Source organism: Leopardus geoffroyi, chromosome D2 (genome assembly GCF_018350155.1).
Source record: "Leopardus geoffroyi isolate Oge1 chromosome D2, O.geoffroyi_Oge1_pat1.0, whole genome shotgun sequence".
In the NCBI taxonomy this organism is placed as follows: Eukaryota; Metazoa; Chordata; class Mammalia; order Carnivora; family Felidae; genus Leopardus; species Leopardus geoffroyi.
Window position 1 is genome coordinate 18486302 of NC_059334.1, and position 72089 is coordinate 18558390.

A 72089-nucleotide genomic window follows, 5' to 3' on the forward strand; every position below is an offset into this window, starting at 1 on the left:
TTGGTTGACTTGACGCCTGTAGGTGAAGTCAATCTAGGTGGCTCGTCCTAGAGGGCTGTTCCCTCTAGATACCAGACATCACGGTGATGCTCCTTCATCGGCCACAAAAAAGTTGTCCTTTGAACTTCCTGCAGCAGGAGATTGTCCTAGATTGAGAAAAGATTTAGCTGTGGTTAAGGAAAGATTTCTGAATTCAAATAAAAGTAGTTGTAATTGACCCCTTTGAAAACCCAGAGGTTTTATTATTATTACTTTAACCAATATGCGTTCCCTATATTTTTAATCTGTTTGCGTCAATGACCTCTGACATAATTATACCTACCCACCTTATTTAAACCCATACTCCTATGTGGCAAAGCAATAAGGTTTGGGGTTCAATGGCCCCCTACAGGCAATGTGTTTGCCCCTTGGTTTGCCATTTGTAGCCACGTCTTGGCGATCAGTGCTTCCTGAGAGTCGCAGAGGCAGAGTCGTTCTGCTTTAACCCCATAAAAATGGTGTTTGTCAAAACATGGAAGTCAGAGTCCTCAACTATAGAGAGGCTGTTACTCTACTGCAGTCCAAACATGATGCCTTCAGGTATGCATAAGTAAGACGAAGGCCTCATTGTCTCTGTCCTCTTGTGGGACCCGGTGGCTGGACAGAAACCAGGTAACTGCACAGTGTGAAGGCACAGCCTTAGTGGGTCAAGCTCTTGAACCAGATCGCAAATGGCGGTGGACTGGGCACCCACTACCGAGGCCAGAAGGGAGTCCAGACCGGCAGAGGCAGAACCACAGGGCCAGGCAGCCCACGCGTGTGTCCGGTCGTGGCGCTGGATGTCGCAGTGTGGAATAATGGCATATCCCACCGTGGGCTAGGAAAGGAGCCATGGATTCCAGGGTTGGGTTCATCTGGTTGGCCCATTCGGTAGGGCCGGCTAAGTAAGAATGCCTTCCCTGGAGCACTGCAGAGGAGGAGACCAAAGTTCAAGGTGGTATAGCCAGGAAGTTGGAGGTGAAGTTCAAACCAGCTTTGTGCGTGACAAGGGAGAGGATAAAATGGAGTTGGCACTGCCAGGAGGGTTATTTAAAATGGAGCTGGGAGAACATTGAGGAGGTGGGGCGATCGCATGTCTCCTGTCTCGAACCCTGGGAATTTCTGCTGAACTCAGCTAAAAGCCAAAGCACCTGCTATATGATAAAATGGACACAAATTAACTTTCTGCCTAACACCAGCCCTAGCAACCAATCACATATAGATTAGCGTAACTGTAGCTACACCAGCACCAATCGCATTTGATTCAAAACAACTTATGTAAATTCCCTCTCTCCTCTCTAGAAACGCTAACCTCCTTTGTCTCTCCGGAAGCGCACTTTTGAGTGCCTTGGAATCTGTGTCTCCCGGATTGCAATCCCCGAGACCCCAAACAAACAGACCCATTTTCTTTTGCAGCTCGCACCTTTGTCTTTCGTTGGTTGACATGTGACTTCAGAGCCCAACCGTGCGGCCGCCTCCTCCAACAACACAAGGACCAACTTCTCATGGAGGCCACAAGATAAACGTGCATGAAGCGGGGAGAAAATACTAAGGCTCCCAGACGACAGGGGTTCGGGGAAGGGAGAGCTGTGGGTTGAAGTGGCTGTTGAAGGTGTCATTCGCGAGGGTTTGAGTGAGCAGGAAAGAATGTCTCTCCCCCAGAAGAACACTGGCCCCGCCTCCGCTGGCAGGTGCGGAGCTGCAGACACACCACGGATTCCAGAGCACGGGCAGAATGTGTTCGGTTCGATCTTTGGTGACAAGAGGAGTGGAAATGAGGGGTGAGGATTGTCGCACTGCATATGTGTTTCCTGGGGGCACTGCAACAAAGTCCCACACACGGGGAGGGGAGGCTTCAACAACAGACATTTATCGCCTCCTGGTTCTGGAAGCTGGAGGTCGGAGAGCAAGGCGTCAGCAGGGTTGGCTCCTCCTGAGGCCTCTCTCCTTGGCGTGTCGATGGCCGTCTTCTCCCCGTGTCCTCGTGTGGTCGTCCGGCTGTGTGTCCGTGTCTAATCACCTTTTCTTAGAAGAACACCAGTCCTGTTAAATTAGGGCCCACGCTAATGACCTCATTTTAACTTAATCACTTCTTTAAAGACCCTAGCTCCCAACACAATTATATTCTGAGGTACTGGGGGCTAGGATTGCAGCATATAAATTGGGGGGAGAGGACACGATTCAACCACAACACTCTGACAGAAGGGTTCTGTTAGGCTTGTTCTGGTTTTTTTTTTTTTTTAATGTTTACCTATTTGGGGTACCTGGGTGGCTCAGTCGGTTGAGCATCCAACTTTGGCTCAGGCCATGATCTCACCGTGTGTGGGTTCGAGCCCGTGTCAGGCTCTGTGCTGACAACTTAGAGCCTGGAGCCTATTTCAGATTCTGTGTCTCCCTCTCTCTCTGACCCTTCCCTGCTCGCATGCTCTCTGTCTCTCTCAAAAGTAAATATTTTTAAAAAATTAAATGTTTATTTGTTTTTCTTGAGAGCGAGAGTGAGCAGGGGAGGGGCAGGGAGAGAAGGAGACATAGAATCTGAAGCAGGCTGCAGGCTCCGTGGTGCTCCCAGCGCAGAGCCTGACGTGGGGCTCGAACTCACGAACCGTGAGATCAGGACGTGAGCCAAAGTCGGACACGTAACCCACTGAGCCACCCAAGCGCCCCTGGAGCCTGTCTGTCAAGCCTCTCCTGCCAGATTTCCCACCACAGGCATCGGAGCTATAGCAGGTGTCCTGAGCTCACGGGACTGTGGGGGGCAGCTTTGCAGGAGGGGCTCACCCTGAATGTAAACACAGACTTGGTGGTGTTCCAAACTCTAGACCTCACCCGGGCCCCAACACACTCATCCGGACTCCGCTGTCACAGGCTCCAGACGGGTGGCAGAGAAGTGACACGGTGTTGCCCTCTGAAGAGGGAGTGTGGAGGCGGGCACTCAGCAGGGTGCGTCTCCTGGGAGAGTCAGGTTCTCGAGCAGGGTAGGAGGAAGAACCCATTGCTCCCCGGGAACTCCGGCATATTAGGTGCTCTCAGCCTGATTTCCTCACTTGATCCTTAGCACAGCCTGGAGAATCAGGTCTGACCCTCTTTTTTTTTACGGATGGGCAATGAAAGCTCAGCAAGGAGAACCTGCCTGAGGCTACCCAGCTTGCACAGACCAAGCGCTGAACAATCAAGCCTTAACCAGCCTGACTACAAAGCCCATGTCTGTCCATTCTGTTACAGCTAATTAGAGCAAAAACTTCTTCCCTCCCTTCCCCAAATCCTGGCACCGCCCCCTCCCTGAGCTGCTCATACCCCCACACCCCATGCACGGCCATTCCCTCTGTCGGCTGCCCCCCTGCCCCGATTCAACTCAGGTATCACCCTCTCTGTGAGGCTTCCCACACCCTCGGTTGCCCCCTCCTCCTGCAGCACGTTGTTCAAACTTCTCTGATGGAGCCCCCTTTTAAAAATGGGCAGAGGATCTGAGTCAATAAATTTCCGCAGAAGACACACAGACGGCCCACAGACCACAAAAGGTGTGAGCATCTTTGAGAAAAGATGCTCAGTGTCACTAATCATCAGGGAGATACCTGTTAGAAGAGCTATTATCAAAAAGTCAAGAAATAACAAGTGTTGGTGAGGATGTGGAGAAATAGGAACCCTCGTGCAGTCTTGGTGGGAATATAAATTGGTGCAGCCACCGTGGAAAACAGTATGGAGATTCCACAGAAAATTAAGCATAGAACTCCCTTATGATCTGACTGTTCTGCTTCGGGATGTTTAGCTGGAGAAAACCAAACACTAAACCAAAAAGATACATGCACCCCATCCATGTTCATTGCAGCATTAATTATAGTAGCCAATATATGGAAGCAACCAACGTGTCCATTGATGGATGAATGGATAAAGAAGATATGACATATACATACAACAAAATATTACTCAGCCATAAAAAAGAATGAGATCTTACCATTTGCGACATGGGTGGACCCTGAGGGCATTATGCTAAGTGAAATAAGTCAGATGAGAACAAACACCATATGGTTCCATTCATATGTGGAATCTAAAAAAAAAAAAACAAAATGAATGAACAAACAAAGCAATACAACAAACTCGTTGATGCAGAGAACAGACTGATGGTTACCAGAGGGGAAGAGGGGCCATAGGGAAGGAAAATGGGTCAAGGAGTCAATTGTATGGTGATGGATGGCAACTAGAATTTTGATGGTGATGACTTTGGAGTGCAAACAGATGTCAAACTATAAGATTGTGTATTATGCCAATATTTTCTCAATAGATAAATACATAAACAAACAAACAAATAAATAAATAAATAAATAAATAAATAAGAGAACTGTCTAGCAAAGCCCAGCCCCAAATCACCAACCCACAGAATTGTGAGCTAAATAAATGGTTGCTATTTTACTCTGTTAAGAAACAAGAACTTGCCTGTTTAGGAGGATAGATCTGTTAAGTGTTCTTCCCACAGTCACATTAAAAAAAAAATAAAGCCTACCCTTGTTTTCTAGGTTTTCTATGGAAGATTTGTATTACCCTGCAATGAGATATCAAGTAAAGGAAAAGTGCTTTTAAAATATCAACATAAGATTTACTTTCACGTGTACATTTTACAGATATTAAAACTTAGCAGATGTTACGTGAGATTACTTAACGTCGCATCAGAATCTAAACAAGCCAAACAAAATTTATAGTCCCATGACTGAATTTCAGATCCAGAAGTGGTGGGTTAAAGAAGTCAAAAGGTTATACGATTCACATGGTTTTCTCATCCATATTCCAACACCACCCAGGTTGTACAGTGAAGGATGAAGGAAAGATAAGTGTCTCTAACCACCTTTCTGGGACAGCCCCGCTTTCTGGGGCTTACGCTGACTGGCCCTGGGCGCTCAGTGTGGCAGTATCCACTGATGTGAACGTCTTTTTTTTTTTTCTTTGAATGTTTGTTTATTTATATTTGAGAGAAAGGGGGAGGGGCAGAGCGGGGGAGAGAGGGAATCCCAAGCAGGCTCCATGCCAGCAGCCCAGAGCCCAACGTGGGGCTTGATCCCACAGTCAGTGAGATCGCGACCTGAGCCGAAATCAAGAGTCGGATGTTTAACCTACTGAGCCAGCCAGGCGCCCTTGCTGTGAACTTCTTGAAGAACACTGTTAGGCCTCCCTTGACTTATTCTATCCCCTGAAGTACCCACTCCTGACCCTCCATATTCGAGTGTCTGGGAGTGGGGTCCCTGACCCAGCCAACAGCCCCTAGGTGTAGAGTACATAGCAAGATAGCCCAAGCTGTGCTGTGTTGTATGGTTTCCACTCGATCCAGGGGAGACATATCCTGCCCACATCAAATTCTGAACTAGCCTGCTCCCTGATGGCTTGCTCCCACTCCTGCCATCTTCCTCCCCAGCTAGGAATCTGTTCCTGGGGAGCTTGCCTTCAGCCTTGAGTGTCTTCAGTGCTTGGAGACAAGGGACACTACAAACCACTGCACCTTAGGACATGTCATATTTTCTTTATTACAGCGCCTCCATAGACTGAGTTGAAACCACCCTGCTGTCTCCCCTGCTGACAGGAAGCTCCAACCTTGAGGAGCAATTCTCTCAGAGGCCCCCTCAATTGGCTCAGTGAAAGGAAGGGAATCATCTCTTAAACTGAACACCACATTCTGCACAGGGCACAGCCACAGGGCCCTTTTCCCTGTCTCTCCTGCCTCTGCCTCTCCTATGACCTGGAGAGAGAGGGCTGGAGTGAGGGAAAGCCAGTTCTGCCGCAGACCTGGGTTGCTGGCAGCCCCTGGCAGCTCTCTCAGGAGTATGGGGAACCAAACACCGCTCATCTCTAGCTCTAGAGATTTGGCCCCAATTCCAGGAAGAGAGAAGAGGGACCCATCAGCCATCCCCAGGAGAAGAAACGGGTGCTGTCTGGGAAGGGTAGGGTTACATGTGAGGGAGTCTGGGAAAACATGGGGGGAGCATGAAGTCCCTGAGTCTCTTGGTCAGAGCAAGGGTGAGGGGTGGTCTCAACAGGGAGAAGGTCGGTGCCAGAAGGGAGTAAAACACACTCCCCTATCTTGTACAGAGCCACATCATGAGTATCTTTGGGTTTCCCCCATCTTCTGTCTGCGTTTCTGTCCAAGAGGTAGCCTGTCTCACAGAGGATTCACAGACAAAGACAGAGCTGTCCTTCATGGATGGGGACAGTGCTGCTGAGGAAGCTGATTTGGGAGACGAGGGCCCACCCTCAGCAAGAAGAACAAATAGATGGTTTTAAAGTAGGAGGTTCAAGCCGCCTGACTCGTTGGCCACTCCCACTCAGACCCTGTGGATAAGGGTACTGTCCAGAAAGATTGTAAATTGCTTTCAGAGTACAAGATGTGTATTAATAACCCCGTACAGCTCTCTGGTGCTATCTAAATGCTAAGTAGAAGAGAAATTACTCTGGAGTATTCTCTCACCCGAATGATCTCCCAGATAGAACTGTTTTTGATAAGTTATCAACACAACTTTTGAAATAAAGCAGCCTCAGCCCTTGCAGTTCTGACCACAAGACACAAAGCATTGAACCAAAGGTTAAACTCCAATTGATTAAGGTCTTTCTTTGCCTTCCCCCCGCCCCAGCACCCCCCTCCCCCCCATCCTTTGTATCGCAGCAAATCTTAAGATTAGCCCCGGGATCACTTCCATTGTAAAGGCTGCTGTTCTGTGGTCGACATTCACATTTCTCCCCAAGGCGAACAGACCAGAATTGGAACTTTACATGCATTACTTGGAACACCAACTAAGGTGGTTAAAAGGCACCTCTCCTCCGCGCACGTTGTCTTGCAGAATAAATCTGGGGCCGTGAAAGGTTTCAGTCTGGTGTCCAGTGATTTCATTGTGACTCAATGCAAGGGTCTTAATTCCCCAGACGTGTCAGGTTTTAGTGGTGTCTACATTGTCATCCTTTGTATTTAAGATGGCTGCGTGCATCTGGCTTGGAGGGACTACCATTTTGCCTACTGTCTGTCAGTAGCCTCGAGCACCCCATCTTCCTCTGGCCGCACCCAGAGCAGGTGGGAGTCGGCTCGGCATCCTTTGTGTACTGAACTTTCTGGGGCTCTGCACCTGGCATTCCTCCCAGTACATGTCCGCCTCTTTCCTTTCGCCACCATTCCATTAATGCTCCACCTTCCATCGCACGTTACCCAGGGCCTCGGTCGTATTCCCATGAGGTCACGTGTTGGAAGTCTCGCTGTTACTGTGTCCCCCAGGTCATGCCTTCAATCTTGTTCCTCCAGTGCCGCATCCTGAGTCTGACACCTTGAGCATCTCTGCAGTCTTACAATTGTGTCAGCTTCCCCCCTCTTCTCTCCTTTTTTTCCCCTTCACCTCTCTCTCCTTAACTTCTGTCTTTTTTTTTTTAATTTTTTTTAACGTTTATTTATTTTTGAAACAGAGAGAGACAGAGCATGAACGGGGGAGGGTCAGAGAGAGAGGGAGACACAGAATCTGAAACAGGCTCCGGGCTCTGAGCCGTCAGCACAGGGCCCGACGCGGGGCTCGAACTCACAGACTGTGAGATCATGACCGGAGCTGAAGTCAGACGTTCAACCGACTGAGCCGCCCAGGCACCCCTTAACTTCTGTCTTGAATGGGAATACCTTTCAAATTCACAAGCTTAGGAGAAGGGAATTGGAAATCCCTTGGCTAGTCCTGCTTATGATTTTGCGTCTCCAAAATTGAAGATGTGGTTAGAAGAAATGCTACCCAAGGCCTTAATCTGACCAACAAGAAAAACTGTGTCGATGACGTGGCCCTCTGATCTTTGGCCAACATAATACTTTTATTGTTTTTACAAAATAAACATGGGCTCGTTATTAAAAATTCAAGCAATAAAGAGAACCAGGAAGAAGAAAATAAGAAATTACTCAAAATCATAGTGCCCAGTAAAAATCAGTGTTAACATTTGGTGACATCACCCCAAACATCTCTTTTTGCCTATACAGTTGACGCTTGAACAACACTGGGGTTAGCGGTCCCTACCCCCTGTGCAGGAAAAATATCTGTACTATATACTGTGTTCTTACAATAAAGCAACCTAGAGAAAAGCAGATGTTATTAAGAAAATCATAATGAAGAGAAAGTACATTTATAGTTCTGTACATTATTTATTGAAAAAAAATCTACGTGTAAGTGGACCTACACACTTTATGCCCATGTTATTCAAGGGTCAACCGTGGGGGGCGCCTGGGTGGCTCAGTCAGGTAAGCACCCCACTTCATCGACTTCGGCTCAGGTCATGATCTCACGGTGTGTGAGTTCGAGCCCTGCATCAGGATCTGCGTGGACCTCTCAGAGTCTGGAGCCTGCTTCGGATTCTGTGTCTCCCTCTTTCTCTGCCCCTTCCCTGCTCACACTCTGTCGCTGTCTCTCAAAAATAAATAAATGTGTAAAAAATAAAAATAAATGAAAACAAGGGTCAACTACCTATAAAAAAGACAGTTTGATGAAAAGAATAACAGATACGTGGAGAGCTGGCTAGAAAATACTGCTCCCAAGGTGTCAGTTCTGTAAATATCTCATCACATTTAAAAGAAAAGGCTACAAAAATTATTTAAAAAGCTGGATTCATTTCTTTAAAGTACACGTTTCAGTCTCAGACAATATTGATCACTTGCTATGAGGGACAAGATATCAGGTATTCATAAGCCTTCCCGCAGTGTCCTCTTGTCCCCACCTCCCAACATTGGTTTTGTGCGTTATTAGGACTTTCAGAGGGCCCTGGACATTCATGTTCTGCTGTGCAATTGTGATCCCCCCCCCACCGTGGCTTAATCTTAGTTCCACAGTTAAACAAATTCAGCATTAGTGTTTGTTTGCTAGCCAACAATCTCTCATTTTCTAAAAATTTTCCTATTTCTAAATTTTTGTTACCCTTACGTATTTAGTTTGAGAGAGCATGACGGCATGCACGAGCAAGAAAAGGGCAGAGAGAGAGAGAGACAGAGAGTGAGAGAGCGAATCCCAAACCGGCTCCGTGCTCAGTGTGGAGCCCGACGTGGGGCTCAATCTAATGAACCATGAGAGCATGACCTGAGCCGAAATCGGGAGTCAGATGCTTAACTGACTGAGCCGCTCAGGGGCCCCGTCTAAATTCCCAATTTTTTTTCACCTCTCAAGCAGTTAAATTTTATCACTGGGAAGAGTTTATCAGAAGCTCCTGAAAGTCACATACTCTAAATTTGTTTTGCTTGTGAATATCCACCTGTTGTCTTTATATTTAAATGAACAACAGGGGCCAATATTCTTCACGAATTCTGTGGATATCGTTCCATTTCCTCTCTGTGCTCTTGTTTTAAAAATGGGTGTGAGGGCGCCTGGGTGGCGCAGTCGGTTAAGCGTCCGACTTCAGCCAGGTCACGATCTCGCGGTCCGGGAGTTCGAGCCCCGCATCAGGCTCTGGGCTGATGGCTCAGAGCCTGGAGCCTGTTTCCGATTCTGTGTCTCCCTCTCTCTCTGCCCCTCCCCGGTTCATGCTCTGTCTCTCTCTGTCCCAAAAATAAATAAACGTTGAAAAAAAAAATTAAAAAAAAAAAAATGGGTGCGAAAAAATAAATAAATAAATAAATAAATAATAAATAAAAAAATAAAAATGGGTGTGTATTCTTACTAAGTTCACCTGTAGTTTGAAACACTCAGAGGGAATATGCTGACTTAGGGATTATAATTTTTTTTTCCAGACTGGATTCTTCTGTATTTTTTTTTAATATTTATTTATTTTTGAGAGACAGGGAGAGACAGCGTGAGCAGGGGAGGGGCAGAGCGAGAGGGAGACACAGAATCCGAAGCAGGCTCCAGGCTCCGAGCTGGCAGCACAGAGCCCGACGTGGGGCTCGAACCCACGAACCGTGAGATCGTGACCTGGGCCGAAGTTGGGCGCTTAACCGGCTGAGCCACCCAGGCGCCCCGATTCTTCTGTATTTTGAATGCAGTGTGATGTTACTCTTTCCCACTTGTGCGTGGAGGGCGGGGCAAGTTTGCAGAGTTCCCAGACCATGTTCTTTTCACCTTGCTCACTCTTAACATAGTTCTTTCCAAACATCCCATTTTTTGATGCGTTAAGGGTGAATTTTCACCAGGGTACACGTGACGCCTTATTGGAACCCGGTTTGTTCCTTCTTTCCCCAGAGTTGTAACTTCTGGTTTGAGGATTGCTTTCTACCCACCTTTCTGAAGGTGGAGCAGGGGGGCTGCTACTGGGGGGCCGGGACTCAATCCTCGCTCTTGAGAGCTCCCAGGATGCCCTGTATTAAATGCCCACTTCCTTCAGCTACAGATACGTCCCATTTCTGTCAGCTTCTGCTCATTCTTCTGACTCGGTCCAGAGCCCTGGGGAGTTTCTGCGCTCTCGCAGTCAGACCGTATTTTATACTCATCAAATGAGGAGAGTGTTGGGCATTTTGGACATGGACCTTAGACCTTTTCGGCCATATCTTCATTTATTCCACAAACATCTACTAGGCATTTACTCTGTTAAAAGACTTCAACTGGCACGACAGAAAGTTCTCGGGTTTACCGTTGCCTTCAAGGTTAGCCCCCTCTCCCCCTTTTCCCTACCTTTCCCACCCTGTGAGTACTCGGTAACCAACAAACTGCAACGCTTGTGAAACACAGTTCTTGGAAGTGCTGTTCTTAGTGGTACCAGGATGGGACCGCATGAACAATCCTTTCATGCCGAGACGCGTGCAACCTGGGACAATCTTCAACTTCATGTTTCACACCAATAAATGAGCAAAACCTTTACCTGACCCAAATCACCAGGACATGCCCGTGTGCCCTTCCTTCCCCCCATAGAACTCCAACCTTGTTTTGACTAGAAAGTTACCTGGTTGGGGACGCCTGGGTGGCTCCGTTGGTTAGGCGCCGGACTTCGGCTCAGGTCATGATCTCACAGTTTGTGAGTTCAAGCCCCACGTCGGGCTCTGGGCTGACCGCTCAGAGCCTGGAGCCTGCTTCAGATTCTGCTCTCTCCCTCTCTCTCCCCCTCCCCTGCTCACGCTCTGTGTCTCTGTGTCTCTCAATAATAATAAATAAACATTAAAAAAAAAAAAAGAAAGAAAGTTACCTGGTTGTCAGGTGCTTCCTGACGTGTGTCAGCCTTCAATCTCGATTAGAGTCCCTCCAGTTACTTTCGTCGGACAACCCATGGAAGCCACGTCAAGCATGAGGCATGCAAAGGTGGATAAGACACACTCCGGGTGACGAAGACAAACCTCAACGAACGAAAACAATATAGAAATACGGGAGGATTTTTTTTACCCCTTTCTTTAAGAGTTGACGTATGAATACGCCGACTAATCGGGAAAAAGTGACATCTTCTCAAAGGAATTTCCACAAACCCCAAAGGGCAAAGCATCAGAGACAAGATATGGGATGTAGCTGGGGTCTGTTCCAGATGCTTGGCTGTCTGCGTACTACGTCTGTGGCAACCAGGTGTCCAGGTAAGGTCCCCATAAGTGCCCTTGAGTTCCGTATGGGAACACTTCCTCGTCGCTGGGACAGAGACCATGGTTCCTATTTCTGCCATACACCGAACACGCTGAGAGATTGCTTCTCCGTGAAATACCACTTGTCTCCAAGCCGTCTCCACTGACGTGCCCTCAGAGGAGAGCCGTGGGTGTGTCCATGCCAGTCACCACGCTTACAATGGGGTCTGCCACATTGTATATCTGTATCTGTAGGGATGTCTACATATCCCTTACGGAAATTACGTATTAAGCAAAAGAACGAAACAATGATAAATTCTTCTAAATCCCTTGAGGTATCCCAGCAGTTTACTCATGGGTGGACCGGTTTGTTCTGCTGGATGGCACAGCCCAGTGGTTGCCCACTTAATGTGACACTGCTGGGATCCGGGAAAGGGAGTGATTGGCCCACGAGAGAAACATGGTCCGATTGTGTCTGTGTCACCATGGATCTCAAAAGCCAGATGCCCTGAACAGGCTTAGAGGCATAGTTGCTTTGGGCAAGGGGACAGAATGTGATTTTCCTATGGAGCAAGGAAATAAGCAAAATTTTACCCAAACCAACTCTCAACAAGCTCATAATAGAAGGCACCGTAATTGCCGAAAGAGAGTCTTAGAATTCAATGGTGCAACTAATCACGGCTCCAGCAGAGAAGACATGGCAGCAAACGCTGGCCCAGATCCTTCTCACGCAAGAAAATGGCAGCCGTCCTAGAAATATTCAGAATAGCTGTACTCACTAATCTACTAGGGCTGGTTATCAGATTGGCTGCAAGACACCTTAAACACATGAGTAGAATTAGGACCAGTCGGTGGTTAAAGGGCACTTGGCTTCCTTTCTAAGCTAATCAAGAGCCTGCTGACATGCCTTTCAAATGCCATGTAACCGCACTAATCAGAAGTCCCTTCTGGGACGAAATGAGCCGCCACCCGGAAGAGCCCATGAATTTCCTGCAAATGGCGTCCTACCTTCACTTCCCTGGGTAATAGCTTGCAAAATATTATTTACGTCAACAAATGGCGTGGAAAGGAGGCAAAGTGGACTTCTCTGAAAGGGCATGGGCTGTGGTGGCTCCTGTGTAGGTTTTCAACCCCAACAGAGGCCCCTGCCGCTTCTCAAGTCACCCTCCCAGAAGTTCCCAGAGCAGAAACCCCGTGACTAATCCAAGTAAAGGGGTGGGGCTGGGCTTGTGAAGATAGAGAGAGCTTGCTGGAATCCTGTGAATATCGAGACTAGATGAGGGTCCACCTCCTTCTCAGCCCAGTGACTGCACACAGCAACATATGGAACATTGACAACATTTTTCAGCCTGGGGCCCCCGATCTATTTGATGTTTTACGACTCTTTGAGATCCGTGTCTATGGCCGACGGGAGAGGAGAAATGTGATATGTTTGGTGTGGAAGGATGACCATCACATCTTTCGACAGAGAGATTTGTTGCTCTCTTTATGAGCTTTAGGGTAAGAGTGAGTGACAGTAGAATTCAGCTTGGAAATCTGCTCAGAGATGTACCAGTGTTTGCTTACCTCTTGGTGGAAGATCCTTCTTACAGGGCACCATTGAAAAGCGCCTTCTCCTAGACCTCTCTTGGTGTTCTTACCTTCTTTCCTTCTCTACTTCTCCACCGCCAACAATCACTGTGTGCTTAATTTTATAGGAGACACCAGGAAAATATGATGCATCGCCCTTGTTCTTGACCTCCTTACTATCTGGTTCGGGATTCAAGAGGGTAACACAGGGGCACCTGAGTGGCTCCATCGGTTAGGCATCCAACCCTTGATTTCAGGTCATAATCTCATGGTTGTGAGATCGAGCGCCGCATCAGGCTCTGCGTGGAGCCTGCTTGGGATTCTCTCCCTCTTCTCTCTCTCCCTCTCTGTCCCTCCACCCACCCCCTCTCCAAAAAAATTAAATAAACATTAAAAAAGAGGATAATACAAATTAACATCTTATGGAATACTCAGCCTGAGGGTTCAGATTTAAGTGCTACCAAATATTAGAAAAGAAAGAGATCACCAGAAATCTGACTGGTGAAATCTGATCATCATAATAGCACTAAGACTGAGGTGAGCATCCATTTACTGAACGCTTTACATGTGCCAAGGACTCTGCTATTAAATGCGATGTATCTGTCTTAAATTTGAATCGTCACAACAGCATTTGGGAATAACTATTATTATCTTTATTCTAAAGATAAGAATATTTTTTTAATATTTTTATTTATTTTTGAGACAGAGAGAGACAGAGCATGAGCAGGAGAGGGGCAGAGAGAGAGGGGGACACAGACTCCGAAGCAGGCTCCAGGCTCTGAGCTGTCAGCACAGAGCCCGATGCGGGGCTCGAACTCACAGACTGTGAGATCATGACCTGAGCTGAAGTCGGACGCTTAACCGACTGAGCTACCCAGGCACCCCTAGAGATAAGAGTATTGAAGCTCTTATATGTTACCCAACTTGCCTAAGTAGACCTTGGTTAGATAAGAGAGAAGTGGTCATTCTTAATGGGGAAACTTCTGAACACTGCACCTTTACTCTCTCTCTCTCTCTCTCTCTCTCTCTCTCTCTCTCTCTCTCACACACACACACACACACACACACACACACACACAGACTGCTCAGACTCCCAGGGATCAAGGGCACTAGCCTAGCAGGTTTGGAGCTCAGCAGAATTGGGTTAGGAGTTGGTGTCTTGTTAAAGAGAATCAGAGCTAAAGAGCTAATGCCCAGCTGAAGCTGCCTGGGGAATGACCACGGATGAACTGGAAAATGAAGAGAGACAGAAACTGAATACAAGCCACAATGGACCTAGAGAAAACCAGAACGAAGCAGGGTGAGTTCATGAGTAAAAGATTCTATAGTCAAGGTCTTCCAATAGAGCTAAAGGGGCAGATGTTAATGGGTCACGCAATCCTTACTGCGTGGGGGACAGGAAGCCAAAGGCAAGGCCAGATCGGGAGGAGCCTTGAACACCAAGAGCTGGCATTCAAAGCACATGGCTATAGGAGGCCCGTGGAGAGAAATGTGCTTTTGGTTTTTCAACTTCTAAAAATTCATCCTGAGGTGTCTGGGTGGCTCAGTCAGTTAAGCATCTAACTCTTGGTTGCAGCTCAGGGCATGATCTTGGGGTTCATGGGATCGAGCCCTGTGTCAGGCTCTGTGCTGACAGCGTGGGGCCTGCTTTGATTCTCTTTCTCCCTCTCTCTCTGCCCCTCCCTTGCTCACTTGCTTGTGCATGCTCTCTCTCTACCAAAATAAATAAACTTAAAAAAATAAAAATAAATAAAAATGCATCCTGGACCTGTATTTTTGACGGAGTAACCCTCAAGTGTGAAAACATTGCTAATACTCTCAGAATTAAATTTGTTTTGCAATTTCATCAGTGAACATGAGAGAGACCATTTATCGGCATCAAAACCCAATTTCCTTGTGACTTAACATCTCTAAGTATTAGAGATAGACCAGACTTTATATTCAGATGAGACTTCTACAGCTAATCTTCTGTCACTCTAAAAGTAATTTACTCCCAAGTGGATAAAACTACATACATTTTTGGATAGGAATTTAAATTGTCAAATTCTCTGCTTGTGTAGTCACTCAAAAACTGCTCATTTCTACTTTTGTGATGCGATCTCTGCTTTAATGACCATATGCCACAGAGCTCTCCCCCAATATCCTGGGCCATGGTCCACAAAGTAAACTCAACGTAAGAATACACAAAATATTTAGGGGTACCTGGATGGCTCAGTCAGTTAAGCATCTAAGTCTTGATTTCAGCTCAGGTCATGATCTCATGGTTTAGGAAATGGAGCCCCATGTCAGGCTCTTTGCTGACAGCACAGAGCCTCTTGGGATTCTCTCTCTCCCTCTCTCTCTGACCCTTCCCTGCTCTCTCTCTCCTCTCTCTCTCTCTCAAAATAAGTAAAAATGTTTAAAAAAAAAAAGAATATAGAAAATATGTAAATGATATTCTATCCTGGTCTTGGACGACGAATCCCGAGAAAGCTGGCCACTACTAAAAGCTTAAAGCCATCCTTTTTGTGCGTGATGAGTCAAAAATCTGTCCTAGGTCCCCCTGTAGACTCTTCAAGGATATTATTAACATTTGCACCTTTGATCAGGAGACTTTGGAAGGGCACACGCCCTTGTGAGAGATGTCCACGCAGGCTTACCAAAGGAAGCAATACTGCTTTGGGTCTTTCTCCCCCAGGAGGAACGTGGAAATTTAGGCTTCATGATTGCTCCAGGTTCAGCATGACAAAAAGCTTCGTGGCCCTGTGCTTCCACAGCACCTTCTTCTTTCTTCTCACCTTCAAATCATTTCGGAAAATGTGGGCTTCCCATAAATCTCCTATTTTCTCACCACTTGCTCACGTCTTAATTCTATCCGGTCAGATTTTTGGCCGTGATTCAACGGAGCTCACTTGTGACCTGTGGTCACCGTTGTCAATGTGTTGTTTCCCTTCCCCTCCCCCTCCTCTCCTCCTTCCCCTCTCCTCCTCCCTGATTGCTAGGCAGCATTTGTCACTCTTCACTGCCTTCTTCATGAAGCTCTCTCCTCTCTGAGCTTCCCGTACCCTCTGTTCCCCCTGGTTCTCATGGGGTCTTCTCCATCCCATAATCCTGGGCGGCTTTACTGACCTCCTTTTCTCTTCCGTATCTATAATAGGGATATTGCCCCCAAGGTTATCTCCTTGTCCTTCCTCTCTTCTTACCCCATGATGTGTTTCTTGCCCATGCCTACAGGTAAGTCCTTTCATGAGGATACCTCCTAAGTCAATAATATTCACTCTCTCTAATCTTGGCAGCTTCATATTTCTTGACTGCCTGGCACATATCTCTGCGTGGGTTGCCTTTAGGACCTCAAACTCATCACATTCAGCTTGGTCCTGCCTGCAAGATATGCCGGGAGCTCACCTTTGGAAGAAGGCAACCAGAGGGGGCCCTTCTGCAGCAACCATGGAGCGAGGGCTGGCCAGACCAGTTCGGGCAGGTGCCCTCCTCAGGAGAAGGAGGCAACCCAAAACCCAACCAAAGCCCACATAGAAAACTCCAGTCGGCTCCAGACCTGTGTTCATAGCCCAGGAAGCTCTGATGTCGCAGATCAACACGTGGTCCACCCAGGTCCTAAACCAGACAGAATCATCTGGAATAAAGTGAAGGATGCCCAAAGCAAAGTCCAGGTCGGTGCGTAAAGGAGCAGACAGAAACTCCTCAGAGGGACCAGGACACTACAGAAAGCTACAGCAGAAGAGCCACAGGCATTACATACATGGTGGGTGGGTTTAAAGAGACTAACGGTCAGTATTTACATAAGAACCCGGACTCTGGGAGGGCAGATCAATTCCGGACACCACTCACTAGGAAGGGGCAGCTTCAGATGGACACCAACCCGTTTTCGACTTTCATCGTTCCGGAGTCCAGAGAAGGCTCAGCTTGCCGGGAGCCGACACCACTTGGCAGCTGGGATTGGCAAGGTCTGGTGAAACGCCCCCTCCCAAAATAGGATTCATGTTCAGAGACATCCCCACACCAGCCTGCCTCCAGATTTCCCTTTCTCTAATGAAGGCTTGGAATCATCTTTGACTCTCCAAAGCCATACCCCTTCCCTCCCTCGGTTGTCAAGGTGCAGCCGCTTGTTAATCTACGCACATCCCGCTGTGTTCCAAAGAGGATTTGAAGTAGCTTGAAAACAAGTAAGTGAGGGAAAAGGGGAGGGAACATGAGGAAGAGGAAAATAAGATAAAGACAGGAATCTGACACAAAACACGTGTGCCGCGATGCCACTCACGGGAGATCTGGTCACGTAGTTTGGAGATCTGAGCACCGAACACAACGAGGCAGCCGTGCTCCGTGTTACTAATCACCATGGCCCAGAGAGGAAACCAAGGAGTTGTTCAAGAGAAGCATGGCGATCCTTGGTACCGAGACCTAGGAAAGGAAGCACTCATGAAGTTTCAGACCGAAAGCCCGCGACGACGTGGGAAAGAATGGGAAGGATCGTAAGGCTACGCCTCACGTCCCTCCGGGTAGGTGCATGACATAAGACCAGAGCACTGCTCGGGAAGACGTTATTCGATTGTAGCTTCTTTCTTTAAGCTGACACTTGCCTCCACCTTCACTTTTCGTGACTTTCTTCCTTCAGCCACCCCCCACCTGCTCCCCTGGGTCCATCCTGAACCAGCACCGATAACCCCTTAATCCACGGCACACCGCCTGTCTCCACTTCTTCACAAACGTGGCCCCGTGAGGCACACCTCACCCCCTTCACAGGCCTGGTACTCCCCAACCCCCACGCCAGCCTCCCCTTCTGCTGCATGGGTCAGTCACTCGGCCCAAAATGCCCGCACGGTCTCACTTCGTGAGAAATGTGTAATGGTTGATTTCATGTGTCCGCTTGGCTGGGCCATGGTGCCCAGATGGTTGGTCAAACATTCTCTGGATGCTCCTGTTCAAGTATTCTTTTGGGTAAGATCTACATTCAAAGCCGTGGACTTTGACTAAAGCAGATTGCTCTACGTCATGTGGGTGGGCCTTATCTAATCAGCTGAAGGTCTTAAGAAAAAGGCTGAGGTCCCCACCCCCCGTCACTAAAGAGAGACCCAAAGTGCAATTTTTCCTCGACTCTCCAGCCTTGTTGGCCCTACCCTGCGGATCTCAGATTCGCCATCTCCTCCCGCCGCGTAAGTGAATTTCTTAAAATCAGTCTCTACCTCTCCCTCCACATACATACACACATCCTATCGGTGCTGTTTCTCTGAAGAACCCAGACTAACACATTCTTCTGGCTCCTTCTCTCTCCAGTACTCCCTTCTACCATTCTTGTTGGTTAAACTCTGATCCATGCTTTTCTGGGGGGCGGGGGGGCACCTCCCGATTCCTTGCGACACGTGTGTGACCAGCCCCCTTTCCCTTCCCAGGATGTCTTGTGCCTCTCTCTGCGATGAGCTACAGTTATGCTCTGCCTGCCTAAGAATGATCAATTTCTGGCTCACGGCTTTGATGGTGCAGCAGCCCCATGAAGGCAGAGGTTCTTGGCCCGGAGTTAGGCACCCAGTGAATATACAAAGACACTCAGGGAATTTCCCCATCAAGACCCACTTGCAAGTGTATCTTGCCAGAGCACACATCAACTATATCCCAAATCTACATTTTGTAAAGGAAATTTAGAGCAAGACAGGCGATGTTCACTGAGCGCTTCAGTCGTAAAAATGAATAAAGGACACGGAAATTTCCGACGCATTTTTCGGCACCACTGGGTCATCGTACACGGGGGCAAACTAGGATTTCTTCTTTCGTGGATGGATAAAAACTCCATGTGTCGAGACAAAGAGAATCTGAGAGAACCAAAATTAATTGCTCCCACCAGAAGCCCAGGCAAGGTCCCAGGGTGTGCAGTCACCTAGCGGCCTGCGACACTCCCCCATCCCCCCACCCCATCCCCGCAGACGGGCCATCAGGGGTCGCCTGGCCGCTCGTCCGGCTGTGCAAAGCGCATGCCGATCTTCCTGCTGGGAGAAGGGGAGCCAAGGCAACGAGCAGCCGTGCAAATCCCCGCCTGGCAGCCGAGCTTGCAGCCTCGCAGCTGCAAGTTCGGCTCAAAGGCTCCTTTCGAAGCGACAGCCTTGGCGCCTCGTGGAGAGTGTGGCCCGCCACGGAGGGCGTGAAATTAACAATGCATACTTAGCATTTAGGTACCACTGGCAGGTCGGCCAAATCAGTAGGACTTGAGTTTCCGATTTCTTCCAGGGGTTGTTTCCCAGAGAGATTTCTCGTGGAGCTGCTGATAATGAAGCCAGGGCTCAAGGGAAGCGGCGAGGCGCGAGTCAGCCTCCTGTCAGGGGCCGAGAACAAAAACCAGCCGGAGTCTGGTCCCAGAGACGCACAATGTGTGCGGCCATCGACGAGCAGGGGAGGGCCGGGGGCTGGCAGTTCCGGGCCCGCCGCCCCTGATCCAGCCTGTTTCTTAACTGAAGATGAAAAGCGTGGACCGTAGGATCTTCAAGACCCCTTCAGGTCAAACATCCTACGTCGCGGGCACTTCCTTTCGGCCGAATGGAAGATTCGGGCAGAGTCCATCAGCTCTCAGGACTGTTTTTCATTCGTGCCTCACGCACCAACCTCAACTGCGAGGTCGCGGCTTCCTTCCTGGGCTCTGAGTGCCTGTGTCCAGGCAGGCAGGACCCCTGAGAAGGGACACGTAGAATTCTAGCACATTCAGGCAGGTCTGGACCCTTTGCTGTCCAGCCGGCAACAAACAGAAGTGCACCAATGGCTTTCAGATGCTGGTCCTGTGCGTGCAGGGTGTTTATTCTTCATTCAGGTCACCGCTCTCCTGCCGCACGCCTGGGTCCCTGCTGCCCAGGAAGGACAGGTAGCTGATAGACACGGACAGCATTTAGGTTCTTTGCAGAGGAGACCATCCGCAGTGGCCGGTCTCCCCCCTCCCCGCCCCCAGCTCTCCACACCAGCAGATCTGTGGTTTCCACGGCCTCCCCAATCCCAGGTGGAAACGTCGAGACGCCCATCGCTGGGAGGACAAGCCTCAGAAGCACGTAAAGTAGAAGGTCTTTGGAAATGCCTCCTCCCCACCTTCCCCATCGGCGCAGAGAGGAATGACTGTCCCCTGCAAACCCCCACCTCGTCAGATCCGCGAGGACGAGACCACCAGGGCTCCCTCAGACCACAAGCACCATGGTGTGCTAGGGCCGAGGGGCTAAGCTCTTGGACCCGAGACATAAATAGAATTGTGTTGAGAAGGACACCTGGGGAGGTTCCTCGAAAGAGAGACAGACCACGGAGCAGAACTCCTTTGCTCCAACTCTCTCTCCCTTCTCCCCGGAAGGTGCATGAGAGCGCCGGCGGTCCAGCAGCCCACCTGGGCCATGAGGTGACCTGAAGAATGGACGCCCACAGTCGGAGTCGCGGCGCTGAAGGCGGGAGGTGCCTCGGCCCTGAGGTCGGTGCCCCACAGCGGCCTGGCCCCATCCGCCCCTGAACCTCCGTGAGAGGAGAATCAACTTCCATTTGAGAAGATTCACAGTCCATTTGAGTCTTCCGTCAACTGTCACCAAACGCAGTCCTAACCGCTGAGCCACCCGATGCAACGGTCACACGCGGGGGGGCGCGAGCCAGCCCGCCTCTTCTGTGAGCTGGAGCGGGTGTTGGTGGCATTCTAAAGGGTCCCCCCACCTGCTCCGCTCCGGGGTGACCCCGACCAGGCCACATCCTGCTCGGTGCTCCTCCACGGCCCCGCCTTCCCCTCCTTCCCAGGCGGGCGGACCCTGAACTCCGTCAGCGCTTGGCTTTTGCCCTGTGTCTTTAGTTTTTACCGGGACGGGTGTGGGCCCCTTGTACAGGCAACAAGAAGGTGCCAGAATCGGAATCGGAATGGAGGTGTGAGAGGCACAGAGCTGGGGCATGCAGGAAGGAGACGGTACACAATAGACGAAGCGGATAAATAAGGAACAGGGGCCCTTTGAAAAAAAATACGCCGCAAGTGACAGGAGGTAAGGATTGTTACCATGGTGATGCGGGGCTTGGGGCTGGGACCGCAGAAGCTCTGGCTGTGAGCATGTGTTGAAAATGAAATGCAAAGAGAGGAGGAGCCCGGCAGAGGCTCCCAACCAGCCGTGGAACCCCTGGCTCCCTCCTCTCCCACCTCTGCCTGCCCAAGACAGATTAAGACCCTCGAAGCCCAGCAGGGCGCAGGATACCCTGACCCTTGACCCTCCAGGCCCTTCAGTGAGCACAGGACTGACTTTTGTATGTTTGGAAAAGAGAGGGCCGGGCCAGAGAGTTCCAGCCATGCTCTCCCACCGTGAGCCTCTGGGGTTGGTCTCTTCTGGGTCCGCCATTTGGCATCAGGCTTCCCTCTCTGCCCTACTGCTGGGGAAAGGAATCTCACTCTCCCTGCCTGCCTCCTTATCTTTCCATTTTATTTTTGGCGCCAGAGTCCCCGATTATCAAAGGCTGTGCGTCAGGAGTGAAAACTCGGTGAGGACCGGCCTCGGACCCGCAGGTATGAACCGAGGCCTCCTCGGGAACATTCCTTGGGCTCCGTCCCTGGGCATCCCGCTAGCTGCTCAGGTCTGCAGGGGAGAGGCCGGGGCCAGCCCCTCACGCAGTTTGCACCCGGCGGGTCCCTCTCACTCACCTACCCCCATTTCTACCCCCTCAGCCATATACCCCGGTGAGCCCCAGCTTAGGCCACCACCCCACAGCTTCTGCTACGGGGTCATCTCATACCTTGCCACTACAGCTGTTCGGCAGGCTCCCCCTGGCTCTCAACATTCAGTTTCCTTCCACCCACAAATGAGCATGCTCCCTAGCTCTCCCTGCCCTGACGCATGATCCCGTTTCTTTGAGGCCATGACCTCCGGATGTTGCCGCAGGCTGCAATTATGTTGCAGAGTCCCATAGACCGACCCGGTGGGAAGGGCCCCTCTCCTTCTGCTCTCCTTTGGCCTCCCTGGGATGGCTACCTTTTACCAAGATCTCCCCTGGCTATTTGTCTGGGAGGGAAGAGGCGGGACCCTCATACTGGATGGTGACTAGCCCTTTGCGTCAAACCAGAGGACTTCCACTCGGCCTTCTGTCTGCAGGGGAGTAGGGATTTACTCTCCGTCATAGCCGCCGCCTCCCCTACCCCAGGGACCTCAGCGGTGTGAATGGTACTCCTTCAGTTTCTCTGGGATTTCTTGTGGCTGAGGCTAGACGGTAGAATGGACGCAATTTAGGAGGCCACGCAGACATCACAGCCTCTCAAAATTGCTAATAATTTTCTGGGAAGCAATACTGAATCACGATTATAACGCCTATGAATTAAAGGGTCTGTCATTTAGGAATCCGTACCAGGATTGGCCCATACCACTAATTCTTTGAACGACTTACAAACCAGAAACTTTTCTAAACAAATTCCTGTATGTTGACACGGCTAGATACCTTTTTTAAGACGCCGAAATCCTACGGGTCTAAACAAGCTGGCTGGGCATATTGGTCGGAAATTCACTTGCTTCTAATGGAAACCTAATTAAAGGGCCTTCAAAAACTCAAAAACAAGTGTTGATGGCACTCACATATCACAGAGTCTGAGCCTGGGCAGTCCAGGTTGGAGCACCTGCTCAACAAATCTTTGGAGACCAAGTGTCATCCTAACTTCCTCTTTCGCCATCCCCAGCATGTTGATAATTCACCCTTAAGCTTGTTGCCTCTTAGCACAACATGGCTGCAGCACCTCCAGACCTCACACCCATGTTTTTGGCCAGAAACATGAAGGAAGAACAAAAAAGGAAGGAGACGCCAGAATCAGGAAAATAAATCTTTTTAGAAACTCTCAAAAAAAATCTTTTTAACCAAACAAAACATTTTTATTTGGCTCATCAGAGCCTAAGTCTGGAAACCACCTGTGGAGAATCATCCCACGGGGATGGGGACTGATGGTTGACAATTCTAACACTGTCTCTGTGTCAGAAGAGCTGGTCGTGTGGATAGGGTTAAAAATATTCACAGCTCAGAGAAATAGAAAGAAATAAAAAGGTGGCCCCCAGGGGGAGAGTACAGAGCTTCCTCGCATCTCTCTAGGTATAAGAAAATCCAGAAACCCATGGGAAGCGAGGGATCCGGGGCTGGGCCACTGGACAGAACTGTATTGAATGGCTGTTCCTAACAACAAGGAATTCTGAGAAAACAAGTATTTTTAGCTACTGCCCAGAATATAACTAGGATTTATGTAGTTTGAAAAGGGGGGGGGGGAGGGTAATGGGAGGGGGGGGAGGGGCCATTAGAGGAACGGAATGAATATTGGGTAGGCAGCTAACATTGCCTACCAGGCGTGGGATTGGGACATATTTTATCTTTCTGGGTCTTGGTTTCTTCAGTTATAAAATGAGTGTTGGGCTAGATATAAAAATACCAAAATTTTTCATCCAAGAGCTCCTAACAGTAGATGATACCCAACTCTTCACCCCATTCCCATTTCAGAGAGAAAGCCCACAAAAGAACCACAGAATTTCACCGAGCGCTCATATTTAATACCGAGGGGCACCTGGGTGGCTCAGTTGGTTAAGCATCCTACTCTTGATGTCCGCTCAGGTCACAATCTCACGATGGGCATAGCGCCTGCTTGGGATTCTCTCTCTCCCTCTCAATCTTCCCCTCCCCTGCTCACTGGCTCCCTCTCTCTCTCTCAAAAAAATAAAATAAAATAAAATAATAAATATTTTTTAAAAAAGGGGAAAACTCATGAGCTTTTCATTCTAGGTCACATGTTAGTATAAATATAATCATAAAATATAAAAATAATGTTTTTAATCTACAAATAAAATGGGTAGATGTTTGTCCTGTGACCTTGCACACACCCCCTGCTCAGGGCATGTGTGCACAAGCTTGAGAAACTCTTAAATGCAATGCTAAGCATGACGGGACTTTCCAGTTTCCACCATGGAAGGCTTGTGAGCCAGGCATTTGGAGATCAATGTGGAACGGGGGAGAGCAGTTGGCTGGTCCCGCTGAGGTCTGACCTCGAGCTTCCTTTAAAAAAACAATAGACCAGTTGGTCTCGATGGATGCGCACCAAAATACGGCAGCTGTCCTCCGGGTCCCAGAAGTTGGATCGCCGCCTCATAAACGCCCACCGCTTTGGCTGATGCTCTGTTGGTTGGAGACTTCTTGATTTGATGTCACAAATAGCGATGGCCTTATTCACCGAATGACCGATGGCCTTGTTCCCCAGCTGAGTGGGTAATACCCAAGAAACACCTGCTCAGGTGTCCTCAAGCCCGGTGTCAGAGAAGCACATCTGAAGGCTCGGCTTCTACTTACTTGGCCCACTCCCCTTAGTTCCTTCCGTCCCATCCACACACCCTGGAAGAACTGTTGCAGGGGGTCCTGGGGACAGGAGTGGGGGGTGAATGCACCCCTCCCCAGGTGCATTCCGCCTTACCTGTTGGAATCAAGTCAAGCTCGTCGTGCGAGGCTACCTCAAAACGTAGTCATCTCTCCCCAAGGTGAAGCGTTGTTTAAATACCCATTTTACGTACTCGTGACGGTAAGAAACCATTGATTTTGAGAAGAGGAGTGTCCATGAATATTCTTCGAAACTGTGTTGCACAAGACCATGGGGGAAGGGAAGGAAGAACAACAACAACAAAAAATTTAGGGAGGGAGAGAGCCAAACCATAAGAGACTCTTAGAAACTGGGAACAAACTGAGGGTTGATGGGGGGTCGGAAGGAAGGGAGGGTGGGTGATGGGTATTGAGGAGGGCACCTGTTGGGATGAGCACTGGGTGTTGTATGGAAACCAATTTGACGATAAATTTCATATTAAAAATAATAAATAAGTAAACTGTGTTGCACAGAACATCCGGGAGACGCCAAGAGGATACTGGGGTAGGGTCGGGGGAAGGTACCCTGGGGAGAGACCCAGAATTCTGTGGAACCCCTCGGGCAGGCTCTCCATGCATATCTTCATGCTAGAGACTCCGAGAAATTCTGTAGGAGGGAGACCTATTTAACTTCAGAGAGCCCAGAATTTCCTAAACTCAGAGAGATGAGCGTGGAACTCTTTTTCGTCGCTCCCCCGTTGACCACAGAAGGAATGTGTTTTTGTGAACCACCGCTTCAGGAGCTACCGCTTAGGCTGGCGGGACTTTTGTGGCCATTGATCCATTGTCACACATGTTGCGCAAGCTCCCACGAAGCCTTCTCTCCTGTCTGAGATTATGAAAGGAAAAGCCACAGGCTGTGTATTTTATTCTCGGCAGATGTTCTGCCGCATAGCGCCTTGCATGAACTCTCTCTTATTTTCCCCCCACCTGCAAAGCAAGGGGGCCAATACTCACCGTACAAAAACATAGTGGAAGAAGTTACTTCTAAGGTGTTTTAAGAAGGAAATGCCGATCGTTTGTCGAAGGGACGTGTGGCAAAGAAAGAACGAGAGAGAAGCTGGGGCAGACGTCAGTCTCATAGATACACTCGGACTGTGGGTGACGTACATCCTGGGTTGCCCGGTTCCTAGCTACCTTCTCTGCAACAACAAAGTACATATGCCTGGGTTCTTGATGCCCTTTAAAAGTAACAAAAACCAAAAAGGGGCTGAGAATAACATCAGGTGCTGCTCCGGGTGTGTCAGGAAAGACTCCCCCCACCCGCAATCCGATCGAATGAGATTGGATGGAGGATGCTACAGAGGTGCCTGGCAGTGGGGTGCCTCTCAATCTGGGGTGCCGGCAGCAGGAAGCCACCGGGAGGTAGAGGAAAGCAGATGGACGAGGCACAGAGGACAGGGTGATGCTGGCGAGGTCACTGCCCACGGGAAACCCTTCTCCTTTTTCCTGATTTGGAGGGGGGGGGGTAGAAAATAAGAAGTTCTAGTTCATGAAATTTAAGGCAGCCATTTATCTCAGAGCCCTTTCAACTCCTCTTTTTTTTTTCTTTTTTTTTAATGTTTGTTTATTTTTGAGAGAGAGAGAGAGAGTGTGTGTGCGTGTGCATGGGGAGGGGGCAGAGAGAGACAGAGACACAGAATCCGGGGCAGGCTCCAGGCTCTGAGCTGTCAGCACAGAGCCGGACGTGGGGCTTGAACTCGAGCCGTGAGATCGTGACCCTGAGCCGAACGAAATCAGACACTTAACCGACTGAGCCACCCAGGCACCCCTCAAATCCTCTTAAAGCGAAAAGGTCAGGGATGAATGAGTAATAAACACAAGGGACAAAAGGAGGTAGCATGGAAGGGCACGGGACACCAGGTCAGAAGATTTGGGTTCAAACTCGAATCCTGGCAGCTAAATCCTGCCCTGCCTGGGATCCCCACGCTTCCCAAGGCCTCGATTTCCACATCTGTGCCATGAACGTAATGCACCTTTCCCAGAGGCTCGTGAAAAGCAGTTGCGATCCCAAGGGCACACATTTATTGTCTCCCCACAGGCTACAGTAAGTGGGGTGAGGGGTTTCCTGTCACCTCCTTACCTGCTGTTCATCACCAGACGGAGGTGAGGAAAAGCTGAAGTGAGGTTTAAAACACAGCAGCCCTCCCAGGAGTGGTTTACATCATTTCACATCACTCGTGGCAACGCCATCCTGCTGCTAAAGACCATAATCATCTCGATGCTTTTCCTGCTTTTAAACATAAATATTTTAGAATAGGGAACATTACAAGCAGCCAATTCTTTAAAACCTCCCACGTGAGGAAAGCAGCTAGTGAAAGAGATTTGATAACACATGAACTGTGCTGAAAACATTGAAACATAATGAAGCCACCAGCCGCTTCCTGATCTTTCCTACTATGCGGGCTTCTGATTTTACTACTTCCTTTTACGTCTGCTCAATGACAGGCTTAAAAAAAAAAAAAAAAAAAAACCTACATTTTCAAAGATAACTAAGGTTAGCATTTTGATGTATTTCCTTTTCATCAAGAACCAAAGGTAAGGGGTGAGCTAAAGAGCTAAAGAGTTAGCTGATGGGTTGAAGGTGATGTGGTCCCTTCCCCGAGAGAACCAGAGTCCCTTTCCTTGGTTCTCCCCCAGGCTCTCTCTTATCTCTCTTATCTGGAATCAGATAAAAAGCCATTCTATGAGGCCATGGCTTTCAGTTACCATCAAGGCACAGGCGATTCACGAGTCCTCCTCTCCAGCCTCCCCTCTCAGCTCACGCCCGTCCGCCGGCAGATGCTCGACACCTGCACAATCTCAAAATGACACGCGTCCAAGGTAACACTTTGCTCTCCCACCGCCAACTCAATCCTCCTCTGGGTATCCATTCCCAAGTCATCTTCCTGGACATGCCAGAAATCTGACAGTGGTTTTGGAGCCCTTCTTTCCTTCCCCTGGGGAAGCGTGTTCTACCCGTAACCAAGTCCTGTTGAGTTTGCTGCCTACCTAGCTTCATTCCACCCTGGTCCGAGTTGCAATCGTGTCTCGCATGGGCCGTTATAAAAGCTTCCTTCAGGGGCGCCTGGGTAGCTCAGTCCGTTGAGCGTCTGACTCTTGATTTCGGTTCAGGTTGTGTGATCCCTGGGTCATGGGATCGAGCCCCACAGCAAGCCCTGCGTCAGGCTCCATGCTGAGCATCAAGCTCCTTGAGATTCTCTCTCTCTCTCTCTGCCCCTCTATTCTGCTCATGCTCTCGCTCTCTCTCTCTCTCTCTAAAATAAAAAAAAAAAAAATTAAGCCTCCTTCACTTGCCTTTCTGCACCCAGTAGGTTTCCCCCCATTCCATAGTAGATAACACAGCCATAGCCATCTTTTTTAGAACATAAAATTGTATGATCACATTTTATACACACACACACACACACACACACACACACACACTTAAGAGCCTCCTTTTTTATTGAGGTATAATTAACACACGACATTATATTAGTTTCAGACATAATGATTCAGTATCTATGTGATCACTGTGGCAAATCTAGTTAATATCCATCACCATACACGGTTACAAAAAAATGTTTTTTCTTGTGGTAAGAACTTAAAAAATCTACTCTCTTAGCAGCTTGCAAATGCTCAATAGAGCATGATGACCTGTAGCCACCATGCTATATATCGCATCCCCAGATTTATTTATTTTCCAGCTGGAAGTTTGTACCTTTTGATTCCCTTCACCCATTTCACAACGCCCCGCCCCTGCCTCTGGCAACCACCAATCTATTCTCTGTTATCTATGAACTTGTTGGTTTTTTTTTTTTTTTTTAATGCCACGTATGAGTGAGATCATATGGTTTTTGTCTTTGTCTGACTTATTTAGCAAAATGCCCTCAAGTTGCATCCGTGTTGTCTCAAAGGGCAAGCTTTCATTTCAAGAGCATTTTTCTCTTTGTTCTAATAAAAATTCCTTCCTATTATTCATACAATAAAGACCAAAATCCCTAAGGGGGCTGTGTGGACTCCTTGAGGACAGAGATTGTGTCCTTTCTTTTTCTGCCCTGCCCTATATTCCTAGTACTTGGCACCGGCTGCCACAGTGAAATATTAATGGCAGATATTTCCAAAGGGGGTCGTGTGGCCTTGGGAAGATGTCTGTAGCCCTCTACCGTGGGGCTCAGTTACTCCTTCTATAAAACGGGCATGGTAACAGTGCTTCCCAGGAGACTGTAATTACAAAAGCTGCGCAGCTCTGTTGTCAATGTTTTCTTGCACAAAAGTTCATGCAATGCACCTGAACCCTTTAAATGTACTGTTTTTGGTTTCTGCATTAAGTGTTTCAACTGTATGTATTTTAGCCTTATCGACATTTCGAAGTACCAACTGTGCACCCAGAATTGTCCAACGTGTAATGGTTATGATTTGTGTCCAGGAAACTTACAATCGTGTATAACTGATATTAATCCCAATGGAATCAGATAACAATATTTAGGTCTTCTGAGGTACATACATTCATTTGTTATGTACCTCTCTTTTTAAAGTGCCAACCTGGGTAAGAAGTCTCTATTATCTCCACTCTACAGATAGAGAACTGGGAGCAAAGAGATGTGGCATGACGTGCCCAAGGGCAGAGAGTCCGAAACAGAAGAGGGAATGATACTCATAACAATTTGCATTTGTGAAGCGCTCTTCCTCCTGAAAAATCCAAAGCTCTTAGCAACGCACAATGGAATCCGTCATTACAAAAATGCTATGAGGTTAAACAACAAGTATTGATATCCCTAAGAGAGAAAAGTTTTAAAATGTAGTTGTGTCGCTAACTTCATAACCATGCAGTTAGATTGGATCAAAAAATCGTATTTTGCATCGCACTCGAACAGGGATTATCAGGAACTCAGAGGGAGTTCCAAGGCAGAGTGAATTGCTGAGTCAGGGTTCTGCCAGCTACGTCTCTTGCTTTCTGCTCCCTGAGGTTAAACCAGAACGAAAGACACAGGATAAGCATTGAAGGGAATGCATGTGAATTTGGAGCCAGTCAAACATGACTCTTTCTACTTAGCACTGTGATCTTAGGCAAGTAACTGAACCTTGAATAACCCTCTTTTCTCATTAGAAGAATAGGTGTAATAACTCCACTACATATGGAAATTAAATATGAAAAAGAAAGAAGGCATCCGGCGTGGTGTCTGGACCAAAGGGTTGTTTAACAGTGGCTGATATTGACACTTGTATCTATCAGTGATAATAAATGGTTTCTTCCATTTTTAAAACGTCGTAAGCAAATGGCCAAGTTAACTAGGCAAGAAATTCTGAAGACTAAACATGTGCATGGAATTCGGGTAGAAGTGAAGATGGGGGTCAGTTGAGACTGATTAGCAAGCTCCCTCCTTCTACGAGCTCCCAAATTTTCATGGGAGGGCCCACTCCAGTTCCAATGGCAGATCTGGGGCCAAGGCTGAAGGGGGCTTTCTCCAGGTTGGACCTCAAAGATAGGGAGCAAACATGGAGAAAGATGGCAGAATCTTTCACGTCAATCCAGAGAATACGTCAAAGAACAAAGCCAGAACAACTTCTAAACCTTGGGGATCTGCAGGAGATGTCCCTGGGGGAATATTCCTAGGGAGTAATGATTAAAGAAGTAAGAAGCTGAATAAAAATGCTTTTCTGAGAACACTAAAGCCAAACCTTCCCTGGAAGACAACCAGGAAACTTCCACACCCCCCAAGATGTAGCACATTGTCTGAATCTCCATCTGTTAGGGAAACTCCTATTAGGCAAACAGAATGGCTCCTTTAAAACACTAAAATCTTTGGTGGGCAGAAGTGGGCACCTTACAGTTTACTGCTTACTGCCAAATAGTTCAACCCCATGCATTTGTCTTAATATCTTGCTGAGAACGGAAGTTTCAGGGAATCAAGTCCAGGAGAAAGAATCACTTTGGAGGTGATGGCACCATTTGGCGGGAGTCCACGGAGCCAATACACCATGAACATCAAGGAGGGAGTCAGTGAAAGCCCAGGAGGCTGCATCACGGACCAGAAACTTCCTCGGAGTATGAAGGACTTTTTCATATAATTTCAGCTGGAAATTGTTTTCTTGTCAAGCAATTAAAAAAGAAATAAGAAAAAGAAGTAAAAAGCATCCAAATTAGAAGGGACAAAGTAAAATGATCTCTCTCTCTGCAGATGACACAATCTTATATGCAGAAAACCCTAAAGATCACACACACACACGCACACACACACACACATTATTAGAATAAATGAATTCAGCAAAGTTGCAGGATGCAAAATCAACACACAAAAATCAGTGGCATTCTTACATATTAACAATGAACCATTAAAAAAGGAAATTCAAAAAACAATTCCATTTCCTGTAGTATCAAAAAATAAAATAATATAAAATGCTTAGGAATAAACTTAGCCAAGGAGAGTTGTCCACTGAAAACCACAAAATGTCTCTGAAAGATAGTATCTTCTAAAGAAGATACAAATTAGTAGAAAGATATCCAGTGTTCATGGATTGGAAAGCTTAATATTGTTAATATGACAGTACTAATCGAAGTGATCTACCAGGGCAGTGCAATCACTGTCAATATTCCAATGACAATTTCTGCAGAAATAGATAAATCCGTGCTACAATGCATATAAAAACTCAAGGGACAAAACAGTCTTTAAAAAGAAGAAGGAGGGGCGCCTGGGTGGCGCAGTCGGTTAAGCATCTGACCCTTGATTTCAACTCAGTTATGACCTCATGGTTCGTGAGTTTGAGCCTTGAGTCAGGCTCTGAGCTGACTATGCAAAGCCTGCTTGGGATTCTCTCTCTCCCCCTCTCTCTCTGCTCCCCTCCACTTGTGTGCGCATGCATGCACATGCGCGCTCTCTCTCTCTCCATCTCAAGTAAATAAACTTCAAAAAACTTTTTTAAAAGAAGAAGAAAATTGGAGGGCTCACACTTTAAAACTTATTACAAAGCGATGGTAATCAAAATAGTATGGTTCTGGCATAAAGACAGACTTACAGACCAATGGAATGGAATAGAGATCCCAGAAATAAAATCTCGCATATGGGGTCAAATGATTTTCTTTTCTTTTTTTTTTTCATGTTTATTTATTTTCAGAGACAGAGAGAGAGAGAGAGAGAGCACATGAGTGTGAGTGGGTTAAGGGCAGAGAGAAAGAATCCCAAGCAGGCCCCTTGCTGTCAGCACAGAGCCCAACTTGGGGCTCGATCTAATGAACGATGAGATCATAACCAGAGCTGAAATCAAAAGTCAGACACCCAACTGACTGAGTCATCCAGATGCCCTGATGGTCAAATCATTCTCAACAAGAATGCCAAGACCATTCCATGAAGAACGGGCAGTCTACAACAAATGGGGCTGGGAAAACTGGACATCCACAAGCAAATGAATGAAGCTGAATCCAGACCTTACAGTGTACTCAAAAATTGACCAAAAATGTACCATAAATGTAACTATAAGAGCTATAAACCATAGAACTCCGAGAAAAGACAGGGGGAAAGCTCGTGACATTGTATTTGGTAATGGTTTCTTGGCTATGATACCAAAAGCACAGGCAACAAAAGAAAAACCTTAATTGGACCCCATCACATTTTAAAGCTTCTGTGCATTGAAGGATAGAGTCAATAAAATGGAATGCCAACCCTCTCAATGGAGAAAATATTTGCAAATCATATATCTGATAAAGGGTCAGTATTCAGAATATACAAAGAACTCCTGCAACTTAACAACAAAACCAAATAACCTGATTAAAAATGGGCAAAGGATTTCTCCAAAGAAGATAAACAAATGGTCAATAAGCACATGAAAAGATACTCAACTTCACCAATCTCTAGCGAAATGCAAATTGAAACTGCAGTATTTTTATAAAGGAAAAAGAAGAAGGAAGGAAGGAAGGAAGGAAGGAAGGAAGAAATAACCAGTGTTGATGAGGATATGGAAAAATTAGAGCCTTTATGCACTGCTGGTAAGAACGTAAAATGATGCAGCCACTGTGGAAAACAGTTTGGTGGTTCCTCAAGAAGTTAAACCTAGAATTACTCTATGATCTAGAAATTCCACTTCTGGGTATATAACCAAAAGACATGAAAGCAATAATTTGAACAGATATTTCTACCCACATATCCATAACAGCCTTATTCATAATAGCCAAAGTGTGGAACAACCCCAGTGGCCCTCAGTGCATGCATGGATAAACAACATGTTGTATAGGCACACAATGGAAGGCCATTCAGTCTTAAATAGACTCTGAAATGTTGACACTTGCTACAACATGGATGAATCTTGAAGACGTTATGCTAAGTGAAATAAGCCAGTCACAAAAGGACAAATACAATTTGAGTCCACTTATATGAGGTACCTACAGGAGTCAAATTCATAGAAACAATAAACATCGAATAATGGTTGTTAGGAGCTAGAGGAACAGGGAAATAGGGGGACAATTGTTTAATGGGTACAGAGTTTTCAGTTTGAGATGATAAAAATAGTTCTTGAAATAAATAGTGGTCATAGTCACACAACATTGTCCGTGCACTTAATGCCAATAAGTTATGCACTTGAAATGGTAACTTTTATGTTATGTGTATTTTATTAGAATAAAAAAATTTTAAGGAAACATTTAGGTATAAATCTAACTAAATAGGTACAATACTTGTATACTGAAACAACACAATGCTGATGAAAGAAAATTTTAAAACATAGAAATATGTAGAGAAATATACTATGTTCATGGATTAGAAGAATCAACACAATAAAGATGTCAATTATCCCCAACCTGGTACGTAGATTTATCATAATGCCTATCAAAATCCCTCCAAGAGTTTTTATAAGTATAGATAAGGTTACTCTAAACTTTATAGAGAAAAGCAAACAAATTTGAAGAACCAACACAATGTTGAAAAAAAAGAATAAAGTTGGAGGAATCAGTCTACCCAATGTCAAGACTTCTAGCTACAGTCATCAAGATTCTGTGGTATTAGCAGAAGCACAGACTTATAGATCAATGGACCAAAACAGAGAATTCAGAAATAAACCTATACAAATATGCCCAGCTGGTTTTTGACAAAGGTGCAAAAAGCAATTCAGTGAGGAAGGATAGCTTTTTCACCGAAGGGCGCTGGAACATTTGGACATATAAGCATTTGAACCACCAGCAAAAAACAAAACAAAACAAAACAAAACAAAACCAACTCAAAATGGATCACAGATTTAAATGCAAAACACAAAACTATAGGAGAAAACCAGCAGATCCAGGGCTGTGAGCAAAGATTTCTTAGACTCAACTCCAAAAGCATGATCCATAAACAGAAAAATTATACCTTTTTAAAAACTTTCAGCAGAATTATAAACTTTTGCTCTGTGAAAGACCTTGTTAAGAAGGTGAAAAAACAAACTTCAGCCTGAGAGAAAACATTTGCAAACCATACATCTGACCAAAAAACCTAGCATCTAGGATATATAAAGAACTCGGCAGTAAAAAATAAACAAATCACTTTAAGAATGGTCAACAAATATGAAAACACATTTCACCAAGGAGGATACATGGGTGGCAAATAAACACAAGAAAAGCTGTTCGACATCACTAGCAATCCGGGGAGTGCCAATTAAAACCACAATGTGATATCACTCCACATCCATCAGAATGACTAAAAAAAAAAAAAAAGAAAGAAAGAAAGAAAAAGAAAAACAGTGGTACCACTGGGTGGCTCAGTCAGTTAAGTATCTGACTTTGACTCAGGTCATGATTTCACAGTTCGTGAGTTTGAGCCCGCATTGGGTTGTCTGCTGTCAGCACAGAGCCTGCTTTGGATCTTCTGTCCCCCCACCCCACCCTGCCCTACCCTGTTTGTTCTCTCTCTCTCTCTCTCTTTCAAAATAAACTTTTAACGTTTATTTATTTTTGAGACAGAGAGAGACAGAGCATGAACGGGGGAGGGTCAGAGAGAGAGGGAGACACAGAATCCGAAGCAGGCTCCAGGCTCTGAGCTGTCAGCACAGAGCCCGATGCGGGGCTCGAACTCACGGACCATGAGATCATGACCTGAGCCAAAGTCGGTGGCTTAACCGACTGAGCCACCCAGGCGCCCCATAAATAAACTATTAAAAAGTCTATGTATATACTACGTTTTTTCCTACACATTCATCTTATAATAGAGTTCAATTAAAAATTAGGCACCATAAGAGGGGCGCCTGGGTGGCCCCGTCAGTTAAGCGCCCAACTTCGGCTCCAGTCGTGATCTCGTGGTTCGTGGGTTCGAGCCCCGACTCGGGCTCTGTGCTGACAGCTCAGAGCCTGGAGTCTGCTTCGGATTCTGTGTGTGTCTCTCTCTGCTCCTCGCCCACTCACACTCTCTCTCTTTCTCTCTCAAAAATAAATAAACATAAACAAATTAGGCACCATAAGAGATTAACAACAGTAATTAATAAAATAAAATAATTATAATAAACTAATAAAAGTTATGTGAATGTGGTCTCTCTCTCTCTCTCTCTCTCAAAATATCTTCTTGTACTGCACTCACCCTTCTTGTGAGGATGTGAGATGAGAAAATGCCTGCGTGACGAGATGAAGCGACGTGAGTGACGGAGGCACCTCAGCATTAGGGCTACTATTGACCTGACGATATGTCAAAGAAAGGATCATCTTCTTCCAATCCGCAGTTGGCGGTGGGTAATTGAAACCACAGGAAGTGAAACAGCAGATAAGGCGGGGGCCGGGGGTGGGGGGGGGGCGGGTAGTGTCTTACTCAAACTTATCTTGAATAAAAAGAAGAGAGACCTGGAAAACTTCTTTGGCCTGATACTTGTCATATCATCCTGAGTTCCTAGCTCCCTGCTTCATGCAACAACCAATAAATCAATTAGGGCCTGGCCAACAGAAGGGAGTCCTCTCTGATCAGCATTCTCAAAGACAGTCGGCACCCAAACACAGCAAAAGACCTTAATCCTTCCTGCCAAACAACCATCCTCCACCACGGGCGATCAGACGCTTGGAAAGCACTTTTTGATGAAGTCAGCGAGCAGAAAAAATGTGCGGGAGAGGATTTTACTACACGTCTGCACGCAAGCAGAGGGGTGGTGGGCTGAATCGGTTCCAGGACAATAGGATACGGGTCTCGTCGCAGTTGTATACAAAGAACAACAATCATGGGGGCTATTCGCCCTCTTGAAGGACGCCGGCCCTGCCGGTCACCTTGGCCGGCAGAGCAGCTGCTCCGGTAGCCTGGGCACCTGTCACTCTGTCGGCCGTTGCTGAGAAGTCCAAGCAGGCACGCCTTCGACCCATGACTTGATGAAAAAGAGTTGCCTCCAGTTGCCTCCGCCCCCAGGTCTCAGGAATCTGGATTAGGAAATGCTGAGGAAAAGAAGGGATTAGCGGAGGAAGTACAACCCAAAAAGTTCAGGATGGCAAAAGATGTGGGGCAGACCCAGGAGGCCACGGGAAAGCCAAAGTTGCCAGCACCTGGAACTCTGGAGCAGCAAGAAGAAAGTGAAGCAGACGGGCAGAGGGAGGTTGGAGGTGCCAGGAGAAGAGCCTGGAACCCTGAAGGAAACGGGGGGCTTAGGCAGGCCCTGGCACGGCCCACGGCAGCCTAACAGCTAACCCCTGCCTCGCCTTGTGCCCTCCTTTGGCCTCTAGCAGCTTATCATCACATTTTCGGGAACAAAGCTCTCTCCCTAAGAGGAATTCTGGTGCCAGCTGTTAACGTGCCTCTTTCTTACCCCCCTACAAATTAAAGCACCGCCTACCCTCTGCCTCTAAGTCCATCAAAGGGATTAAAGGTCTGCTGCTCCGACTACCAAAAAAAAAAAAAAAACCTACCAAATCAATAACCAGGGTCAATTCAGCACAATCCCGGTTCCCACTGGCCCATCTGACAGAGTGACGGCCTCTGTAATACACAGAAGGTCTCATCAGTTGTGGCCACGTACTGAGAACTTCCGTGTCAGCCGAGCATTAGGACTTTGCTTGTGTCAGATCTGTGCCCCCAGTGGGCCCCGTTAACTATGACACCACCTGCACACCAGCGAGGACAAAACACGCCTGCTGTCAGCTCTGTCCAGGTCACAACCTCCCTGGGCCTCAGTGTTCCCGTCGGCAAAACAATGCACTTGGACCAGAACAGCGGGTCCAGAGGAGACACCAGAGAGCCCAGGCAGGGAGCAGGGAAGCCTGCACAGCAGACAAGTGGGAGTAGGGCTGAGTACCAGCCCCACCTGCACCCCCGCTTCTACCAGAGGCAGCTCGACTCTCACCCCTTCTTCACACTGGGCTCCCTGCTCAGAATGCAGTGAACGAAATGTTTCCACTGCTGGAAATACTTGAAAACCACTTGTCTAGCTGTTCTCTAAATTCCCATCAGCAGCTTCTATTCGGCTACAGTATCGCACTTGTCATTCCAGGAGCGAATGTTTCCGCTACACTTAACAGACCCATATGACTCCAAGTCAGAATGTATATCCAGGAGGATCTGATCCAGGAGGCGGAGAGCTGCTGAAAGGGATTTCAGGGCTAAGGCGAAGCACAGCCGGGTCCACGGCAGCCTGTAGCCCACAGACAGGGTCCTTCTGCTAAGAGCAGGCCCCAGCGTGTAACGGGGGAAAGGAGTGCTAACCCTTCCCGAACTCCCTCATTATCTCTCAATAGTTACTCCCTCTTCTGCAATAACAGAATTCCATGTCGTGTCAGCAGGTACCACCCAGGATAAAAGACGACAGGGGCGCCTGGGTGGCTCAGTCGGTTAAGCATCCGATTTCGGCTCAGGTCGTGGTCTCTCTATTCACGGGTTCGAGTCCCGTGTCGGGCTCTGGGACAGCTCAGAGCCTGAAGCCTGCTTTGGATTCTGTGTCTCCCTCTCTCTCTGCCCCTCTCCCCCTTCTCTGTCTCTCTCAAAACTAAAAAAAAAGACATTTCCCAGCCCCCTTGCAGCCACTTGTGGATAGATGAGTGACCAAATTCCAGATGGTGACATACCAGCAGGAGTATTGTCCGGGACCTCTGGGAGGCTTTTTCAACAAGGGGGACACGTTTCATGCTCAGCAGCCATCTTAAGTCATGGAGACTGAGGCTAAGATGACAGAACAACAGGTTAGTGGGAGCCTCGGTCCCTGATGACCTTGGAGGCACCATATCAGCCTGGGCTATGCTTCTAGAGTCACTATGGGCGAGAGACATAAGCTTTCATCTTCTTTCAGCCACTGTTATTTTGAGTTTGAGGTCATAGTCAGTTTGACCCAATCTGGCAAATAATTAATGCCCCAAAGTTGCAGTCCGTAGGGACGAGAGAGCCTAAAATGTAACAATTTTTGGAGGAGGTCAGATGTCAGGCGATAACAACACAGATGGTAAGCTGGAAACTGGGTGAGCCTTGTTACGCAGGGACAAAACATTTGGTAAAACTGTCACCCGTGGTTCCTTGGGTCAAAGACCACAAGCTGAGATCTGTGCAGAGAAGGATCGATGGAGAGAATTCAGTTGGCAGGGGGTGGCCATTATGGCTTCGTAATGGGCCAGCCTGCCCAGGCCCAACTGTTCCCAGAACGCCTGGCCACAGGCGTCCATTAGGGTGGGTCTGAAACTGTTCCACTTTCCTCTGGATTCCCCTCCAGAGGTAGACCTCCAGCTTCCCGGTGATGCGACCCACGCCAGGCCCTTACTTAGAAGTACCTGCTCTGGATGCTCGGCTGCTACCATCTTGGAATTTGGAATTTTTGAACAAGAACCCTTGCATTTGCACTTTGCACTGTGTCCGGAAGATTATACAGGCGTTCCTGCTCAGTGATTCTGCACCTCTGGCTAGACCCCGATGCAGTCTTCTATGCTTCCCTTTTAACAGAGTCCTGGGAGAGCGAGCAAGCTCACGCAGAGTGATCCGGCCCCAGGCAGAGTAGAGAAGACAGCAAAGCCGAGGGAGGAACTATCTGCCTGCAGTCCCTGCTCTCGGACCCCCAAGGAAGCACGGAAGACAGCCGTTCCGAGGAAATGAGATGGTGATCTCCACACGGGGGTGGTGATCTGCTGGCAAAACTATTAGCCTCACAGCCGAGTGCTCTGTTTCAGATGGCCTCCAACCTGAGACATCAGGTTGGAGGAGAGAGCAAACAGTAAACGACAAGAGTCCGTGGGCTGGAACCCCACAGGTAGGAGGGAAACTTACCTCTGAAAATCCCCTGTAGTTCCCCTTTCCCTACTGATGCTTGCTCCGTTGGGCAACACCTCTTCTTCTGAAAAAGGAGAGACTGAGCTTTTCTGGAGACCTGTCTTTACCCTGTCGGATCTACAGCTCTTTCTTTTTTTCCACGTTCTCCTTCTTTCAGACAGGCAGACTTCCGGGGGTATCGGACATCCTGAGGTTGCGTTGATCACAGAGCCAGATAATCCGTGGACTGGAGGAAACCACGAGGAAGCAGGAAAGGACTTTCCAATTCTCAAAGCCAAGCATTTCTGGAACCAGCTACAGTGAGTGACAACCACAGTAGGTGACGTTGCACCCTGGTGACCAGAACCAGGTCAACAATTTAGCCAAGCAGTGATGATGGCAAGGCTGGGGAGTGGACATGGGTGAACCCATAGTGGCCTTTTGACCCCGAGACTCTGACCTTGGGACTTCTGCATAGCAGGTGGGGACGGGGGCGGGTGCAGATCCTCCCAGAGCCAATCTGGAAAACACAACTGACAGAAGCCAGATGGCTAACGACGCTTTCTTTTGGGAAAGCACAGAGAGTGTCGACCTTCCATAGGTCACCAGGTAACTGCCCATGTTCAAGGTAGATCTTTTCTGTTTGCTAGCCTGGGGCAAAGCCTGGAAGGCAGAGAGCTCACATCGATCCTGCTCTTCCTGAAACTCTTGGCACTTCCCCTTCCCAACCTCTAGAGTCAGTGCTACTAATCACCCTCACTGTGATGATTGAGTCTGTGTGTGTGTGTGTGTGTGTGTGTGTGTGTGTACGTGTGAAAGAAACAGAGACAGAGACAGAAAGAAACATCCACCCAATCTCTCAACATTTATTTATTGTTGGGACAGAGAGAGACAGAGCATGAACGGGGGAGGGGCAGAGAGAGAGGGAGACACAGAATCAGAAACAGGCTCCAGCCTCTGAGCCATCAGCCCAGAGCCTGAGGCGGGGTTCGAACTCACGGACCGCGAGATCGTGACCTGGCTGAAGTCGGACGCTTAACCGACTGCGCCACCCAGGTGCCCCACATCCACCCAATCTCTCAACTGACCCTGAATCACTAAATGATTTAGAACCTACAAGGAACTATCTCATTCTTTTCTGAATTCTCACTACTAAGAGCAGGACTTGGCATCATACTACTGCTCAGTAGACATTGAGCCTCGGAGGGCTATCATATCTACAGTATCTCCTCCTCCCTTGAAGATTGGGGTGGGGGTTGGCAGGGTCCTGGCAGCTTACCGGCCCCATCTTGTCAGGAGTGAGGGCCTGGGGACCCCCTTCTCTTCCCGCTGACTGGGTATAGCCGTGGTTCTTTATCAGCACCAGCCAGGCGGTCCTGGGCCGGGCTCCCACGCTCCAGAAAAATGCAGCATCGTAAGCACACCGTTTGTAATTCAGACATCACAGTTGTGCCTACATTTAAATTGCTGTGTTATAACCAACTTGTATCCTCTTGTTATGATTTAAAGCCTACCAACTTCGACCAATTAAAAAAGCAATCCGGTGGGCTGAGGGGGAAAGTCTTGCTACGTGTTTCGCAGTGGTGCGGTGGGCCCCAAATCTGTGTTTTCTCGGTCATGCTCATGGACACCCCAAGGGTCTGTGCAGTCCCGGAGTCCCGAGAAGTGGTTACTAGACATTTTAGGTCACTGATAGGTAGTCACGTGTGAGGGGAACGAAGGTCTTTTCCTTTGTCACCAGGCCCTTCCTCAGGTACTCTGTATGTGCTGAGCATAAGTGCACACCCAGCATCTTGCAGAACCGGTGGTCCTAAAACGTGGGCCTGTCTCTCCAGGGGCCTCTAGCTGAGCTCAAGAGAAAAGACAAACCCAGATGCGACGATAGAATTAAGGACCGGGTTGCATGGTAATGACAATAAATGCATTAAACACTGCAACGTTAAAACCAGCGCTTCGCAGGGAGAGGTGAGAGGAAAGCGTTTGCTCACATCACACCGTGCTTAGTGGCAGAGGTAGCGCTGAAACTCACGTCTCTTTGGCACGTGGGCCGTACAAGTTCAATGCTGTCGAGTCACCATGTTGTACACCTGAAACTAATCTAACACCGTCTGTTAACCAGCTGGGGTTGAAACAAAAACTTAAATGAAACCAACAAACCATCAAATGAAAGATCACAGAGCCCGGGTTCAAATCCGGGGCTTCCGGCTCTAAGATCTCCGTCCGTTCCACCACACCGTATTTCACAGATGTGTTAGAAATTTAAAGAGCTGCTCTTCATTCCGTTTGGGAGAGGGAAAAAAGAGAGTTTCAGCCTTCTTTGATAGGACAGTTACATTCACGGAGTCCACATTTATGGACCAAAAGAGGGAGAGGGTGCTTGGATGGCTCAGTTGGTTCAGCATCCAACTCCTGATTTCAGCCCAGGTGATAATCTCACAGTTTGTGAGTTCAGGCCCCGCATTGGGCTCTCTGCTATCAGCACAGAGCCCACTTTGAATCCTCTGTCTCCCTCTCTGTGTCTCTCTCTCTCTCTCTCTCTCTCTGTCTCATTGCCCCTGCCCCACTCATGCTCTCTCGCTTTCAAAACAAACATTTAAGAAAACATAAAACAAACATTTAAGAAAACATAAGATTTGTGTTATGCTACGTCATGTCCCTCACCTCCACCCTCGGGGACGTCCCGAGAAAACAGAAAAACAGCCCCTTCTCCGCAATTTTCTTCTCCCCCAAGGAAACTTCCATGGGTTGGGTGGAGCAGTCCAGGTTCTGTCTTGTGTGTTCCACTCAGCCAAAGACCACACTTCTGTTCTCTCCCTCGGTGCTGATGGCCATTCTGTTCCTCAGTGTACCAAAGAGTGTTTAGATGACCAGCGGCAAGCCCTGTACACCCAGCAGTGAAAGGGAAAGTGTGACGTTGCAAGATTCGTTTGGATCTGCCTGAAAACGGTGTGACTTGTTTCCAAAATCTATGGTTGAGGGCGTCCCATTTTTAACCTAAATCTTTCACCTTGTGACCGCTAAAACTTTTCCTTGCAGTCAGAGTTTAAACGGGGACTCTAGTCAAAACTATTCTTGTGGTTCCGTCTTTCAGCTGATTAACTTTTTCAAAAGCGTATGTCCAAGGGGCAATTCAAGATGTTGTGTTGGCATTAGCTCAGTGTCGGAGGCTGTCTGCTGGTCCCTTATGTGTGCAATAAAAACTTTTATACTGCATGTTCAGAAGGGGGAAAAATAAATTACCCATAATAGGAAATTAAGAGGAATTGCCATGGAATTGCCATCATAAATTAGATGGGCCGTCAGGAAAATATGATGGAATGGGCTGCTATGGAAAAGCTTATTTCTCTGGGCGCATTTATTTTGCATGAGTTTTTATTATTCAGTAGCTTTAGATTCAATCAATGTGCCTCCATCTGTCTTAGATGGCCAGGGTTTTTTCCCAGGGAAGAAATGGGGGAGGCTGCCCACCCAGACTCTGCCTGAAACCACGAAGGGATTTGTAGAGGAATGTTTTAAGAAACCAAAAAAGCATTTGCCTCCAAGAAGTTAGTGCAAAGGCATGTTAATGAACTTCCCAAAGAGCCAAGATGAAATTTAGAAACTTACAGAACTGAAACATGAAGCCTGTCAATACAGTAACTTTCTTGGCAACTCTAGCCTTGTGCCTCTAGGTCTGGAGCAGTAAGGGAGTGGGCGATCTTCTCTCCTTGGCCTTGGTGAGATTCATCTTATGTTTTCCTGTCTCTGGAAAAGATTGTGCTGTCTTGGGAGACATGGCCACCATTGCTGTCCTCGGTAAGATGCTACCTCGCCGGGACTGGGTATCCAACACTCAGGATGGCTTCTTTATCCTGTCGTAGAAGATATATCCTCCCAGCTTGTGAAGGACAGAAGGCAAAAGGCTGCAGATGGAAAAATGGGTTATCATGGCAACTCTTCCTCCTCGTATGAAAGTTGTCTGACCCACTGAGCTCATGGGGATGGTTGTTCTTGGGTGACCCGACACCCTGAATTTTCATAGAGGTTAATTTTTTCCCCCCAGACATTGTACTTGGTGATATTGGGACAAAAATGATAACACAGCCACTGCCTTTAAAGGACTTTGGTACAGAGGAAAATTTTAGATGAAATTCCAAGATACGATAAAAATAGGAAATAAGCACAAAAACAAACAAAAGAGCAATTTTGCCGTTCTCCCCACCCCTTCCTCACATCTTCTCTCTACCCCCATTCCTGGGAAGCCTGGGAGATTTATCTGATGATACTAGACAGAGTAACAAAGCCAAAGACCTGGCTTCGGAAGTAGGAGGCTTAGGACCTGGTTCTGACTGTACCCATTACGGGCCTCCTGGTCCTGGAAAGTCATCCAACAACTCTGGGCCTGGCTCAAAAGTGATTTGTTCTGCAAATAAGTTCTGTGAGGTTTTAATGTTCCTTATACATCTGTGTCAAACCTGTTCTTGCATTGGGCCTTGTGTAACAAAAGGAAGAACACACTAAACCCCTCATTCATTCATTCATTCATCCAACAAATATTTATTAATCACATAAATTTTTAATAGAAAAAAGAATAGGAGGGCCACCTGGGTGGCTCAGTCGGTTAAGCGGCTGACTTCAGCTCAGGTCCTGATCTCACGGTCTGTGAGTTCGAGCCCCGCGTCGGGCTCTGTGCTGACAGCTCGGAGCCTGGAGCCGGTTTCGGATTCTGTGTCTCCCTCTCTCTCTGACCCTCCCCCGTTCATGCTCTGTCTCTCCCCGTCTCAAAAATAAATAAACTTAAAAAAAAAAAAAAACTTAAAAAAAAAAAGAAAAAAGAATAGGAAAAGAAAGACAGCAGTTATTACAATCATATAAAGAAAATGTACAGTAGAAATCGGCAAGGAAGAAGTTAAACTTTTACTCTTCACAGACGCATGATACTCTATGAGGAAACCCTGAGAGACTCTGCCAAAAAATTGCTACAACTAATTCATGAATTCAGCAAAGTCACGGGATATAAAATCAAGTACAGAAATCGGTTGCATTTTTAGACACCAATAATGAAGGAGCAGAAAGAAAAATAAAGGAATCAATCCCATTAACAATTGCACCAAAAACCATAAGATACCCAGGAATAATCCTAACCAAAGAAGTAAAAGATCTGTACACTGAAAACTGTAGAATACGTATGGAAGAAACTGAAGAAGACACAAAGAAATGGAGGAACATTCCATGCTCATGGATTAGAAGAACAAATGATGTTAAAATGTCTATACTATCCAAAGTAATTTACACATTCAATGCAATCCCTACAAAATAACGCCATCATTCTTCACAGAGCTAGAACAAACAATTCTAAAACTTGTATGGAACCAGAAAAGACCCCAAATAGCAAAGTAAGGTTGAAAAAGAAAACCAAAGCTGGAGGCATCACAATTCCAGTCTTCAAGCTGTATTACAAAGCTGTAATCATCAAAACAGTATGGTACTGGCACAAAAACAGACACATAGATCATTGGAACAGGATATAGAACTCAGAAATGGACCCACAAATGGATGGCCTGCTAATCTTCAACAAAGCAGGAAATAATATCCAATGGAAAAAAGACAAATGATGTTGAGAAAACTGGACAGCGGCATGCAGAAGAATGAACCTGGACCACTTTCTTACACCATAATAAAATAAACTCAAAATGGATGAAAGACTTAAGTGTGAGAAGGCAACTTTCAAAATCCTAGAGGAGAAAATGAGAAACAGCCTCTTTGACCTCAGCCACAGCAACTTCTTACTAGACATATCTCTGGAGGCAAGGGAAACAAAAGCAAAAATGAACTATTGGGACTTCATCAATATAAAAACCTTCTGCACAGCAAAGGAAACAACCAACAAGACTAACAGGCAACTGATGGAATGGGAGAAGATATTTTCAAATGACATATTGAATAAAGAGTTAGTATCCAAAATCTGTAAAGAACTTAACAAACTCAGCACCCCAAAACCCAAATAATCCAGTGAAGAAATGGGCAAAAGACATGAATAGACACTTTTCCAAAGAAGACATCCAGATGGCTAACAGACACATGAAAAAGTGCTCAATATCACTCATCATCAGAGAGATACAAATCAAAACCACAGTGAGATACCCCCTCACACCTGTCAGAATGGCTAAAATTAACAACTCAGGAAACAACAGATGTTGGTGAGAATGCAGAGAAAAGGGGAACACTTTTGCACTGCTGGTGCAGCCACTCTGGAAAACAGTGTGGAGGTTCCCCAGAAAGTTAAAAATAGAACTACCTTATGACTCAGCAATTGCACTAGTAGGTATTTATCCAAAGGATACAAAAATGCTGATTCAAAGAGGCACATAGGATCCCAATATTTATAGCCAAAATTATTGGAAAGAGCCAAGTGTCCATCGACAAATGAATAAAGGTGTGGTATATATATACAATGGAATATTACTCAGTGATCAAAAAGAATGAACTCTCGTCATTTGCGACAATGTGGATGGAACTAGAGGCTATCTATTATGCTAAGCGAAATTAGTCAGAGAAAGATAAATATCATACGATTTCACTCATATATGGAATTTAAGAAACAAAACAGATGAACATAGAGGAAGGGAAGGAAAAATAAAGTAAGATAAAAATAGAAAGGGAGGCAAACCATAAGAGACTCTGAAATATAGAGAACAAACTGAGGGTTAATGGAGGGGAGGTGGGTAGGAGGATGAGCCAAATGGGTGATGGGCATTGAAAAGGGCATTTGTGATAAGCACTGGGCATTATATGTGAATGATGAATCCCCTGAAACCAACACTACACTATATGTTAACGAACTTGAATCTAAATTTTAAAAAAATGTACAATAATATCATGATTCACGGTTGCAAACAAAGTCTCCACTGAGTTTTATTTTATAGAAAGGGATTTCTTTGAGGGGTTTATAGACATTCTGCAACCGGGAATTGGCCAGGCAACCCGGAAGGGCTGCTCTAGCAAAGCCCCACCACTTTTCCCAACAACACCTACCTCCATACTGGGCGCCCAACTGCACAACTCACATTGCAGGACCATGGGTCAGATGCCAAGAGCTGCCTCAGGACAGGCAGACCTTCCACTGACCCACTCGCCCAATGGTGGCGAATCCCACGGCCAATAAATAAATAGACAAGCGTGCATGGAAATGTCTTTGGGAAATCTTTTGCCAAGAGCCGGTCGTCAATTTTATTTGGAATTCAGTTGGGAGTACAGGAAACTTGTGACACAGTCTTCATCTTTTTAAAAAATTACTATAAGAAACATATTCATTGTTAAGAAAAATAGCAAACAGAACAACATGATATACAGTAAAAACAACTATTTCCCATCCCACCCATTTCCACTCCAAGAGTTACATTATTTAAAGAATATTTTATTGTGAAAAGTTTTTAGACTATGTAAAAGTAAAGAAAACAGTGTAATGAAACAAAATTACAAGCCCGAATTCAACACAATCCATCCTGATTCGTCTAGATTACCACCTATATCTCCTTCCACGTAGCATATCAATTCACCTGTAAATATATTAGTAAATATCTCTAAAACAGGAGTCAGTTGGCAAAGGGCCCCAGAAGGTCTCTGTCATAACTACTCAAATCGGCCACTGGAGTGCACAAGGGCCACAGATGATAATGTAAACAAAGGGGGCCGGCTGTGTTCCAACAAACTTCATTTATATTCCATGCTATGGGCCAGATTTGGCCCACAGGCCATAGTTTGCCAACCCCCTGCTCTAAAAGACACAAACTTTTTTCTTTCGTACACAACTTTTCTCCGTCATACTGAAAGAAGTTAATAAAGAACTCCAGGGGCACCTGGGTGGCTCAGTCGGTTGAGTGTTCGACTTCAGCTCAGGTCATGATCTCGCAGTCTGTGAGTTCGAGCCCCACGTCAGGCTCTGTGCTGACAGCTCAGAGCCTGGAGCCTGCTTCAGATTCTGTGCCTCCCTCTCTCTCTTCCCCTCCCCTGCTCATGCTCTGTCTCTCTCTGTCTCAAAAATAAAATAAAAACATTAAAAAAAATTAAAAAAAAAAAGAACTCCATTCTTTAATATCCTCAGACCTAAAAATGCTAATAATTCCTTACTATTATCAAAGTCGGTCAGTGTTCACTTTTCCTGGATTGTATTGTAATCTTATTTACATTTTGTTTATTTCTGCGTACAGTTCGTTTAAGTCAGAATCAAAATAAGACCCACATGTTCCGATTGCTTGTTATATCTCCTAAGTCTCTTTTAACCCCCAATGTATCCCCTATCTCTTTCCTCCCCTTAAAATATTTGTTGAAGAAACAGAGTCTCAATTGTCTTGTAAAGTTTTCCAGTTTGGGTTTTTTGATTATACCTCTGTGGTAACACTTAGCATGTGCCTCTGTCCCTTGTATTTCTTATAAGTCACTAGTAAGATTTAGAGTCTTGATTGGATTTAACTTAATTTTTTTTTTTCTTTTTCCCAGGACTATTTCTTTAGGAGGCACATGATTCTGATGGTTTCCTTCTCTGTAATGTCATCAACCACTGATAGTCATTGTCTGATCATATCTTAAGTTTGCTATCCCTTTTTCATTTATCAGTTAAATTCCTTTAAAGAGGAACCTTCCTTTATCTACTATTTGGTTATTCTGAAATGCAGATCATACGAGAAATCTGAAATAGTCCTCTGCTTCTTTTCTTTAATGTACTTGTTTTTAAAATAACGAAATGATTCCCTGAAACCTTCCAAAAATATCCAATGAACGTTTCTTCCTTTTGATGTCGTTATGAGCCTATAGATTTAAATAGTGCAGTCATGATCCTTATTAATGTTAAAATTGTCCCATCCTTGATTAGGAACTTGTTCAAGTTAGGTCTTCAGTCCTGTGGACATCATTCTAGTATTGTTTCATAGCGTCTTTTCTTTCCAGTATGACAAAATTCCCAGGCTCATTTGCACCCCAGACCTAGATGCAGGCATTTCTCTGAAGACTCCTGGTTCCTTCTAGTGACATTTAGAGAACATAATCTAGATTGGAGGGATGCTTACTGCTACCATGTTGGTCTTTGTGCCTAGGGTTTGGGATGGATAGAGCTAAAAAACATGTTTTGTGTTGTTGAGGATAAAATGCATTGTGAGTTCATACTGATGTTTCCAATTCAAATTTAGGGCTATGGGGTTTGTACATAACATCGTCAATTTTACATTTGTGTTTCTTTTCAACCATGCCAAAAAATTTCAACTTTCAACACCACCAGCATAATTACTTTTCCTATAATAACGCACACAAAATCTCCAAATAACAATATCAACCTTACTATCAACAATATGATTACTGAAACAGTATATTGGGGGGTTTCTTATTTGGTTAGGTTGTTTGGCTTGGTGCATATCCCCAGAAGGGATCTACAGTTAAAATTTTCTGCTTTAGAGTCAATTGGAATAGATCCTTTTCAGAAGTATGTCCCACCCAGGAACAGGTTCATTTGTTTTCCTTTACTTTCAATTTCCAGCAACTCATTTTTTTTTAATTTATTCAGCTTTGTTTTAGAATTCTCCATAATATTTACATAACTCCAAAATTAAATATACAAAATGAGGTACACTCGAAGAAGTCTACTTTCTATGCTCTCTCACTATTGCCTCCCTCTCCTACAGACAACCATTTTTAATGTTTTCTCCTGCCATCCTTTAAAACGTACATAAGCAAACGAATATCTTTTGTATTTTTTTCTTTTCTTGGTTGAATCGCCTTCTGCGTACATCTACAAGGAAGATAGAGTTGGCAGTGTTCCCCCAGAATCTGATCATGAAACGCTTTTCCAAAGGAGCATCCCATGGGGTAAATATTGGGCAAAACTCATTTGGGAAATGTTGCTACAATTCAGAGAGAAAAGAAAAATAAATAATCTACAGATGCTCCATAAGTACAACTCTTCTAAGAACATAGACCTGCGACTCACAGTTTGCAACTGTGATTGCAAAGTCCTAAGCATTGCAATTTCTTGACTCCTCACACAGCAGGTTGGTTCTCCACTGACATATTTTTCCCCCCTTTACTGCCAGTCACCTCTGAACAGGGTTACTTCCTGGCACTGTGAGCGGTACTCAGTCACCAAAGATCACAAAATAATCCAAGAAGGCATTTACCCGTTGTTTCACCTCTATTCTCTCTTCTTCAATGTCATTAATCCAGTGTTTCCTCCTTGCTCACAGATCCAAGCGCACCTCCTGCTCTGAAGAAGCCACACAGTAGGCCTCTTTGTCAGAGGACTCATTCTTTGTCCCCACGGATTCCTCTTGTGTAGTTCCTTTATCTGTAGTTAAAAGGCTTCTGTCTTTGCTCCAAGCCCCAGTGGTGGTTAGTGTTTGGACAGAAAATAGGAAGATTTGACTCCTCACTGGTGATACATCAAGGGGGAATTAATAAAAGATTCTGAGCAGCACTCAGTCGACCTGAATTCTTGAATTCTTGCAGAGATAGGGCTTTTAGGAACCCTGATGAAGAGATCAACCCCACTCTCTGTTTCTACCGAGCTCTTCAACACAGCACTAAGGCAAGTTGGCCAATATAACAACCCAGCGTGAATGACTACAAAGCTACAATCGTGTCCCTAGAGAGCTCACTGGGATGGAGACGAGTATTTCATGAAAAAGGCTAGATCACTGCAGAGGCAAAGGGTTCATCTAAATCAGTATTTGGAGTTGCCAGTGTGTCAGCCAGCAAAGTGAGGTTTTTATTTTGCTTTGACTCTAGCTATTCTCCTCCAGAGCTTCTCTTGTTCCTGTGTCTGAACCTCTCCCTGTAGGAGGCCTTCAGCCACCTAATCCTGAGGCATACTTTCTATACGGTCTAAGCAGCCTACCAAGGGAAAGTAATTCTTGTACCCAGTACCCTGTCACCTCTTACACTTTCCTTATTCCTTTACTTTCCATCCGGTCCTAAAAGACAAGTGTTTTCTCGTTGGCCCCTGCCCATGTGCCTGAGATCCTTAGCTGGTGTTTGTCCAAGAACAGTCCATATAACGCCTGTGTCAAAATCACCTTAGGGTGCCTATTAAAATGCAAACTATGGGGCACCTGCGTGGCTCAGTCAGTTAAGCGTCTGACTTCAGCTCAGGTCATGATCTCATGGTTCCTGAATTTGAGCCCTACGTTGGACTCTGCTGTCAGCACAGAGCCCGCTTCAGATCCTCACCGCCCCCCTCTCTGCCCCTCCCCTGCTCACTCTCTCTGTCTCTCAAAAATAAAGAAACATTTAAAAACATGAAAATGCAAATTATAAGGTCCTATCCTAGACCTTCCGAATCAGGATCGCTTGTAGGAGGCTTGGAACCTGCCTTTTGGCAAACACTTAAATGCTTCTCTTTGCATTAGAGGTTAAGAGTCACTGACCCCGCCCCTCCTATTTGTAGATCTGGCAGCTGGGCATCACCTCAGCTAACCTCTGTTTCTCTAGAAAGCCTTTTATATATTTGCAGAGTAGCCCTATCTGCCTCATGCACATAGATAGGCTCATGCTATTAAATACATTGCTGTAAATTTGCTTTACCCCAAACAGTCCCATGAACTTAACACATCAAATCTCTATAGTCTTATTTAGCTGTCATCAAAAGAGACTTCCAAATATGTATATATATATATATATATATATATATATATATACACACACACACACATATATATGTACACATATATATGTATATATATATGTACACATATATATGTATATATATATGTACACATATATATATGTGTATATATATATGTGTGTGTGTGTGTGTGTGTATATATATATGTGTGTGTATATATATATGTGTGTGCATATATATATATATATATATATATATATATAAAGAAAAAGAAGAGTCCAAAATTGCCTTCTCCCATTAAAAAAAAAAAAAGAAAAAAAACCTGAACAAACTATTTTCAGACCTTGGAAATTGGACTAAATTAGCCCTAGAATAAACACTCTAGACTCTAGACCTAGAACTTAAAAGCAAGCTTGGAAAGGACCAAACTGACCTATGAATATTTGATTGCTTGTCAGATCAAACTCTACCACTCTTTAAAGGAATAAAATAATATTTAGCATTCAATAATAAAAAAAATTGCCATGTCCTACAGCCAATAAAAAATTACTAGACTTCCAAGAAGGAGAAAAATGTGATACATAATCCGTAAAAATCAGTCCATAGTAAAAGTTTCAGAAATAATAGGGAAAATGGAATAATCAAACAAAAACACTAAAGCAGAGGGGCGCCTGGGTGGCGCAGTCGGTTAGGCGTCCGACTTCAGCCAGGTCACGATCTCGCGGTCTGTGAGTTCGAGCCCCGCGTCGGGCTCTGGGCTGATGGCTCAGAACCTGGAGCCTGTTTCCGATTCTGTGTCTCCCTCTCTCTCTGCCCCTCCCCCGTTCATGCTCTGTCTCTCTCTGTCCCAAAAATAAATAAACGTTGAAAAAAAAAAAAAACACTAAAGCAGACCTTATAAACGTATGATAGCTCAAAGATTTAAAGGAAAACATGAATATAATGAGGAGAGAAGTGAAAGGTATAAAAGGGAAGCAAATGAGAAATACAATATCCAAAATGAAAATTTTGCTAAGTGGAATTTACAGATCCGACATCTCAGGAAAAAAAAAAAAAAAAGACAAACAGCAAGGAACTTGAATGCAAAATGAAACACAAAAAGAAAAAAAGTACTTAAAAAATGAAAAGAACCTCAGTGATCTGTGGAACATGATCAAGTATATGTATATACATATATATTATATGTATATAACATACATATAATTACAATATAGATATATAATTAGAAGCCAAAGAAAAAGTAGGATTGAAAACAAAAATTCTTGAAGAAATAATGTCTGAGGGAGATTTCTGAGAACCTGTCCAAGTAGAAGGACCCTAAATCACCTTGCCCCGTGGACAAACCTAGATAACAGCCACATCAGGGACTCTAACCCAGAAAACGACCCAAAGACCGGCAGAACAGACTTGCCACGGTGAATTGTGAAAGGAGGCCCTGTTGAAAAAGGTAGGAGGGACAGAGACATGGTGAGGAACTAAACTGGGCCAGACGAACCACAAATGGGTGGGACACCACAAGCACAGAGCAGAGGAGCAGACCCCACACCAAGCACCCCAGACACCTGCACTGGGAAGTCGAGCCTTCATAACACTTGGCTTTGAAAGCCAGCAGGGCTTAACTTTGCAAGTTTTCGCAATCAGCAGGGCTTAACTCTGGGTGCTTTAAAAGTCAGCAGGCTTAGCTCTGGGGAAGCTGGAAGGCGATAGGAAACTGAGTCCCCACCCTTACAGAGACAGCACAACAAACAACTCAGGAGATATAGCATAGCAGCAGCAGTCTGAAAAGTACCTGGGGTATACATGAAGGAGATTTATTTATTAATCTCAGAACATGGGCTGGAAGGACAAGGACCTTTTTTTTTTAATGTTTATTTTCAAGAGAGAGAGAGCATGAACAGGGGAGGGGCAGAGAGAGAAAGAGGGAGACACAGAATCTGAAACAGGCTCCAGGCTCTGAGCTGTCAGCACAGAGCCTGATGCGGGGCTTGAACTCTCAATGGCAAGATCATGGCTTGAGCTGAAGACGGACGCTTAACTGACTGAGCCACCCAGGCGCCCCTGGAGGGGAGAAGGACCTTTAAGAGTGTTCTTCAAGAACGAAACAGCTGGCAGGTGCTATTTCTCTCCCCTCCCCCAGCCTTGGTGGGAACAAGCACAAACAACCTTGCCAACACCACACAAACTGCCCCCATGTTCTCCTACGTATCGGCCCCATTCAACCCACCTCACTCAGCAATCATCTCTCCAAAGTGGCTCCTGCTATGTCACATCCAGAAAGCAGCCCTGGCAGGGACCCGAGTCATTCCAAAGTGACTCCTGCCCTGGGGAGAGGGGAATATAACCACACGTACACCAGGTCAACTGCAGCCCCAGCAGACAAGTGATCTGACTGCTGGCCCTGCCCACCAACAAAAACTCTCAGGGGCAGCACAGGGAGAGAGCCTGCAATCGGGTATGACTTCAGCCCCAGCAAATGGGTTGAGGGTAGGCATCTGGTCTCACTGCTGACAATGACCACCTACAAGCCCATGGTAGCTTCAGACTGGTCTCTTAACAGAACAAGGACCAAACCCTGTCCTCAACAGGCAAACTGGGCCATTATAGCCAACTGGACTGAAGGCAAACCCAGCTCAGCCACAACACTAGGGTGCATGCATACCACATAGGAAACACTCCTCAAGTGCCTGGTTCTGGTAAACGGGGGACATTGTGCTACCGAACACCATAGGACCTCTTTTTCATAAGGCCACTACTTCAAGATCAGGAGATATCGCTGATTTACCTAATGCATCAAAACAAACAGAGTAAGACAAAATGAAGAGAGAGAGGATTAGGTCCTAAGTGAAAGGACAGCAAAACAACAGCAAAAGTGCTAACTGAAAAAGGTAAGCAATACGCCTGATAAAAAAAATCAGAGTAATACTTGTAAAGATACTCACTGCACCTGGAAAGAGTGGAAGACAGATCTCACTGGGAACACCAACAAAGAGATAGAAAATATAAAAGAGAACCCATCAGAGACAACGAACTCAGTATCTGAAATTAAAAATACGCTAGAGGAAATCAACAGCAGACTAGAGGAGAAAGAATGGATCAATGACCCGGAGGAAGAGTAATGGGAAGCAACTAGCTGAACAGCAAAAAGAGAAAAAGAATAGTACCAAATAAAAACAGGCTAAGGAAATCCAACGACATACCTGCTGAATGGGAGGAGTTATTTGCAAATGATATAGCCAATAAGAAGTTAAGATCCAAAATATATAAAGAACAAATCAACATCATAAAAACAAACAATCTGATTAAAAAAATGAGCAGAGGACCTGAATAGACATTTTTCTGCGGCAGATATACAGATGGCCAACAGATACTCAAACATATGCTAAATATCACTAATCATCAGGGAAATGCAAATTAAAACCACAATGAGATACCACTTTACACCTATCGGAATGGTTAGAACCAAAAAGAGAAGAAACAACAGGTGTTGGTGAGGATGTGGGGAAAAGGAAACCGTCATGCACTATTGGTGGGAATGCAAAATGGTGCAGCCACCATGGAAAACAGTATGGAGGTTCTTCAAAAAATTTAAAGCATACATACACACATACATACATACATACATACATACATACAAATAGAATTCCCATATGACCCAATAATGCTACTACTGGGACATTTACCCAAAAGAAAATGAAAACATTCGTTCAAAAAGATACATGCATTGTTGATTGCAGCATTTTTTATGATAGTCAAGATACAGAAGTGACCCAAGTGTCCATCAATAGACCAAAAGTATTAAAAAAAGGAAGAAAGAAAGAAAACCACACCAACGCAAATTATAATCAAACTGAAAACTGTGATAAAGAGAAAAATAATAAAAGTAGTAGCCAGAGAAAAAAGCCATGTTACAAACAAAGGAATAAAGATATTAATTACTACAAACTTCTTGCCAGAAATTATGGAAGCTTGGAGACAATAGAGTAATATATTTTAAGTACTGAAGGGAATAAAGGAAAACTGTCAACTAGAATTCTATGCCCAGTGCAAAAATAAAGGTGAAATAAAGAGTCAGATGAGGGGGGTGTCTGGGTGGCGCAGTCGGTTAAGCGTCCGACTTCAGCCAGGTCACGATCTCGCGGTCCGGGAGTTCGAGCCCCGCGTCAGGCTCTGTGCTGACAGCTCAGAGCCTGGAGCCTGTTTCCGATTCTGTGTCTCCCTCTCTCTCTGCCCCTCCCCCGTTCATGCTCTGTCTCTCTCTGTCCCAAAAATAAATAAACGTTGAAAAAAAAATTTAAAAAAAAAGAGTCAGATGAGGAAAAACTGAAAGAAATTTCTCAACAGGCAGACACAGTACAAGAAATATAATTCTTCATCAAGTTCTTCAGGCAGAAGGAAACCAGATGGAACTTGGATCTACACAAAAGAATGAAGAATGCTAGGAATGGTAAGATATAGGTAACTATAAGGCATTTTTCTTACTTTTAATTTCCTTGAAAGATAATTGATCATTTAAAGCAAGACAGTGACAATAAATTATAGAAGTTCGACATATTATATAAAAGTAGAATCCATTAAAATGGTAGCATAAAGGATACAAGAAGGAAGCAGAAATACACTGTTGTTAGTTTCTTACACTATACTTGAAGTATTATAATATTATTTGTAAGTAAACTTTGATATGTTAAGAATGCATATTTTATAACTCAGAGCCACAATGAAAAATGAAAGAGAAATATCTAACAAGCCAATAGTGGAGATAATCAATTAATCCAAAGAAAGTAGGAAAAGTAGGGAAAGAACAGTGTAGAATAAAAAGAAAACAAATAGAAACATAGCACACTTAATTCCAACAATATCAATAATTATTTAAGTTTATTTTTGAGAGAGAGAGAGCATGGAGGAGGGGCAGAAAGAGAGGAAGAGAGAGAATCGCAAGTAGGCTCCCCACTGTCAGCACAGAACCTGACATGGGGCTAGATTTCACCAACCAAGAGATCATGACCTGAGCTGAAATCAAGAGTCAGAGGTCTAACACCCAGGTGTTCCAAAATAATTATATTACACAATCGAAACTACTATCAAAAGGCAGTTACTGCTTGACTAGATTTAAAAAATTTTTTAAAATTTTTTGAAAAGTATAACTTAATTATATTCAGCCTATAAGACATTCAGATGAAATATAAAGACACAAGTAGATTAGAAATAAAAGAATGGGAAAATACAAACCATCCAAATACCACCCCCCTCCGAAAAAAAGCTGGCAAGCTGAAGTGACTATATTAATATCATAAAAATAGATCTCAGAACAATAAATACACCAGGAATAAAGAGGGACATTTCACATTGATAGAGGGGGTCACTTCATCAGGAAGAGATAACAATTCTAAATACATAAGCACCTAAAAAACAAAGCTTAAAAAAACCATAAAGCAAAACTGACAGAGTTGAAACGAGAAATAGACAAACCCACAATTACATTAGGAGATTCCTTCACTCTTCTTCCAGTAATTGTTAGAACAAGTAAACAGAAAATCAATAGATACAAGAGACTTGAACAATACATGAAATAGGATGCTCACTAGGACTGTTGTTCCAGAATTGACACTAGGGTCTATATCTCAAAACAACGGGCTCTAAGTATGCAATATTCTAAAGAAGTCTGCCAAAAACTGGAGCCAGCACTGCCTTATTAGAAGACAGCCAAATGAGCCCTACTCCTCCCTCCCATTATTCTCACTAACATCCACCTATCTCATCACCAGCCCATATAAGAAAACAACTGCCAAGGGGAAAAATGAAAGTTGTACGTCTCTGGTCTTGGGAGGAGTCTGAGGTTCACATTTAAGAGGTTTCCCCTAGAACAAAGCCCAATTTTGGGAAGGGGCCCCAGGAAAATCCCTTACAGAGCCTGAGAAAGAAAGACTACCATCTCTCCTCTGCCTGGATGCTTGCTGAGCTGTAGAACGGCGGACCCACAATGAGGCAGCCACCAGAATGGAGAATAATGAGAGAATTATTGAGAGAGCTTGATCAGTAGCCCTGGGAGTTGTGTGGCCCTTGTGAGTTTGATAAAGGCACTTTCTTCTCCTCTGGAAATTTCTGGAGGCAAAAAGCTTTGAAGTAGCTAAAGGCAGAGGAAGAAGAAGAAACTGATAGTGGTGAAGACGAGGATTCTTAGCATTATCTCTCAGTTCCTGAGGCAACTGAGAGTCGGAAGAGAGAAACTCAATCCCCATGGCCCCACAGGCAAGGAAGGAGCCTAGAGGATAGAGGAGACAGGGATATGGATGCCAAGGTGATGACCAGCAGCCATGTGCCAAGAAAGTCCACTCTCAAGTCAGGGTCATGAGATCTCTGCCTCTCTTCCTCTTCCAATCCCAACACCACAGGAACTGGGCTTTGAGAATGGGTAGGAGTTGAGAGGCTGATTCTAAAATCAGACCTCCAAATAAGCCTTCCTTCTAAGCTGGCTGCAGTGAGGAGACTGAAATACCAGCCCACATCCTCACCCTCTTAAGTGAGGCCCCTGGGCTCTGCTGAGGCTGGGTGGGAGAAAAGGATGTCGATTTCAGATTGAGATCAGATCTAAGCCTGGAGTTTGAATAGCTGAAAGTCCCCGGAAACCCATGGGATTGGCCAAAAGTGTTGCTAATGTAAAAAAGGGGGGGGGGGGACTCGACAGAGCACAGAGATTGGAAAAACATTAAACTATTTCATGTTAATATCCCAGTGAGTTCCTAGCGCTGAACAAAATCAGACTGAGCATCTCTGTGTATCCAAACAGTGGACACATTTGTCAACTTAAATGGCTTTTCATCATATTGGTATGTATTACATTATATTTATAGGCCATGATGTGCTTAATAATGTACCCATTATTGAACATTCGGGTTATTTCCATTTTTTTCCTCTTAGGAAAGAGGTTGCTATAAACATCTTGGTATAAATTGCTCTATTTTTCTTCTTAGCTCTTTCCTTAGGTATATGCCTCAGGACTCCCTTCCTAGGCAATGCCCAGACTCCCTTCTTCCCCCCGTTACTCCATGTGACATCCCGTCAGTACACCACACGTGTATGAGTTGACTTTCCTTCTGTTGTAGGTGACAGCCTGCGATTCAGACTGGCTCGTACATGAAAGAGAACTTACTGGCTGACACAACTGAAAGTCCGAGGAGAGAGCTGGCTGCAGGTCCTTCAATCCAGAGGCTCAGAGGGCGCCATCCATTTCTCTAATTGTTTTTGCTTTGCCTTTCTCTAGAAGTCGATTTCATCCTCCCGCTGACACGCCCCCGGGAATCGTGATGGCGGCAGCAGCTCGAAACCTCACACCTTCATAATACAGGAGAAAGAAACATAGTATTTTCAGAAAGCCCGGCAAACATCTTTATTCATCTCATTGGCTCCACATGAGTTATGTGCCATCTCCGAACCAATCACAGAGGCCAGAAGGGTAAAATACAAGGATAGACTTATATTTGTAAGTATGGATGGGTGCGTGGTCAATTCATTCACATGGTAGAAATGAGGAAAGATGTTTCCTAAGGACGATTTGGACTATTGTTATCAAAAAATGGAAATACGGGGGCGCCTGGGTGGCTCAGTTGGTTGAGCGTCCAACTTCCACTCAGGTCATGATCTCACGGCTGGTGAGTTCGAGCCCCGCATTGGGCTCTGTGCTGATGGCTCAGAGCCTGGAGTCTGCTTCAGATTCTGTGTCCCTCTCTCACTGTGCCCGTCCCTCACTCATGCTCTCTCTTTCTCTCAAGAATCAACAAAACATTTTTTAAAAATTAAAAAAAGAAAAAAGAAAATGGAAATATGGACGCTCGGTACCAAATAATATATGTCCCTTACACCCATGACTGTGTCTGTTTTTCCCTCTAAGACTGTAAGCTCTGAGGGCAAGGATGATGTGGACATCAATCGCCACTGCGTTCACCACACCCAGAACTTCCATTTACCAAAGGTAAATGTTTAGTGACTATTCATTGAATGAGTCAATTCACCAAAGTAGAATAACCAGGTTGAGGAAATAAAAGATCTTATTGCATGTTGCCACATTCTTCTCCAGAAATTAAAAAAAAAAAAAAAAAAGTGTCGATGTATAATAAAATTGTAATAAAAAATAGTATAATGGTAATGTATATTAGGATAGCTATTTCCCCAAAATATTGCCAACATCGAGTAATATCATTTTGATTCATTTCTAGTAATACAGTAAGTCTTCAGCAGATTTTTAAGCTGCTTTATTTTAGATGTATTTAGTCGTTTACACAGTTGATCATTTGCCCAGCACTAAAATATTATATATAAATTTGGTCTGTAAGCTTTCAAAAGACATTCAGTGAGATTTTTATAAATCCCTTTTCCCACGTTCCATCTTCCAGTATATTTTCACAGTGATTGATCGATGAAGATGTTTTAAGTTGCTGTAACATACACATAACATACAATTTACCGTCTTATTATTTTTAAGTGTAAAGTCCGTAGTGTTAAGTACCTCCACCTCGTTATGAAGCCAACCTCCAGAACTCTTCTCAACTTGCAAAACTAAAATTTTATACCTATGAAACAACTCTCTATTCCCCTGCCCACCCAGCATCTGGTGACCACCATTCTACCTTCCATCCCTACGCGCTTGACCACTCTACGTACCTCAGATCAGCGGAACCGTACTGGGTTTGTCTTTTGAGGCTGGCTTATTTCACTTAGCACAACGTTCTCAAGGTTCATCAATGTCGTAACATGTAACAGAGTTTCCTTCCCTTTTCAGGCTGAAAAATATTCCATTGTATGCGTATGTCACATTTTATTTCTTTATTCATCCATCGGTGAACACGGGGGCTGTTGTTTCTACCTTTTGGCTATTGTAAATAATGCTGCTACGAATGTGAGCGTACAAACATCTCTACAAGACTCTGTTTTCCATCGTGACTACACCGTTTCACATTTACATCCCACCAACAGCGCATAAGGATTCCAATTTCTCCTGATCCTTGCCTACGCTTGCTGTTTTCTGGTTGTTGTGGTGGTGGTGGTGGTGGTTTTATTTTACTATAGCCATCCTAATGGGTGTGATCCGAGTAGTTGATATCCCATAAAGATGTGGAAGACAAGGTAGGTAGCAATGTGTTAAAGGTGATAAGAGGGAATTTCTGCCAGGAAAGCAGACAATGATGGTCTCTCCTCGGCAGCCAGGTTGGGCCCTCTCCCACATTTACATGTGAATTCTTTTTTTTTTTTTTTAAAAAGAACCATTCCTGTTCTTGTTCTCAGGAACTAGAAAATCCTGGAGAAGTATGGGTTGTGTCCTGTTGGAATTACACTCCTGATGTCATTGCCGGGAAGCCAGACATTTTCTGGAGATCAGAAAGAGAGTAAGCGAGAGTAGCGAGAGTAGCGAAGAGAGCATAATGGGAAAGAGAAAACAAACAAGAGGGTAAATGATAGGAAATATCACACATTTCAAGGGACTGTTCCTATTTTATACAAAAAGATGAGGAAAGGATCCTCTGTGACAGTAACATTTGAACATAGATCTGAAGGAAGAGAGAGAATGAGAGGCGGTGCGCCATGCAGATATCCGGGGGAAGAAATCCAGGCAAAAGAAAGAGACTGTGCAAAAGGCCTGGGGCAGAAAGCAGCTTAAGCATGTTGGAGGGATAGTAAGGAGACCAGTGTGGCTTAGAGGGATGGGCGAGGAGAACGTGATGGGAATGGTGCCGGTGAGTAGGAGGGTGCCAAGCCATGCTAGGGACTTTGGCTCTGATTCTGAGTGAGCTGGCAAGACATTAGGGAGTTGGAATGGAGAAGAGGTGTGACCTGATGTAGGTTTTTTAAATGTCATTTAGTGCAAATATCATTTGGACCAGAAGAGAAGACTGTCTAGGGCTGGATTAGAAGCAGAAAAAACCGTTGGGAGGTGACTGCCATCATCCAGGACAGATGGTAGCTGGGACAAGGGCGGAAGTGATGGCCGTGGAAGGAAGCTGTCAGAGCTCAGACATGTCTTGAAGGCTGAGCTGTCAACACTGGGTGATGGCTTAGATGTGCGGTAGGAAGGAGGGGGGTTCAAGGAAGAGTCTGGACTTCTGTCTGAGCAACTGGTAGGACTGGGTCACCATTTACTTAGAAGATGAGGGGAGGAGCAGGCCTGGTGAGAGAAACCGGGAGTTGACTGGATGTATGGCGGTTGGACAGGCAATTGGACGCAAAAGCAGGCAGCCCAGGGGGAAGGTCAGGGCTGGAAAAGCAGCCCAAGACGCAGCCCCAGCCACCTGGGACTGTGAACTGTTGCCAGCAACCTGCATGAGAAACGCTGGAGGCTAGAGCACGACTCACATCCTTTACATTGATGTGTTGTAAGGTATCCAACTTATTTGCAGAAGTTCAAAACTCAGAATTTGGTAACAATTATATATACATGTTCTATATAAGGGAACGAAATATTTTCGAGGAATAGCCTCCAGTAAAGACTAGATTCTCCATGTGATCCACACCTTGCCTGCCTCTCCATCCTCTTCTCCGGGCATGCCATTCATATTGTCTTCCTGCTGGCTCCTCAAATTCCCCATGTTTATTCTCACCACAGGGCCTTTGCACATGCTGCACTCGCCACCCAGAGCCTCACTGGCCAGGAAACTCCTCCTGCTCATCCTTCAGATCTCAGTGCCTCCTCCATCTCTTCCTTAAGAAGCCTCACCCACGCCTTTAGCTTATGCCAGGTCCCTGCACTCTAGGCCATCTCAGAAGTGCCATCCCTCTTTCCAATGGTAGCTTAATAGTCGTTCATTAATTACTCGATTAATATCCCTCTCCCTCATTAGAATGTAAGCATGGCGTAGGATTTTATTCACAACAGTTCCTCTAGGAAATTGCCTCTCTCTGGCACACTCAATTATTCTTGAATCAATGAGTGAAAAGGAAGAGAGTCAGACAATAAGATTGTTCCCTTAATGGTTTGAGAAATACAAAGAACAAATGTGGTTGCTAAGGTCTAAGTCCTTTACTTTAATACTAACAGTCCCTGAAAAACAACACTGAAGTAAAAATATGAAAACTTCTAATGCCTTTACACGTTATGAGAGGCTTATATTTCCAAGGAGATAAGAAATTGTAAAGTAGCTCGTTACACCAGGCCTTTTTGACTTGATATTTGATGACATTTTCAGCATTCTGCACAGACTTCTAAATTTTGTCCTTTTTCGTTCACAGTTGAACACATCCTCAACTAGCTTAACTCTAAAGAACATCCAACTAAGACTTAAGTTTCCCCTGTCAGCATATCTAGTGATTTGCTTCATCGTTGCAGTCAAATTAAGTTTGTTAGGTCTATACTCCTGTCTGTATCTAATAGTCTGTTTCAACCAACTGGTGGTTGCTAAAGGCAGCTGGGGGGGGTGGGGGGAGGGGGCGGGGGAGGGGGCGATACAGTGAAGGGGATCAAGAGGTACAAACTTCCAGGTATAAAAAACATAAGTCTTGGAAATGAAAAGTACAGCATATGGGGTATGGTCAGTAAGAGGGTAACAACATGGTACAGTGACAGATAATGACTACGCTTACCATGGCGAGCACCGAGTCCTGTACAGAATTGTTAAATCACTATGTTGCACTCCTGAAACTAATATAACACTGTGTCTCAGCTAAATCTCAATCATAAATTTTTTTAAAGATCTCTCCTCTTTATCACTATGGTTGATTTTCATGTTCCTTCCGCTCTCATAAAAATAATAAGGACCAATGCAATAAAATATTTAAATACATATGCCGTTGCACAGACAGAAATGGTGACAGGGCCCACGCGTGGCTGTTGGCCTCCAGACCAGGTCCTGTTGAGCTGAAGACCAAACTGTGGTTTGGAACCCCATCACGGAACATCAGAGCGAGGGGAAAAGGTAAGATAAAGGCACTGGGTAGGTTTTTTTTTTTTTTTTTTGAACGATTGTATCCTTTAGAGATCGTAAATGTTTTCATTATACAGCAAATCCAAAATGTATGTGAATATTTACTTTCAAATGTTTTTGAGTATAGCTGACACGCGATGCTACATTAGTCTCAGGTATACACACGATGCTATGCTCCCCACAAGCATAGCTTCCATCTGTCGCCATACAACACTATTACAATACCATTGAATATATTCCCAATGCTGTCACTTTTGTGCCCCAGATTGATTCCTTCCATAGCCGGAAGTCTGTACCTCCCACTCCCCTTCGCTGATTTTGCCCATCTCCCTCACCCCCCTCCCTCCTGGCAACCATCAGTTTGTCCTCTATGTTTATTTTTTTTTTAACGTTTTTATTTTTGCGACAGAGAGAGACAGAACATGCACAGGGGAGGGCCAGAGAGAGAGGGAGACACAGAATCGGAAGCAGGCTCCAGGATCTGAGCTGTCAGCACAGAGCCCGATGCGGGGCTCGAACCCACAGACTGTGAGATCGTGACCTGAGCCGAAGTCGGACGCTTAACCGACGAGCCACCCAGGCGCCCCTGTCCTTTATGTTTATAGGCATGACTCTGATTTAAAAACCAACAAACAAGCACTAATTGTTAAGAACAAAAGAATTAAATATATACATAAATTGGATAAAAATCTCATAAATAATAAAATATATATATATACTAATAAGCCGGCGGTGGAGAAAGTATACAAAAATAAATGTGAAACAAAGACCACACGAAAGTGCTGAGCGGTCCTTCGGGGAAAGGGATTCTAAGCTGATCATAAAAAGCCACTTAAGTGGAATTTAAACGAGGTGGTGGAAAAAAGCGGAAAAAAGCGGACACAGTAATAGCAGGAAGAGATCAACCCAGGAGTGACATCTTGGAAGAGAGCATAGGAAGCTCCAGAAATCCCTCTTTCCACCCATACAACTATTAAACTGGCTGCAACTGTCTGAAGTTAACTATTTTGGAACTCTGTATCCAGTCGAACACTTGGAGCATTTGTAGCAAGACCGTGATGAAGAGGCTGATAAATTTCAGTGACTTTCAGCCTGTTTGCCTGGCAGAGACTGTCAGCCACAGTGGCAAGCCTCTGGGGGGATGGCTAGCCTAGGTTTCTTAGGTGGCTTGTTGGAGCTAAGGGTGACCAACAGCACCAAGTCCTCCAAATATCAAGACTGTGTGTTCTGATTCCTGATTGCTTCTTTTGAGAACTGAGGGGCTGGCAGCCATCGTTTTAATCCTCATGGGCTGGAGTGGCTTCCAGGGAATTTAAAGAGACTCCTCAGTTGACACAGAAAAAGCATGTCAGCACGCTTTTGAGAGAAAATAACAGTCAGCAAACTAGCAAAAGAAGGAAACGTTCTCAACATAATAAAGTCCACATATGAAAAACTCGCACCTAACATCACGTTTGATGCTAAAAGACCGAAAGTTTCTCCCCAGATCCAGAACAAGACAAGGATGCTCGCTTCACAACTACTATTCAGCGTATTACTGAAAGTTCTAGCCAGAGCCAATAGGCAAGAACAAGAAATGTAAAGCAGCTAAATTGGAAAGGAAGAAGTAAAAATACTTCTGTCCACAGATGACATGATCTAATAGGTAGAAAACCCCGAAGACTCCACCAGAAAGAAAGAGAGAAAAAGAGAGAGAGAGACAGAGAGAGAGAGGAAGGAAGGAAGGAAGGAAGGAAGGAAGGAAGGAAGGAAGGAAAAGAAATTGTTAGAGCCAATAAATGAATTCAGAAAACTTTCAGCATACAAAATCGATGTTCAAAAATTAACTGCATTTCTATATCTAGTAATGAACAACTCAAAAAGGAAGCCAAGAAACTATTCCATTTATAATGCCATCAAAGAGAATTAAATACTTAGGAATAAATTTAACCAAGAAGGCAAAAGACTTGCACGCTGAAAACCATTGCCAAAATACATTTTTAAACACTTAAATAAATGGAAAGGTACACCATGGTCATAGATTAGAAGACTTGATACTCACAATACTCGTAATCTATAGATTCAATGTAATCCCTATCAAAATTCCAATGGTGTTTTTTGCAGAAATAGAAAAATCCATCCCCAAATTCATATGTAATCTCAAATAACACTGAATAGCCAAGTCAATCTTTATTTTTTTTAATTTTTTAAATGTTTATTTATTTATTTATTTAATTTTTAATATGAAATTTATTGTCAATTGGTTTCCATACAACACCCACTGCTCATCCCAGCAGGTGCCCTCCTCAATACCCACCACCCACCCACCCCTCCCTCCCACCCCCCATAAACCCTCAGTTTGTTCTCAGTTTTTAGGAGTCTCTTATGTTTTGTCTCCCTCCCTCTCTAACCATTTTTTTTCCTTCCCCTCCACCATGGTCTTCCGCTAAGTTTCTCAGGATCCACAAGTCAATCTTTAAAAAGAAGAATGACCTTAGAGGACTTCCACGTCTCGATTTCACAACTAAGTACGAAACAGCACTAATCAAAATAGAATGGCACTGGCATAAGGGTAGATATATAGACCAACTGAGTAGAATAGAGAGCCCAGAAATAAACTCTCATATATACGGTCAATTGCCGACAAGATTGCCAAGACAACTACTGGATATTTAACTCAAAGGAAATGAAAACGCAACTTGAAAAGATATATGTCCCCTATGTTTGTTGCAGCATTATTTACAATAGCCAGGATAGGGAAGCCAACGCGGTGTCCAGCAATAGGGATAAGGAAGGGATAAAGAAGACGTGGTTATATATACACAAAGGAATATTACTCGGCCATCAAAGGGAGTGAGATCCTGCCATCTGCAACCACACGGATGGACCTAGATGGTATTCTGCCAAGTGAATTCAGAGAAAAACAAATACCATAGGATTTCACTTATATGTACAATCTAAAAGCCAAAACAAATGAACAAACAAAGAAAGCAGAAACAGACTCCCAAATACAGGGAACAGACTGGTGGTTGCCAGAGGGGAGAGGCCCAGAGGGGTGGGCAAAACGAGTGAAGGGGAGTGTAAGGTCCAGGCTTCCAGTCTGGGAATGAGTAAGTCACGGGGATGAAATATATAACATAGGGATAGAATCAATGGTGTTGTGGTAGTGATGAATGATGATAGATGTGCTACACTTACAGTGAGCACAGCATACAGAGTTGTTGAATCACGATGTTGTACGTGGAACGAATGTAACACTGCGCAAACTATACTTCAATGTAAAAATTTTAAAAAGTAAATTTTTTTAATAAAAAGTTTTTAAATTTTTTTTTTCAACGTTTATTTATTTTTGGGACAGAGAGAGACAGAGCATGAACGGGGGAGGGGCAGAGAGAGAGGGAGACACAGAATCGGAAACAGGCTCCAGGCTCCGAGCCATCAGCCCAGAGCCCGACGCGGGGCTCAAACTCACGGACCGCGAGATCGTGACCTGGCTGAAGTCAGACGCTTAACCGACAGAGCCACCCAGGCGACCCAATAAAAAGTTTAAAAAAAAAAAAAAAAAGATTGCCAAGACTATTCAACGGGGAAAAGACAGCCTTTCCAAAAAGAGGTGCTGGGAAAACAGGATATCCACATACGAAAACAACGTAGTTGGACCCAAACCTCATACTATAAAAAGTTACTATACAAAAACTAACTCAAAATGAATCGAAGACCTAACCTTAAAAGCCAAAATCATGGAAGAAAAGCTTTGCGACATGGGATTCAGTAATTTCGTGGAAATGACCCCGAAAGTACAGGCAACAAAAGAAAAAAATTGATAAATTAGACTTCATCAAAATTAAAAAAAAATGTTTTAAGTGTTCATTTATTTTTGAGAGAGAGAGAGAGAGAGAGAGAGAGAGAGAGAGAGAGAGAGACATAGTGTGAACAGAAGAGGAGCAGAGAAAGAGGGAGACAGAGAATCCGAAGTAGGCTCCAGGCTCTGAGCTATCAGCACAGAGCCCGATGCGGGGCTTAAATCCATCAACCGTGGGATCATGACCTGAGCTGAAGGCAGATGCTTAACCAGCCGAACCACCCACGCATCCCAGACCTCATCAGAGTTTCAAACTGTGAATCAAAGGATGCTGTCAACAGAGTGACAGGACAATGCACAAAATGGAAGAGAAGATTCCAAATCACGTATCTGAGAAGTGGTTAATATAGAGAATATGGAAAGATCTTGTGAAACTCAACTTCAGCAACAAAAACCCATTTCGAAAGGGGCAGAGGGATTCGGAAAAAACATTTCTCCAAAAGAGACATACAGTAACACATAAAAAAGATGTCAACATCCTTAGTCATTAGAGAAATGCAAATCTAAACCATGATAAGATGCCATTTCACACCCATTAGGATGGCTATTGTAGAAAATCAGAAAATAACAAGTCTTGGTGAGGATGTGAAGAAACTGGAACTCTCATGCACTGCTGGTAGGAATGTAAAATGACGCGGCCACTGTGGAACACAGTTTGGTGGTTCCTCAAAAAGTTAAACCTAGAGGTACCATAGGATCTGGCAATTCTGCTCCCAGGGATATATATGCCCAAAGCACTGCAAGCAGGTACTCAAATAGACACGAATACACCAATCTTTATAGCAGCATGATTTACAATAGCCAAAAGGTAGAAATAACCCAAATGTCCATCAACAGATGAATGGATACAGAAAATGTGGCTTACCCATACAATGAAATTAACTAGACACAAGATAAAGAAAAATCCTGATACATGTTACAACATGGGTAAGTCCTGAAAACACAATGCTGGATAAAATTAGCCGGGCACAAAAGGGTAAATACAGTATGATTCCACTTATAGGAGGTACACAGAATAGGCAAGTCCGTAACGGCATAAAGGAGAACGGAAGTAACCTGGGGTTGCCAGGGATAGAGAGTTATTGTTCAATGGATACAGAGTTTCTCTTTGGGATGATGAAAATTTCTGGAGATGGGTCATGATGATGGTGGCAAAAACATTGCCATTGAATTGTTCACTTAAAATAGTTAAACTAGGGTTGCCTGGGTGGCTCAGTCAGTTAAGCTTCTGACTTTGGCTCAGGTCATGAACTCACGGTTTGTGAGTTCGAGCCCCACACTGGGGTCTGTGCAGACAGCTCAGAGTCTGGAGCCTGCTTTGGTTCTGTGTCTCCCTCTCTCTCTGCTCCTCCCCCACTCGTGCTCTGTCTCTTTCTCAAAAATAAATAAATATTTTTAAAAACGGTTCAACTAGTAAATTTTATGGTTTGGTATTTTACCACCATATGTAAAATAGAATAGAATAGAATAGAATAGATAAAATAAAATAAAATAAAATAAAATAAAATAAAATAAATAAAATAAAATTTAAAAATAGGGGATCAACCCAGGCAGAAGACTGAAGGATGATACTCCTTGCCAGCACCGTGAAGAACACGTATGTCTGGATGCCCCCTTGAATTTCAGAAGCAGTGCCCTGCTTGGCGGAGGGAGAAGAGCTGCAGGGGCCTGTGGAGGTAGCCTGCCGCCTGGAAGTTACAGCCACGAAGAGATATCTGAGCCTGTCTAGAGCATCAGGGCCACAGCAGGGAATCAGGCACAACACCAAACTGTAGGCTCTAGGAGGACAGACATCCTCTCTGCCTGTCATCATTTTATCACTAGCCCCTGACGCCTAATAGACATTCAATAGGTATTTGTTGAATGAATGGGTGGATGAATCAATCAACTATACAATGACATTGCTTTCAAACTACATCATAATGTATGATATCAGAATGTATCTGCAGGCATCAGAATCCCTGGAGGGCTTGTCAAAACACAGATTGCTGGGCCCAGAGCTTCTGATCCCATAGAATGGGGATGGGGCCTGAGAATTCACATGTTTTACCAGTTCCCAGGTTATGCTGATGCTGCTGTTCTGGGACCACACGCTGAGAACCACTGATTTAGAAGAAACAATTACCATAATTGAAAGCCCAGATCCCTGCTCACATTTCTATGTAAATGTGTTAACTCTTAGATTATTTTTAAAAACCTAGGGGCGCCTGGGTGGCCCAGGTGGTTACGCATCTGACTCTCGGTTTTGGCTCAGATCATGATCTCACAGTTAGTGGGTTCAAGCCCTGCATCAGGCTCTGTGCTGACGGCACGGAGCCTGCTTGGGATTCTGTCTTCCTCTCTCTCTGCCCCTCCTCTGCTTGCTCTCTCTCTCTCTCCCTCTCAAAAACAAATAAATAAACATTAAAAAAAAATTTTTTTTAAGCCTAGGCTGAGAAGCTCAAAACACGATTGAGATTGAATTTCTTGCTACCCTGGGTAGGGCTTGCTGAAAGTCAAATTAAATTAGATTTGAGAAAAAGAAGGGGCACCTGGGTGGCTCATGATCTCGCCATTCCTGAGTTTGAGCCTCACGTCAGGCTCTGTGCTGACAGCTCAGAGCCTAGAGCCTATTTCAGATTCTGTGTCTCCCTGTCCCTCTGCCCCTCCCCTGCTCGCGCGCGCGCTCTCTCTCTCTCTCTCTCTAAAATAAGTATTAAAAGAAAAAGAAATATGGCTTTTCTTGTGTGTGGTTGCTAAAATTTTACTCAGTAGGGTGCCTGGGTGGGTCAGTCTGTTAAGCGTCCGGCCTTGGCTCAGATCATGATCTCACGGTCTGTGGGCTCGAGCCCCACGTAAGGCTCTGTGCTAATAGCTCAGAGCCTAGAGCCTGCTTCAGATTCTGTGTCTCCCCTTCTCTCTCTGCCCCTCCCCACTTGTGCTCTGTCTCTGTCTCTCAAAAATAAATAAACATTAAATTTTTTAATTTTACTCAATAAAACAGGTGAAGAAACCAGTTCATGACGCAAGCTAATCCTCAATGAGACCTGTATAGGCAAATAGAGAAGCGGATTGCATTTTTGAACATGCTGCTCACTAGCTGTGTGACTTCGGTGAAATATCCGACCTCTCTGGATTTCAAATACTGAACCTATCAAGCAGAGATGATTGTAGCAAACTCATGGGCTTATCATAAAGATCACATGAGACAGAGTAAGTTAAATATAGGAGAAACTCTCTTACCCAATTTCTCCTTAAACAACTTGCTGGTTTAACCATCTTTCCTCCTGATCCAAGCCCGTTGGTCAAGGCCAGCAGCAGACTCACAGCCACCTGCCCCTTCCTGTCCTTCCCTGCACTTCTGTTCCCACCATCGGAGTGAAAGACATTCCAAAGTCAGGTGCATCGACTCTCAAACCTTCAAACTCTATGTAACTCAACTAAAAATACTTAAATCCTTGAAATATGCATGCAAAAAGAACAAAATAACTTGAATGCTTTGGAAAGTCTCCATAAAGGCAAGTTATTAAAATAAATTACTATCAGATTACGTGCAAATGAGACGTCTTGTAGAAGAGTAGGCAGGAATAGTAAAAATCTAGAAAGATTGTGAGGGGCGCCTGGGTGGCGCAGTCGGTTAAGCGTCCGACTTCAGCCAGGTCACGATCTCGCGGTCCGTGAGTTCGAGCCCCGCGTCGGGCTCTGGGCTGATGGCTCAGAGCCTGGAGCCTGTTTCCGATTCTGTGTCTCCCTCTCTCTCTGCCCCTCCCCCGTTCATGCTCTGTCTCTCTCTGTCCCAAAAATAAATAAACGTTGAAAAAAAAAAAAAATCTAGAAAGATTGTGTTCGACTGCTCCCAACATACTTTTCAGTCTTTGCTCCACTTTAAAGAATCCTAACCTGGAAATCTTAGGTAACAGATCGCAGATGTGGTTTATGGAAGAATAATGATCCGGAATGCGGTCAAGTACCGTCCTCAAAGAAGGGATCTCGGCCATAAATCAACAGGTTGGCAAAGAAATGTACAGATTTATGCTTTAAGTTAAAGTAGAAGTTTAAGGTTGAGTACAACACGTTGTATGATTCCCTGCTTCCACTGACTTTTTAACAGACCAAAATACCCGTCCTAGTCACATCGGATTAGCAGTGCTCAGGGCGCTTGGCACTCATTAAATGTTCCTTCTCCCGCCACCACCTTGAAAGGTTGCACTGGTTTCACACCCAAATGCCATTCCTGTTTTTTAACATTTCATCAGTAGATACACACTACCGAAGTGCTTCATGTTGCACCAAACCAGCTATTTGCAGAGAACGTTCGCGGCCCAGGACATTTCTGTTTTACACGTTCCAGAAGCCTTACCCCCAGCACTCAGCAGAATCCGGGGAAGGTGAGGGGCAGAGAGCGCTCATGAATAGTCATGCAACTTTTCAGAAAAATAACAACACCTCGCCTTTCCAGGGCACTCTAATGAGGATGAGCCCTTCGGAGATGTAGGTTAATCTCCCGGCACCCCTCCGAGCTGGGTCAGTGTTATTCCTGCCACTTAGAACGTCAGGGGGTAGAATGCTGGCAGGTTAATTGACTTGCTAAGTCAGCACTACAGGTTAACAGAAGGGATGGAGCGGGACCTCGGGCTGCGCAGGTTGTCAGCTGTCTGCCCTTGGCCTCTGGGTTTTTGGTTTGGTTCCTTTCCCAAAAGCTTACATGTGTTTTCTGACCTCAGTAACACCTTTATGTAAAATGTGTGTGTGTGTGTGTGTGTGTGTGTGTGTGCGCGCACGTATGTGCGTCTGCATATATGTGTGTGTGTCTCCTCCTTCAGAAGCAAGCCTGGAAAGGAAACAGCATGGGCTATGTTTCCTCCTGCTTCATTTTCTGCAGTCCCTTGGCTGACCTGACCGGAAGGAGCTCAGCCCTCCCCCAGCCTTTCTGCATTCACTGATAACTTGCTTCTGAGAGAAAGAAGCAGAAGCCAGGGCCACTGCGAGCACCTTCCCAGGCCACCCGCAGCAATGAGAAAAGCCTGGAGAAGCAGCCTAATCCAGGTGAAGGACTACAGCCTACAGACAAACTCCCCAGAAGGCCCCGGGTATCTTGCCCTCAGCAATCCCTGGAGAACAGTCAGGCCTACTTATACTTTTTTTAAAAATATAATTTATCGTCAAATTGGCTTCCATACGACACCCAGTGCTCATCCCAACAAGCGTCCTCCTCCATGCCCATCACCCACTTTCCCCTCTCCCCCCTCCTCCCCGCCATCAACCCTCAGTGTTTTCTCTGTATTTGAGAGTCTCTTATGGTTTGCCTCCCTCTCTCTCTGTAACTTTTTTTTCCTCCTTCCCTTCCCCCGTGGTCTTCTGTTGAGTTTTTTAAGATCCACATATGAGTGAAAACATATGGCATCTGTCTTTCTCTGCCTGACTTATTTCACTTAGCATAACACCCTCCAGTTCCATCCACGTTGCTACAAATGGCCGGATTTCATTCTTTCTCATTGTCAAGTAGTATTCCATTGTATATATAAACCTATACTTCAAACATCCTATTGTGTGAATATAGGATTCCTTGGTGCCTATCAACGTTCCTACCCACTCTTCCCAGGCCACCGTTCTGACGCTTGGAGAGGCTGGTTGTAACCTGTGACAGTGGCATGTAAGTTATTGGCATGGTATAAGGGCTTTTTTTGCAGGAAGTTGTGCAAACATCAGCTCAGCCTGAGGAGTAACAGGTTGGTCACAGACAGAGTATAATCAGGGAAGACTGATAAGATCCTACTGTCTCTTCCAGGGCCAATCCTGTGAGTCTCCGCGAACAACATTCATTCACCTACAGACGTCTATCGAGCAACTACGGTGCCCTGGGCACCAGTGTATCTTCTGGCACTCAGGAAGAAACCCTACTCGCCAGAAGAAGTAGGAAAGAAGGGGACAGGAATAGACTAGTAAAAAAGTGAGGAGGGGTGCCTGGGTGGCTCAGATGGTTGAGCGTCCAACCGTTGGTTTCAGCTCAGCTCATGATCTCACGGTTTATGAGTTCAAGCCCCGCAAGGGACTCCATGGTGACCACACGGGGCCTGCTTGGGATTCTCTCTCTCCCTCTCTCTCTCAAAACAAATAAATAAACTTAAAAAAAAAAAAGGAAGAAAAAAATTAAAAACAAAATGAGGAGGAGATTGAAGGTGACACATGACCTCAGTAGTCTCTGTGGCTGCCTAGCACCGACCGGCCATCACTCAGGCTGGGAAGT

General features: G+C 45.3%; 2 long non-coding RNA genes across 9 annotated transcripts; both read right to left on the reverse strand.

The window, feature by feature from the left end:
- Positions 1 to 23761: 23761 nt before the first annotated feature.
- LOC123576499 lies at positions 23762 to 27390 on the reverse strand. Of its 3 annotated transcripts, XR_006701437.1 has the most exons (4): positions 26481 to 27390; positions 24923 to 25226; positions 24456 to 24612; positions 23762 to 24245 (listed from the first exon to the last, which is right to left on the reverse strand). It is a non-coding gene; the product is annotated as an uncharacterized LOC123576499 (long non-coding RNA). The 3 variants fall into 3 exon arrangements; XR_006701436.1 differs by lacking the exon at positions 24923 to 25226; XR_006701438.1 differs by lacking the exon at positions 26481 to 27390 and having other exon boundaries at positions 24923 to 26005.
- Positions 27391 to 27607: 217 nt separating this feature from the next.
- On the reverse strand, positions 27608 to 58925 carry LOC123576500. Of its 6 annotated transcripts, none has more exons than XR_006701444.1 (7): positions 58772 to 58925; positions 57264 to 57445; positions 45544 to 45803; positions 42136 to 42431; positions 41191 to 41409; positions 38548 to 38614; positions 35663 to 35744 (listed from the first exon to the last, which is right to left on the reverse strand). It is a non-coding gene; the product is annotated as an uncharacterized LOC123576500 (long non-coding RNA). The 6 variants fall into 6 exon arrangements; XR_006701441.1 differs by lacking the exon at positions 35663 to 35744 and adding an exon at positions 37271 to 37832; XR_006701443.1 differs by lacking the exons at positions 35663 to 35744; positions 38548 to 38614 and adding an exon at positions 27608 to 27652.
- Between the last annotated feature and the right edge of the window lie 13164 nt (positions 58926 to 72089).